This window comes from Melanostigma gelatinosum, assembly GCF_949748355.1.
Source record: "Melanostigma gelatinosum genome assembly, chromosome: 13".
In the NCBI taxonomy this organism is placed as follows: domain Eukaryota; kingdom Metazoa; phylum Chordata; class Actinopteri; order Perciformes; family Zoarcidae; genus Melanostigma; species Melanostigma gelatinosum.
This window is the reverse complement of record NC_136646.1, coordinates 6,277,459-6,349,547: the sequence shown is the minus strand read 5'-3', so window position 1 is coordinate 6,349,547 and position 72,089 is coordinate 6,277,459. Positions and strand designations below refer to the sequence as shown.

Here is a 72,089-nt window from a genome sequence, read left to right as displayed (position 1 = left end):
AAGAAGTAATCCTAGCCGTTAAAACCTAACCTGGCATTTACCAAGAGCACGGATCCATAAGAGGGAAGCTGCCATAACCGACGCGACTGGTGGGAGCGCCCGGGGCCAGGACTGGTCTCTCGGCCGAGCGCACTCAGACCGGAGGAAGCAGGGTAGACGTCGGGAGTAACGGCAGTTAGCGGAGCCAGGCGAGTTCCCTCGCCAGAACACCAGCTCGACAATCTTTTAATAGAGAGCTGAGTCAGTAAGTAGCCCCGTATCGGGCCAGAAGTATCCCAGGATCTAACAGTAGGAACCACTGTAGTTTTCATTGTCTTATATTTTTGTCTTTGTTTGTAAATGAGAAGAAAGTGCAAGTGTTTTCCAAACATATACATCTCAATTATATTCAAATCAATGACAACAAACACTAGTTCTGTGATGGTGGTGTCGAGAAGAGTTGAGCTCACAGAGAAAGCCGCCTTGGATACATGCATACACGTTCAGGGGAAGGTCAGGATATAAAAAGCATAAAGCATATACTCAGAAATCAAGAGTTAAAGTGTAATCGAAAGATAAAGTGTATGATCGTTACATAACGAATGTTTAATACAGAGAGTGATTTAACAAATGTAAACCTGATAATAATAATCATATGTGTATCTGAGTATAGTGCAGTCTGGGTGTAGAAAGTACGGAGAAAGAGGAAGTGAGCTGAGTGCAGGCCTTAAGAAAATAACGGCTGCAGAGAGAAGGAGAGAAAAATCGAATAAGTGTTTTAAAAGCAAGCGCGTGCTGAATAAAGCGATTAACAACTGTAACTGATTATAATAACTGTAACTGATTATAACAACTGTAACTGTTTATAACAACTGTAACTATGATTATGATAACTAATCTGTGTTAGAAATGTGTGAGTGTAGGAAAAGGGGAAGTGCAACAGATGTTGAACACCCAGACACGCGCAGAGCTTGATTAAGTAAGTGCCCAGACAGGGAAGTTGGGGTGATTTCGTCACGCATACATACACAAAATGTAGGTACTTTTCGAAGCACATGCACCAAATCAATGATGTCATGTTTATCATGGGCTGAGGGAGGCCGTGTTGAGGAAGAGGGGGGAGAGACGCGAGAGGCAGCCCAAAAGTGTTATAAAAGAAGTAACTTGCAAACAGCAAGACGGGATTTCTGCACGGGCCGTCCAGACGCTCTGAGAAGAAGATACGGACGATTGCAACTGAAGTATTCGAGGACTTCGTCTCTGTTCACGGAAAGAAGACCGCTGTTCGTGGACAAAAGAATTGAAAGACGGAGATTTTCCTCTCCCCACTGCTCGACTTTAACAACTGAACGGAGGAACACAGCAGCCCTAGAAAGACTTTGTACTGAGCCTTGAGGACTGTTGGCCGAACTCCGCTGCGAGAGCAGGAGGAATCCGAGGGTCTGGCCAGACCTTCGCTCCTAACAACTCCAAAATAACCTTTTCATCGCACCTTTGGAAATCCAGCTCCAACCGACGTCATCCAGCTCGCCAAACCTGTCTGGTACAGCTAGTAGAGAAGCTTCGCATGTACTGTTTCCCTTTCCCGCTAGTCTGCTGTCTGATTGTGAGGTCAGGCTGATCTGGGATCAGCTCTTTGGCTGCAGAATCTCCGCCAAAGTTCTGCTCTGGTCTCTCTAGCTCTCGCAGCTAGGGGGGCAAAATCCCTCTGGCCCCACACTGAATCTATTTGAGGGCGCTGATTGGCAAAATTGTATGTCACTCATTTATATCTTGAATCAGCAATTGGCTAAACTGCTTTATAGACCCGCCTCTTTTGGGCCAAAACGATTTGGCCCCCCTAGCTGCGCGTTTTGAGACGTGTCGTGCACACAGGCGGAGAGCACGAGCAGACGAGCACACAGGCGGAGAGGACGAGCAGGAAAAGCATATATTTTGCGCAGATATCATATTTTACACATATTACTGGGTACATTACATAGTTCAAACACAAATATTGACAATTTGTATAATTTATTATTATTATAAGTTTTTTTAGTTTTTTGTGTGGCTCAAGGTGGGGCCATGCCCCATGGCCCTCTATTGACCAGCCGCCACTGTTTAGATGCAATGAGTCTATGATAAAACTATGTATTTACACTATAATACTTGTACACAGACTATATGAATCATGACTTTGAATATATGTGAATGTAGAAATATCTGATTATAATACAATCAATTTATAGTGAAACAGTTTGGAAAGATAATAAAACATGTGACGTGGTGATTTTGGATGTGTATGTACATCCAACAAAGTTCAGGCTCTTTATGCTGAGATGCCTCCTAGTCCTGTTTCCTCCGTGTCATCTGAGTCCTCCAGATAGTCCGGAATGGGAAATAGGTCCGGTCGTCCAACCACCATTTGAGTGAACTGGGCCTTTGTCCCTCGCTCAATCGTCATCATGTTAATCATCTGAGCCAGTTGGAGATTTGCCATAACACCCATCTGTTTGTCCATGCTCCTCTGGCACCACCTCCTCAAGATGGGTACGATGCAACATGCCAATAGAAAAGCTACAATTAAAACTATGAATGCGCCAATGCCTGCTTTTACCAATACAGACCCCCATTTTCCCAAAATTTGGTCTAACCAATCCCATGACCTTGCCCCAAACCCCGAATTCTTCTTCATTTCAACAGTATATTCAGTAAAACATTTTCACAACACATTCAATACATGTCGGCTATGTCTGATGTTTGTTTACTTAACAAATGACGAGTGGGAATGGTCATAGTTACGTTTTCACAACATTGGTCTCATGGTATTGGGTTTTCATACCATACCGGTCTCCTGATGAACGGAGGGGTAATGTTAGCCTGTGGGAACCAGGACACCACCCAGGTTACTTTACAGTAACCAGGAGTAAAACATTCATACTCTTCCAATTGATCTGCTTTATAATTAGTGGGAGGCTTATTTTGCGATGTATGAATCGTAATTTGCACACTTGATATTCAGGATACCGATCTCAATAGTCGTGTTTCTCTTGAGATCCATACAAGAGTCCACATTGAACTCCACACATAGGAAGTGCCAATGTTTTTATTTCCACATGTACATCATAAACATGATTTGGATTCCACATTCGGCTCATTCTGTCATCAGCCTCACCTGTGTGCTAGCTTCCCCTTTCCACATGGTGTGAAGTTGTCTCTTTCTATATGTATTAGCGTGCAACTGTCTGAACACTGGATAGGCTGGTTTGAACTTAAATGGCAATGCTGGCATAGGTCCTGGTCTAACGGGTTGGAATATGTGTGGTTGCATCGTACTCATCTGATTCATGGTTTCTGGCTCTCCAGGATGGCTGAGCCCCCGTCTGGGCTCTTACGGCTCTCAAGGTTGGAGTACTGGTAGTTGTTACATTGGATGAGTTCGGATGGCCTCGTCTGCGATAAAAGTTATACCGAACAGAACATGATACATTGCCACAACAACTCCCCCCTCTGGCCATTCCTATGGCCATTAAAGTATTGACAATTTATCGAAACAGCAAAAAATGATTTACATATGCACATCATATGATCACATACTCGATGACGTTAACACCAAGGAGGAAAATATGTTTAGTATCGTGAGCTGACCTTCATTTAAGTCCTGTTGCATTTCTATGTGACATGGATTTACGAATGACTGTCATTGTTCCTTCTAATTACCTTTATTGCACATATGTATTTAACACCAGTGGCGGGCCGTCAGGGCCTACAAGGCCTTCTCTGCTGGCCTAAACAGAATCACAAAGCTATATATCTATATATTTTTTTTTTAAAGTAAAAAAATCTATTTTATAATTTAATAATTTTTCATAAATACACGACATGTATTGTAATTTATAAAAATATTTTCCCATTATCTTATGTTCTCATTGCACAGCTCCTGTCTTCCTCAGTTGCTCTGCTTCCAGTTCAGCTTGTTTTAAGTAGAGCTTTTATCCAATCAGATCTCACCTCTGTGTCTCTAGGTAAGAACAGAGCCAGAGGCCTGCAGACTCACTCCTGCAGCCAGTGCAGATTAAAGTACATGGGAACGATATTGTTGATTGTCATAGTGTTCAACCAATCAGATCTTTAGTTTGACATGTTGGGCGCCTATAATGACGTCAGCATTACATGCCGCTCAGTGTTCATCTGTAGCTTTCCCGCTAGGTGCAGAGTGTGCTGTGATTGGTCAGTGGGCGAGCACGTGACTATCGTGAAACGAAACTTAACCGCCAGCAGAGGCTGATGGGTAGTGAATCACATCACGTGATGCAGCTCAGCCAATCAAATATGAGCATTCTGACTGAGTTGAGCTGCACCATGACAGAGAGTGCTGAGAGGAGGAAAGACACTGCAGAGCAGTACATTCAACATTCAAGTTGTGAAAGTTAAATCCTATGATAATCTCTTTGGGTTGCGGCTTGTCATTAAGGAATGCCGGTGGATACCACAGCCAGACCAGCTGAGGACGTTATATTTTCATGACTGTCGGCTTTTGCATTTTCTAAATGCTCGAGAGTTATTCAATCGACTCGTACCGAACGGTTTAATACGAAGATGTACATAGTTACAGCCTTAACAATGAATAATAGCTGTGGCGCCACAATGTAGTTATAAGGTGGTATTTCAGCTGCAAGGATAGCAGTGAAGGCCCAGGTATAAAATGCACGGCCCGCCACTGTTTAACACATGCCATAGTAAAACATGATTTGAATAAATAGACATTACATTGTGTTTTCCACAGTCGGTCCTGTCACACAGGACATTATGATACAAAATTGTCGATTGGAGAAAGTATTGATCAATTCATTTAACTGTATGATTGAAGGCAGTGGTGGGCCTGCAGCGCCTGCAAAGCCTTCTCTGCTGGCCTAGACAGAATCACAAATATATAGTAATGTTATAATTTTTCATAAATACACTACATTTTATTGTAATTTTTTTCCCCATATCTTATTTTCTCATTGCACAGCTACTGTCTTCCTCCAGTGCAGCTTGTTTTAAGTAGAGCTTTTATCCAATCAGATTTCACCTATGTGTCTCTAGGTAAGAAGAGAGCCAGAGGCCTGCTAGGAAGCCTTTGCAGTTTAAGTGAATGGGGACGATATTGTTGATTGTCATGGTGTTCAACCAATCAGATCTTTAGTTTCACATGTTGGGTGTATTCTTTTATGCGCCAGAGCCTGCTAGCTGGCCTACAAGTACGTGATTGGTCAGTGGGCTAGCCTGACATGTTGGGCGGTGACAATCCCAAAATCTGCTGCCTCTGCCGAGCGGACATTTTCAGCCTCAAACGCATTACAACGTATTCAAGAAATACAACTGGGAAGGCTCGACTGTCTTCACTGGCGTCCATGAATCTAGAAAGACTTCTTACTGGAACTAAAACACACGGATGTACTGAACAACCGTGAGATGAAACTCTTTATTAATAAAGAAAGGAGGACTTTAAATAGTGAACAGCAGCTCTGGTAAGTTAAATGCTTTTGTTTTTACATCTGCAGTAGCTTTAATATGCTTGTTTATATATTATTATTTGTACAACTTGTTTTTATGAAGATGGATTTTTGTTTGCTTTAATATGTGATAGAAACTATTGTTACGTCCAATATTGCTCTGGGGACATATTTAGATGGTGCCAGTGTTGCCAACTTGGCGACTTTCTCGCTAAATCTGGTGACTTTCCAAACCCTCATGGAGACTTTTTTTGTCAAAAGCTACTAGTGACAAATCTAGCGACTTGTTCTGGTGTTGTGACTCTGACGTTAAAGCTCGTACGTTCTGCACTGTGGTGAACGAGCAGCGGGTGCTGCCGTGAGCCGCCCCAAAGCACTCACAGGTTACTCTCACAGCAGCCTCGTGCAGCAGACCCAGCTGCAGTCAGAGCAGACAGGAGACACACTCTCGGCGTATTCATGTATCTGCACTTAGTGTATTTGTAGGTGTTGAGTTTCATTTTTACAAAAAACAAATAATAACCGTAGCTGTGATAAAGCTGTCATAATGAGGTGTTTCAGCTGCCGGACAGCAGTGAAGGCCCAGGTATAAACTGCACGGCCCGCCACTAGATGAAGGTGGGTATATTAATCCACCATTGAGTTTGTGTAATTCAGTGTGGCTGTAGGGCACAAAATCCGTAAAACTAAAGTTACTACGGTTCTATGAATCCTGTATGACTGCCAGAGGCAGTGCTTAACACTGGATATCGTATGTCTCGCGCATACGTAGGTCGAGTCTTTATATCAACAAAGTCAGCTGTGACCTCGGATGACCCCCGTCGTCAATAAATTCCGGTGTCATCCTGAGATCAGTCCTACAGAATCTTCTCGCCAGTTCACGGGATTCCAAGTGACCAAGAACTCTGCCGGTCATCCAGGATTCATAGAACCGTAGTTACATTCGTAATTTTCATTCTATTTCATCCTTACTGACTGGCAGAGGCAGTGCTTATTAACACTGGATGACTTATATCACACATGTCAAATTCAAGGCCTTGGAAAAAATATTAAAAGTTCGACTTGAAAATAAAAGTATCCCCATGGTCGAAAATATGAGATAGAAAGTTGAAATTATGAGATAGCATGTTGTCTATATACTGACATTAAAACTATCACAACAGGTGGACAGGAGAGGCAACAAAATGTCCACGAAGAGAAAAATGGATGCAGAGGGAAGAAAATGTAATGAAAGATGGGAAAGCGAATACATGTTTGCGCTTCAAGGAGAAAAATGGTCTGTCTTCTGTGTTATGGAGGAGCGAGGACGGCTCGCGCCAAGCACCATTTGTCGCTGTTTTATAACAAATTATCCAGCGACAAATGGTGCTTGGCGCGAGCCGTCCTCGCTCCTCCACGGCGCGATAGGAGAGAGACCCATGTTGCCAGGAAGGTGGAGCTTTATCCTGGAGCACTGGCCCAGGTGTCTCCCGTTACGTTTCAGATCACCCATTTTGCGCTTCGTGCACGCACCCTCATCATGGAAAGACACGAAGAAATGCATATGATGCGGCTTTCAAGTTAAAAGCGATCCGTCTGGCAGTCGAAGAAGGAAATAGAGCTGCTGCACGTACGCTCGGCATCAATGAATGGATGGTGAGATGCTGGAGACGGCAGCATGAAGAACTGACTCGCTGCAAAAAGACGACAAAAGCTGTGGACGTTACCGGCATTTATTTAATTAAAAGTTTAAAAAAATCTTTCCTGTAACATCTTGTCGGGTTAATAGCTCATGTTTCGACGGGGACACCTGCGGCTTATAGACAAGTGCAGCTTATTTATGTACAATTTATTTTTTCTTTTAAAAATTGGCAGGTGCGGCCTATATATAGGTGCACTCTATCGTCCGGAAATTACGGTACAACTTCCAGGCACCAAAAAACTGTTTGGCGAAAAAGAAAAAATGTATCACATACTCTTACTTACTTACTTACTTAATCACTTACTTTGGTTTTTCTGGAATCTTCAGCCATACCTCGTGACCCTCATCAGATGATTGAGTTTGCTCGTTCGTTCTCTAAATACAACTACACGATAATATACAGTCAGCAGTGGCAATCTCGAATAAATCGAACTAATTATCCTTACCGAGTATGGTGAAAAAAATATTTCTGAAGTCCATGTCTTAGTCCATTGAATTTGAATGTCACTGTTGTTAGAGACAATCATATTTAACAGAGACAGCAGCAAGATGATAGGCTGACAATGTAATTGCTTCGTTGTGCTACTGGATAGAGGAGACCAGCTGATTTAAACAGCTGATATCATGATCAACAGCCCCAAACAACAAGGAAATAATGAGTGTGCATCTGAGAGGAGTGATTGGCAGATGTATAGTCTTCCTGACTGAACTTACGCTAGAGCTTAATTTCTTTGCTTTCAGTTTTATTTTTGTCACAGATCTATTTTTAACAATTAGTTGTGATTATGATTGTTTTCACTGTTTGACCTCCATTCTCTGAGCAGGATTGTAAGGCTAACAGGTCAGTAGCCTCGCCTCCGCACCGAACTGTTGGTGTGCAACTTTACCTGAAACTGGCTGTGGTCAACACTCTTTCACTAAACAATAAAAGCCTCAATCTGAATGAATTCATAACTGATGGTAACCTGGATTTTCTCTGCCTCATTAAAATCTTGCACAAACCTCCACTATTTCTCACTAAACCAGACCACACCCCACACACATGTCCTGCTCTAAATTTCCGCAAAAGCCATCACCACTGCAACTCGCTTCACTCAGATCAACTGCCTCACTGAACTAAAATTATGGATGCAAGCCAACTTCCTCCAACTAACTATGATAAATCAAAAATGATCATCGGTCCCAAATCCCTCACCAAAACCACGCACAACTTCTGACTCAAAATCGATTCTTTCTCCTTCCCCAGACATCCATAATCTCCAAGTTATTTTCGACAGCAACCTCTCCTTTGAAAATCATGCCAATAAAATCACCAAGACTGAATTTTTCCACCTGAAAAACTTAGCTCATCTTCGCCCATCACTCTTCTTCTCCAAACTTTTGCCTTCAGTACATCCAGAGTTAACTATTGCAGCATTCTTTAGGGCACATCATCCAAAGTCCTCAATAAATTCCAGCACATACAGAACACTGCTGCTTGTCTGCTCATCCATAACTGCTCCTGCGATCGCAATACTGCCGTCCTCCAGAACCTCTACTGGGTCCGCTGCCCACAACGGAGCCAATTTAAAGTTCTTCTCTACACTCACAAAGCCCTGCACAACCAGGCTCCCTCCTAACCTCACGGACCTGCTCCAACACAATGCCAACCTCATGTCTCCCCCAGCCAGGACCAAGCACAGGATCTGGGGTGACAAAGCCTTCTCCATAGCTGCCCCCTTCCTCAGGAACACATAGGAGACTGCACCAATCTGTCCTTGTTCAAATCCCAAATCAAACCTCAGTTTTTCATCGTCTCTCCACCATGTGTGACGGTGTGTGTAAACCTCGCTCGAATCAGGAAACGTGTCGGAATACCCATATTTGATTGGCTGAGTTGCATCGCGTGATGTGATTTGCAATGCATTGGTCGGTGTGTTTCCTGCACCGCCGAACAAGTGCCGTAACGGCTGAATAAGAGGCGCCGGTTAAAGTTTAAACTCAGTGCATGATATGTATAATTCCGAATTATCTATCGGTTTTTAGTTCCTGGGTCAGGATCCGGTGTGCCAGTTGGGGACCTCAGGGAGCCGCAACAGAGAGGCTAAAGAGCCGGATGCGGTTCCGGAGCCGCAGGTTGCCGACCCCTGGCCTAGTGCATGCTAAAGGTATGTGAGCAGTGCTCCGACCAGATACAGACTTTTACAAATGTCAGTTTGTGAAGAAACACCATTGCAGACCGAGTTCATGCCCTGGCAGCACATCACCCCCACCCTCATCAACCTCCACTGGCTCCCGGTCAAGTCCCGCATCTCATACAAGATCCTCCTCCTCACCTACAAGTCCCTCCATGCCCATGCCCCCCAGTACCTATCGGACCTCCTCCGCCCACATGCCCCTCCCCGGAACCTGCGGTCTTCAGACTCTGGCCTGCTTGCCACCACCCGCACCAAACTGCGAACCTTCGGGGACAGAGCTTTCAGTGTGGCAGCCCCCACCCTCTGGAACTCTCTCCCTGCGGTGATCCGCAACAACTCCACTCTGGACGCCTTCAAAAGGGCCCTCAAGTCCCATCTGTTCGCCAAGGCTTTCGGCCCCTAGTTTACTTGTTCTGTTTTTCTGACTGTTTGTCTAAACAGTTTTTGTCTAAACTGTTACTCTTGTAAAGCGGCCTTGGGTCCCCTGAAAGGCGCTATATAAATTAAAGTTATTATTATTATTATTATGAACTAGCAGGCAATCTAACAACACAGCTAGCTAAGAGACGAGCAGGGATTTGTATTTTTCATTCGCTGTTGATGAAAGCACAGACAACACGGATACAGCACATCTATCCATGTTTATAAGACCTGACTCTCAGTGAGGAGCTCTTGGATGTAGCTGCCATGCACGGGACGACGACAGGGAGGGACATTAGTGATGCAGAGAGGTGACAAAAATAGCTTTTGATCAATTTGCCTCCTTTTTTACTGACAAAATTCAGAAAATTAGACAAGCAGTCAGTGCCTCCACACCAACCACAGGATATCTGTTGTCCCCTTCTCTGAATAACAACCATTCAAATTTGACACGATTTCATTCAATCGACCATAGAAGCCTAGAAGACATAATACAACATCTGAAGTCATCCTCCTGCTGCTTGGATATTCACACACTTTTTCAAAAATATTTCAAACCGTATGACCACTGATCTTTTACAAATTGTAAACACATCCCTTCTCTTATGGAGCTAAATCCAGGTCAAAAGTTTCGTTCACTTGAAAAAAAAATGTGAACCTGAAAGTTCTGTTTAGCAAGCTATTTTAGCCTCTACTTGGGACGAATCACAGTAAAAGAGCAATAAACTATGCCATATTGGGCCGTTCAACTACCACACTTAATATCTGACGTTTCGCACTTCCACACACCACTGTGAACGCAGCGTAGTATCCTTGTGATGGCGTCCGCTCCACCTGGACCGCCTGCTGGCGCCAGCGCGCAGGTAAGAAATCGAATACATTTTTTTACAGATACTAGAAATTATCCTAAATATTACAATGATGATTGTAAGATAGCGTCATACATAGAGGGAGAAGATTTATTTAAGTGGGGATTTCGCCAAAGCTAGAAATGAAGCAACTAGCTGAATGCTGTTAGCTTGTGTTTGTGAATTGTTCCCTCCTTACACTGACCAGCTCAAGTCCTTCAATGTGTGTTGTCTTTCGTAACAGAATGTCGACTATAATTCGACAGTGGCTGCAGCTGCACAGAGCCTTATAAATGTTGCTTGGCGTCACTGTTTACAGAACTTCGTCGTTCATCAGTGTGGATCCTCACATCGTTATCACTGTGGTTATCTCTATAGTTATATAGTTATTGGTGTGGACGGACCTTTAGTTTACACAGCATAACCTTTGCAGTCCTCTTTGTTGTTGTATTCTGATACGTAATTTAGGCTATGATAGACGCCTTCCAAGTTGGCTCACTTTGCATACGTTTTAAGTAATAACTTGCATGCTGTTTGTTTGCATGTATTTCTTCCACGTCTGCAGAGGGATCTTGATGTCTTCAGGATGGGTTGGGATAATCATCCTTTAAGGACAGAGCAAAATCTGTCCCCACAACAACTGTGGACAATCGGACTCCACCAGAATCCTGTTAATGCTCCAGACCTGGCAGAGGTAGCAAATCCAAGTTATTTTTAAGCAAACATAGTATTATACATTGATAGTTTTGACCAGTGTTTCTACTTCATAGAATAGCAAAGCTCACACCATTTCCTTGAATTTATTTTAGACACAGGCATTGTGCATAAAAAGCTTTTCAACACTGTAAAGGAAGCCCTCAAAACTTATACCATGAAAAAACATCTTGGTACAACTGAATTTAGTTTACTTTAGATTACACTACCAATTATAATTTGGGGTAAGAAAATTGAATATTGCTTAATAACAGATGTGTCAAAGTTTTTTTCAATCACCAACGTCAAATTAATGAAAGAGATAACAGAACAAAAATGTGTTCAAATGCTGATCAGGGCTTGTATCTTTGTTCACATTAAAACTAATTAAATGATACTATGTTGATACTTGCATCAGCATAGTATCAGTTATGTTCACATGTTGATCTATTTAAAATCTGCTTACCTTTATAGTTTTACTTTATGTCCTCAGATTTCTATGTGACAAATGTTTAATTAAGAAATCTGCTTTTTTTTCTTGATGAAGGAAATCGAGGATGCAGATCTTGATTTCAACAGTGCCAGTGAGCAAAATGCGACCAGTTCTGGAGTGATTCTTCCACCCATTGCATGTCCCCTATGTGAGGAGGATATGGCACGCCTTAGGGCCGCTATTGATGTTGCTAGACCATCTGAGTCCTACGGCCGAGACATTTATTTAGCTGTATTGAACTGTGTACTAACTCATGTATCATAAATGCAAACGTTGTGTTTCAAGGGTTTTACCCCTTTAACACCAACAAGTATACAATGAATGTGTTTTAAATTTGTATTTGTTGTGACTGGCAACAGTGAAGCCACATGTAAAAAGAAGAATAAATCGTATAAAATCTTTTTTTAATTCCAAACCTTAACATTTTGTTCTCTTTTATAAACAGTCAACACAATTTTTGTGTGTACGGAACTCATTTTTCAAAACAAGTATTTTTAAATATTACAATTAAATACTTTTCTTTTCTCAGAACATGAGAGTATTAAAACAGCAGTTTTTGCTAAACATGAACGGAGGCAAAAAAAAAAAATGGAGGGTAGAGAGAGACAATTGTCTACACATTGTGAAATTCCTGCCCGAGATGAAAAGCCTCCATCATAACCTTTTTGAACTCGACATATGACCTCATATGTCGTACGGGTAGTGCAATTGTCTCTGTACATGCTGAGACGACAGGGTAACAGATGCTGTGATGCCCAAAGTCTGCACTGCAGTCGTGGTTAAATCTGAGCATCACAGCAAAATCCTTCTTCTCGGATGGGAGAAGTGGGATGTAACCTTGGCCCGTGATCCACTGCAGAAACCTTGCAGGTGTGATGGACCGTGGGCCGTCTTCGTCCTCTTCATGATCTTCAGCTATGAAGCAAAGAGAAGAAAAAAATAAAGTTATGCGACAGTTTAAAATGTAGTTTTCCTTTTTTACTGCAATGCAGGTCTTTAGATTTAAAGAAGTGAAATAAACAGAGGTACTCTCGGTCACAGAAGAACAGCTGATCCAAAACAAATGTAATCAAATGTGTGTGATTTCCTGAGGTTTAGAGATATTCGACTATTTCGGCCAACCACAATGGTTATAAATGGCATTCTGTGTTAACATTAAGTCTTTTTACATAGAATGGAGATATAGATTGGCCTTTGTAAAAGTTCTCATTAAGAACTAGAGGTTTAGGAAAAACAATTCTCATTTGTATGTATAATGTCTATGCAGTTGTGGAGTGTAACTAATTTCATTTACTAACTTCACTTAAGTACTATTTAAAAGTACTTGTACTTTACTTCAGTATTTGCATTCCATGCTACTTTATACTTCTACTCAACTATTTCAGAGGGAAATCTTGTACGTTTTACTCCACAACATTCATTGAGAGCTTTAGTTACTGGTTACTTTGCAGATTTAGATTATCAATACACATTACTAAAATGAACTAAACTAACTCTTGAACATGGAGGGCCAAAATCTGCAAAGGGAAACTCACTTTGCACGTTTGGCATTGTGCTTTTGGCATACTTTTGAATTCAATGGCATCTGGAGGTAATGGATTTACATCAAACTCATGTTGCAGAGGCACAATAAACAGGGTGTTTCTCCCTGATCCTGTAACACTGCGAATTAGGGTCCCAGTGTAGCCATGAGAATCAGGAGGAATCATTATCAGTCTCCTTTTACCCTGCCCACCTGTAAATGCAACATTGTTTAGATCAGTTGTGTTTGTTTGGGCTACTTATTTGAATGGCAATGTATTACAATGGAATTTATATAACAAGTTTTCTCTACCTGCAGCCTTGTAGAGTAGCCATCCTCCTGTCAGCCCCTGCATCTTAGGATACTCATCTTGTAGTAGTCTGAAGAACTAAAAGAACAATAACATAGGGACTAAGTGATGTCTACATGCTTGAAGAAAAGCCAAACACGAGGATGAAGTTGCATGTTTCAAATATAAACAATTGTGCAATTTGTAACTAGTACGTTTTCTTTATGCAATACCTCTTCATGGCCCATATCCCTGTACATGTTGAGATGTCTTTTTCCAAGTCCTGCCTGGGCAAGGTCAAACTCTTCAGAGGAGGTTGGGGTTGTCTCTGCATTAATGTTCAACTGGTATGCATAGAAACTAAAAGGCCTCCAGGTCTTTGTGGATGCTGTGCCACAGGTCTTTAGACTCTGCATCATTCGCTTTCCACGGTTACCTTTTCTTGTGAAAAACCCAGGGAAAGATCTACATGATTAAAAAAAACAATTTGATTAAAATATGATGAATATACATATGAACTTGTCAAACTACCATTAAATTAACATGAAAAATGAAATTCCATAAAAACTAAAACCTGGCCATGTCCTGTTCTACAGAAGATGATGGCTCTTGCTGCGTTCTTCCTTGCTCTTGCTGTCCCTGAGAGAGGTTCTGTGCGAGCACATTTATAAGGCTCTGTGCAGCTGCAGCCACTGTCGAATTATAGTCGACATTCTGTTACGAAAGACAACACACATTGAAGGACTTGAGCTGGTCAGTGTAAGGAGGGAACAATTCACAAACACAAGCTAATGCCCCCTAATGAATCCTGGATGACCGCCAGAGGCAGTGCTTAACACTGGATGTATTCCGTCTCGCGCATGCGCAGGTCGAATATTTATATCAACAAAGTCACTCGTGACCTCAGATGACTCCCGTCGTCTATAAGTTCCGGTGTCATCCTGAGTTCAGTCCTATGGAATTGTTGGGATCTAAAGGAGCGTGTTTGGGTTATCAGCATTTAAGAAACTGAATTCTTGACATCAATAGAATTATTGATGTATGTAACAATTATTAATGATTATTAATATAAACGGGGCACCACCCTGCGAACAGGGACCAATAACCAAACGATAAAACTAAGTCTCATAATTAGTAGTCACTCATAATGTCAATAGTCTGCGTATGACTATACATTCAGTGACAGTGAAGGGTTTTAAGTTCGAGCACAGGCTACTACATACAGTCTTATCAAATACATATGCACAAGTAATCACAGACGACTGCTCCTGAAAGTATAACAGAGTTTATTGAATCAAAATAATAAATGATCAAATCAATTAATATTGCAACCAACAAACGTTATCATACAATTTTATATGCCTAAACTAAAGAATGAATAAAATGGATGAGGGTGTATGTCTGTGTGTGTATGTGTATGTGTGTGTCTGTGGGTGAACAGGAAGGAGTCTTACAGCTACGCTAAAGACTACAAAGATGGCGGCGTCGAGTGACGCTGGCCAAAGGGGAGGGGCCTTAAGAACTACAGCTAAAAACTACAAAGATGGCGGAGTCGAGTGACGCGGACCAAAATGGCAGTTAGGCTGCTGTATGTACTCACGTGTGCCTGGGCAGCACGTGATGTGAGGCGCTCGTTTGAACGAGGTTCCCCAGGGGTAGAACTAGGAGCTACTGTGTGTGTGCGTGTTTCGTGAAAGGAGGAAAGAGAAAAAAGGTGGGGGCTCATGAATCCGACTTCTGCGTGCGGTCCGCGTTGTAGTGATAATGGGGGTGTCTGGCGTATCGTACATAACGTGCCGTTGTCGGTAGAACTGCCAGCAGTTATGTACGATAGCCGAGATTCCACACTTCACTCACAGAGCTGATTTAATGAGCAGAGAATACTACACGAAGTGTAGTAAAACCAATGAAAATAAATCAAATAAATCCAAGCAAACAGTCACAGTTAATACACGAATACAGCGGAGCTTCTCTCGTCCGCGAGGAGTTGCGTAATATCTCGATATCACGCGACAGTAATTTAAACAACAAAAACACGGGAATATCAACATATAAATGAATGGCCTGAATTAAACTTAAGTTAATTTAAGCTAAGCTATGCCCAAATGCCAAGAATCTTACTTGTAGATGCTTCGTTGCAACGTGGAAGTGTTTGTGGCAAAGTGGTCCGTCTTCCTCATCGGGAAGGGGGACAGGGGGGGGGGCTGCTTGCAGCGGGCTTTGCAGCGGCGCTGTTTCGGTCTGTCGTGGCGCAGCTCGCTCTGGAGCAAACGCAGACGTGATCTGTCCTCGCTGCAGGGAGGACAGTTTAACTTCGGCTGAGACGACGTGGTCCGTAGGTCTCCCGGTAATCATCGGTCAGGAGAGGAGCGAGGCTTCGTCGGGCTCCTCTGTGCCGGTTTGTGCACAAAATAAAAAGAAGCAGAAAGCACTGAACGAATGCTGATGCAGATTCGTTATCGCGGGCTGTTTCGTCCAGCGAAATGGCTCGTGACCTGTCAGGGTTTGATGAGGGTTCGAGGGGCTCCCTCGTGGGGGGAAAGCTGGTTCTTCTGTGGCCTGGACGGGGGTGTCCGAGCGAAGAGAGCGTGGTGTGCTTCCTAACTCAACCGAGGTCGAAGGGGGAAAAGCCTAGAAGTGGGGGCAGCAGATAGTTTTATAGAACAGAGGTCGAACCACAGGGGTCCTGGGGTCTCTTGGCTCTCGGCCAATGAGATTGCCGCGGTTACCATGGTTATTTGGGGGGGGGGAATTCACACCTGAGTGTGAAATCCCTTTGCTCTCCTCAAACTACAAGTCAGGATGAGACCTTTGCTTGAAAAAGCGAAGGCCTGATTGTCTTTGTCCACAGCACATGTTGAAGCCATTTATCAGACCCCAACATCCCCCCTTTGTTCTGAAGAGCGAGATGTTGGCTTCGGTCTTTAGAGCAAACCAAGGGCTGGCATGTGCATCCATGTGGTGGGGAAACCTGAAGAGGTGAGACAGTCCAAGTGTTCCTGAGACCAAAAGCAGTGGTTAAAACAGGCAGTGTTCATTGTTCATAGAGTTCAAGGTTCATAGTGGTCAAGTTCATGGTGTTCAAGTTCAGAATTCATTGGCATCTGGGCAGATGACTAAGGTGGCATCTGGGCAGATGACTTTAACTACTTCTACCTACATCTACTATCATACACAATTCAAATCATAGGTGAGCAAAACATTATTCCCAAATAATTCAATCGCTATTATGATGTTGTGATAATCTAGCATTGCGGCATAGTGTCAAAGAAAGTAACAACCCAAATAAACAAAACAAAACACAAAAGAGAGAGAAGGAAAGAATAGAAAGACAAGAAGCAGGTGAGGGGCAAACAGTGGTTACTGGTTCAACTCCTAGACAGGACTGGAGTCCGTCGGCGGAGCAGTCGTAGGTTGGCTACGTGGTGTTATGAATAGGAGGGAATCCAGTTAGTCTGTCGCTTCTGGATCTATTAGTACATGATATGTGCGTCTATCTCTCTCTGATCGGTAGATTTAGAGCGAGTCCTGTGTCTAAGTTTTAGAATCTATCGATATTGGAGTTGCGTTGCCAAGACTATAGGCCAGAGGTACCGGTGAGGGTTGCATAACAGTAGTGGTAGCAGATTTACAGATTTCGTTAGCACGGCTAGTGTGACTAGCTAGGCTGGTCTCTCGCTGCTCCAGCTGTTGACAGCTGAGCCTTCTCGGATGAGGTCCTGGGTTAAATCTGACTGCTACGGCAGAGGTTATGTCCTCTTTGGTTACTTCTGGTAGAGTCTATAAAGCATGCAAAGAGTTCTCTATGAGAGTGGAGCATCAGTTTACAGTCGCAATGAACGTTTCAGGTCATGCAACTGTTCTGGTTGAAGTTGGATGTGTTAGCGGTTAGTGCATGTCTACAGGGTGAGTTGAAGCATGCAGTTAAACGTTAGTAGTCAATAGTAAGCTGCCATTCTGCCGGTTGGTTTCGGCACTGGCGAGATTAGAGTGTACTGAAGTGCATCTCTCTAAGTTTCTGTTGTCAGAGAGCCCACCCCCCTCGCGCTGTTTGAGTGGCGAGGGCAGATATCCCACGTTACCGCCAGCACTCAGGGAAACGTCGCGAACAGTTTCACTCTGGAGTGTGTCATGACGGGCTGGTGATATCTCCCTCCCCCACCCTCCTAATTAGAGATGGAGACAGGTCCGGCGCACAGGTCAAGTTTAGTTACCTACGGCACTGGCGACTTGACAGAACCGGCCGATGACTCGGCTGAAAGAAGGCGGTGGCTTCGTTGGACAAGCTGGAGGTGGATCATGCTGACAGAGCAGGAGAACAAGGCTTAGTTGACGAAATATCTTACGAGCTAGGGTGCTCGAAGGGCCTCTAAGGTTGTGGCACCCTAGAGGTGTATGCGAAAAGGTGGGGGAACACATGAGGCTCGTTTCTGACCCGGAGTCGGGTAGAGCAAGAGTGTTATGACCCCCCCGTAAGACTGAAGAATATGTATAGATATATACATAACGGGCATTGCCTTTGCGAACAAGGTCGCCCAAGAAGGTTGAAGAACGAGGTGCGAAATGGGAGTGGTCGTTTCCGGAAGTGGGCTGAGTTCTCTTCCCCCCCCCTACCACGTCGACTTGGCAGCAGGGGGAAAGGTCACTTGGCTGAGTCAGGTGGGCTGCGAGTCAGCGTTACCTGATGGGTTGCCCTTGAGGGTGTCTTTCACCCCCCTGGTTCCGTTGGTCTTTCGACCGCCAGGGTCGTTTGTTCCTCGGGGGTGACCAGGGCTCGCTAGGCCAAGTCCTCTCGTCGTCTTCCGACGCTAGGTCGGAGTCGCTCGACTGTTGGATGCCTAAGACTATGGCGGTGTCTTCGTACCGATTTGTCGGCCGTCCGCGTGTCTTCCATGCAAGTTGCGCGTATTTCCTAATCTCTGGCATGGTGAGGTTACTCGTTCTGCAGTGCATAGTAACAGCGTATCTCATGTTGTCGTGGAGATTGTGCACGAATAGCGACTTGAAGGCATGGTCTTCTAGACCTGGGGCGTTACGTCCTTGGAAGTACGCAGATCTCAAGCGCCTGAAGTAGTCTCTCGGAGACTCTAGCCTTTCCTGGGAAATGGCAAAGGCGCAGAGGGTGGCAGAAGCTGGGTTAGAGTACAGGGAGTACGCCTCCCTAAGGGCGTGACAAAGGGATGAATAGCAGTCGCGGATGCTCGGCTGGAGCGTTTCAATGAAAGCGTGGCCGCTTCGCGCAGTGGTTTTCCACACAAGCTTTGGCTTTTCGCGCGATGAGGGGCGCGATAGGTCGAGCAGGCAGCGATCGATCTCCCTTAGGTAGTCATCGATGCTCGAGTCGTGATTATCGGGGTTGAAGCGCTCTACGGCTTTCGCCAGAGACTCAATCTGTCGAGTACGCAGGCCTCCAAGGTTGATGGGGCCTGGGCCGTCCGAGACGTCTGAGTCTCCATACTCTCGATGGTGGTAACGACTATCATCCTCCCTCCCTGAGGGGGATGGGGTCAGTTCTTGCCGCGCGCGTGAACTGCGTGGAGGATTGCGTTCGCCTGAGGTGGTTTTGAAGCCACCTGGGCCGACTAGGACCTGGTGTTGGTCCTCTCTCCTCCTGGTTGGGGAACGCGTTTTCAAGAAATGCAAGGTGGTTCGGGTCTCGGGGAATGAGGGAGCCGAGACCAAGAAATGACTGGGCTGAAAGGCTCGGTAGGGGGTAGCAGTACCTACCGGGGTTGCTGGAACACCTTGAAGCGCTTTCAGTTTGTCATCACTCTCTGATGCTTTAGAGAGTTCTAGGTTGACCTCTCTGAGGTCACTGCGCAGGCTACTATTTTCTGACTGTAGGGCTCTACAGTCACGTGACAACTCCTGAACCTCTGTTCGGAGTGTCCAGATCTCGCGTTGCTGCTCGTCGCTCTGTGCCCGGGTTCGGGCAGCTTGCAGCTGCATTTTCTGGTGGTAGATGAGCAGTATTTCGCCGATTACGTCCTGAATCAGGCGCTCTCTGTTACCTGCTGGGTTATTTACATAAGCCACCAGCTGCTCTAATTGCTCGTCGCATAGGACAGCAGTGTATTTTGCAAAGTACTCTCTTTCCTTTGCTGTGAGTCCAAGGACATCAGCCACCGCATCTCGTAATGCGGTGTCTTCTGGAGCTACAGCTCCAGGAATGGGGGATTTCTCGTTGCTCATTCTCTCTAATGAGCACGACTCCCAGTAGTTGTTAATTCCCTAGTGTTAGAACGGAAACTGTTAGTGTTTACGGTTCTCAGTGAAATGTCTAGCTCTGTGACTTACGTTTCTACTGTTAGATGTTAATTACTGTTAGTGTTACGGTTCATGCAGGCGCCCAGTGAAATGTCTAGCTCTGTGACTTACGTTTCTACTGTTAGATGTTAATTACTGTTAGTGTTACGGTTCATGCAGGCGCCCAGTGAAATGTCTAGCTCTGTGACTTACGTTTCTACTGTTGCTGCTCTGAGGTATCACTACTGCTTTGCAGCCAGAGGTGCGAAAATGCTAATGTGGTTTAGCACTTTGGGCCTGTGACAGCTGTGTGTAACTTCTTTGGAGGGATTTAAGAAGACAAGCAAGGTATTACAAATAAAACGATCAAATCTACTACACAGCTGGCTGTTAGTTTAAGAAATGAAACGAATAATTAAACCTGGAAACGAAATAAAATTTCGAGAAGGGAATTAAAGATTAAGATTAAAAATCAAAATTTAAAATCTAAAATTTAATTACAATAAGACAAGATTTTGAAGATCAAAGCCTACCTATTTTGGGAAATAAGTTTCAGGAATTTGGATCATTCAAAAGAAGAAAAAAAATAATTTTTCGGAAAAAATATTTTTTGGAAAATTAATTATTCAAAAATAATTATGGATTAATGTGCATATATACTGTAACAAAACTGGAATAACGTCGCCTCACACGGGGCACCATTATGTTGGGATCTAAAGGAGCGTGTTTGGGTTATCAGCATTTAAGAAACTGAATTCTTGACATCAATAGAATTATTGATGTATGTAACAATTATTAATGATTATTAATATAAACGGGGCACCACCCTGCGAACAGGGACCAATAACCAAACGATAAAACTAAGTCTCATAATTAGTAGTCACTCATAATGTCAATAGTCTGCGTATGACTATACATTCAGTGACAGTGAAGGGTTTTAAGTTCGAGCACAGGCTACTACATACAGTCTTATCAAATACATATGCACAAGTAATCACAGACGACTGCTCCTGAAAGTATAACAGAGTTTATTGAATCAAAATAATAAATGATCAAATCAATTAATATTGCAACCAACAAACGTTATCATACAATTTTATATGCCTAAACTAAAGAATGAATAAAATGGATGAGGGTGTATGTCTGTGTGTGTATGTGTATGTGTGTGTCTGTGGGTGAACAGGAAGGAGTCTTACAGCTACGCTAAAGACTACAAAGATGGCGGCGTCGAGTGACGCTGGCCAAAGGGGAGGGGCCTTAAGAACTACAGCTAAAAACTACAAAGATGGCGGAGTCGAGTGACGCGGACCAAAATGGCAGTTAGGCTGCTGTATGTACTCACGTGTGCCTGGGCAGCACGTGATGTGAGGCGCTCGTTTGAACGAGGTTCCCCAGGGGTAGAACTAGGAGCTACTGTGTGTGTGCGTGTTTCGTGAAAGGAGGAAAGAGAAAAAAGGTGGGGGCTCATGAATCCGACTTCTGCGTGCGGTCCGCGTTGTAGTGATAATGGGGGTGTCTGGCGTATCGTACATAACGTGCCGTTGTCGGTAGAACTGCCAGCAGTTATGTACGATAGCCGAGATTCCACACTTCACTCACAGAGCTGATTTAATGAGCAGAGAATACTACACGAAGTGTAGTAAAACCAATGAAAATAAATCAAATAAATCCAAGCAAACAGTCACAGTTAATACACGAATACAGCGGAGCTTCTCTCGTCCGCGAGGAGTTGCGTAATATCTCGATATCACGCGACAGTAATTTAAACAACAAAAACACGGGAATATCAACATATAAATGAATGGCCTGAATTAAACTTAAGTTAATTTAAGCTAAGCTATGCCCAAATGCCAAGAATCTTACTTGTAGATGCTTCGTTGCAACGTGGAAGTGTTTGTGGCAAAGTGGTCCGTCTTCCTCATCGGGAAGGGGGACAGGGGGGGGGGCTGCTTGCAGCGGGCTTTGCAGCGGCGCTGTTTCGGTCTGTCGTGGCGCAGCTCGCTCTGGAGCAAACGCAGACGTGATCTGTCCTCGCTGCAGGGAGGACAGTTTAACTTCGGCTGAGACGACGTGGTCCGTAGGTCTCCCGGTAATCATCGGTCAGGAGAGGAGCGAGGCTTCGTCGGGCTCCTCTGTGCCGGTTTGTGCACAAAATAAAAAGAAGCAGAAAGCACTGAACGAATGCTGATGCAGATTCGTTATCGCGGGCTGTTTCGTCCAGCGAAATGGCTCGTGACCTGTCAGGGTTTGATGAGGGTTCGAGGGGCTCCCTCGTGGGGGGAAAGCTGGTTCTTCTGTGGCCTGGACGGGGGTGTCCGAGCGAAGAGAGCGTGGTGTGCTTCCTAACTCAACCGAGGTCGAAGGGGGAAAAGCCTAGAAGTGGGGGCAGCAGATAGTTTTATAGAACAGAGGTCGAACCACAGGGGTCCTGGGGTCTCTTGGCTCTCGGCCAATGAGATTGCCGCGGTTACCATGGTTATTTGGGGGGGGGGAATTCACACCTGAGTGTGAAATCCCTTTGCTCTCCTCAAACTACAAGTCAGGATGAGACCTTTGCTTGAAAAAGCGAAGGCCTGATTGTCTTTGTCCACAGCACATGTTGAAGCCATTTATCAGACCCCAACAGAATCTTCTCGCGAGTTCACGGGATTCCGAGTGACCAAGAACTCTGGCGGTCATCCAGGATTCATAGAACCGTAGTTACGTTCGTAACTTTCGTTCTATTTCATCCTTACTGACCGCCAGAGGCAGTGCTTAACACTGGATGACTTATACCAAAAGAGTCACGAGGAATCACAAGTACCCACCTTGTATAGTTCAGGCAGAGGAAGCTGGCCAAAGAACCCTCCCCAGTGGGTGAGGGGTGGCAACGTTCACTCTGTAGTGTCTGGTGAATGTGCTCGGTGAGGCCCATGAGGCCGCAGCACATATATCCTCCACTGGCACACCTCTCAGGGCTGCCCATGACGTGGAGACACTCCTGGTAGAGTGGCCCCTCACTCCGGATGGTAGCGGACGGTCGCTCGCCTTGTATGCCTGGGCAATGGCTTCCACTATCCAGTGGGACAGGCGCTGTTTCGAAAGAGCACAGCCCTTCTTAGGCCCACCATAACTGATAAAGAGCTGCTCCGACCGCCGTATGCAAGCGGTGGCCTCCACATAAGCTCGGAGGGCCCGCACTGGGCACAGCAGCCTTGACCTCTCCTTTCCCGATGGGGGGTCAAACTCCGCAAGCTGGATAGGCTGGTTGATATGAGAGCGTGTCAGCACCTTTGGGAGAAACGCTGCATTAGGCCACAAAGTAACCCCCGATCCATCTGAGTTCCACCTCAGACACGATTCACTCACCGACAGGGCATGCAGCTCGCCTACACGTTTAGCCGAAGTGATGGCGAGGAGAAACACCGTTTTGGTTGCCAGCCATCTTGGCTCTGCCCGTGCCAGGGGTTCAAAAGGAGGCAAGCACAGGGTGTCCAATACCAAATGTAGGTCCCATGCCGGGGCCTTCGGGGCGTTTGGGGGACGCAACCGCCGAGCTCCCTTTAGGAAGAGGGACACCAGTCTGTGGCTCCCTACTGTGCCATTGTCGACCCTAGCATGGTGCCATGAAAGAGCGGCCACGTACACCCGCAGGGTAGCGGGAGACCGGCCCTTATCTAACAGGGACTGCAGAAACTCAAGTACAACAGGTACGGGGCACTGCACCGGGTCCTTGTTCCGAACCACACACCAGTCAGAAAACAGCCCCCACCTGTTTTCGTACTGCAGCCGGGTAGACGGTGCCCTGGCATTCAGGATAGTTCTTCTGACTGGCTCTATGCAGCCAGTCAGCAGCTGGTCGGGCCCTCCAGCGGCCAGACCCATAGTTGGAGGCGGCTGGGATTGGGATGCCAAATCTGACCCCCTAGTTGCGACAGGAGATCCCTCCTGTCGGGGAGGTGCCAGGGTGTCCTGCAGCAGAGTCTGTGCAGTAGGGAGAACCAGATCCTGGCTGGCCATAAGGGGGCCACTAACAAGAGTCTGTGGCCCTGTTGAAGGACTCTGAGAAGTGTTGGCAAGATCAGAGGGACCGGTGGAAAGGCATAAAGAAGCCCCTGTGGCCACGGGTGAGCCAGGGCATCCTGACCCAGAGGACTGGTCCTCTCCGTCAGGGAGAACCAATGGGGACAGTGGGTCGACCTCTCTGAGGCAAAGAGATCTACCTCTGCTCTGCCGAAGAGACCCCAAATGCTCTGCACCACCTCTGGATGGAGCCGCCACTCCCCCGGTGGAGGCTTGTGACGGGATAGAAAATCTGCGACCTGGTTCTGTTCCCCTGGTAGGTACATTGCCCGAAGGCTGGTAAGACGAGGGGCAGCCCAGGTGAGAAGGGCACGGGCTACCCGTAGCAATTCTGCAGATCTGGTGCCCCCTTGATAGTTTATGTGAAACACCGCCGAGGTGTTGACAAGCACATGCTTTCCCCTCAAGTATGGCAGAAAATGCTTGAGCGCTAGGTGCACAGCCCGTAGCTCTAGAACATTGACATGCTCTATGTGGTCTTGAGCAGACCACTGCCCCTGAGCAGTCCTGTTCTGCCACACTGCACCCCATCCTGAGAGGCAGGCATCTGTTGTGACCACCTCTCGGCGGAATGGGACCGAACCCATGGGGACACCCTTCGCCAGGTATGCTCTCTCCCTCCATGGGGATAGGGCGAGTAGGCACTGCCCCGATACTACTATTGCCCTGTGTTTGTGCCACTTGGCATCCAAGTGAAAGCTGTTCAGCCATCTCTGCAGGGGCCGCAGTGACAGTAACCCTAATGGAACGACCGCCGAGGCAGCTGTCAGTTTGCCCAATAGGCGGAGAAAAAGAATGTAGGGCACCCGCCTGCCCCCTTGGAAGGGAGAGAGGCTGTGGAGGATGTCGTCCACCCGTCGGGGTGACGGACAGGCACTCATAGTGACTGTATCCAGAGCCACACCAATGAAGGTGATGCTCTGAGAAGGGCTCAGGGAGCTCTTCTCCATGTTTACCCTGAGGCCCGACCGGGCCGCGTGAGAAAGAAGGCGAGCAGTGTCCTGCGCCGCCTGAAGCTGGGATGGCGCACAGATCAGCCAATCGTCCAAGTACGGCAGTATTCTCATGCCCTGTGATTGCAGGGGGGAAAGGGCAGCAGCGACACACCTTGTGAACACCCGTGGGGAGAGGGAGAGCCCGAATGGGAGCACCCTGAACTGGAAGTGACCGCCTTGAAAGGCGAAGCGAAGAAACCGCCTGTGGTGAGGTATGATGGGAACATGGAAATAGGCATCCTCCAGGTCGACAGACGTGAACCAGTCTCCCCTGGAAACCGCCCGAAGGACGTCTGCTGTGGTCAGCATGTGAAATGGCAAGACCCTCAGGAACTTGTTTAGTCCCCTCAGGTCCAGGATTGGGCGCAGTCCACCGCCTCTCTTTTTCACCAGAAAGTAAGTTGAGTAGAACCCCCCGGGCTGTGACAGGGGGTCCACCCTCTCGATTGCACCCTTGACCAGGAGCGTGGCTAACTCCTGGTTCAGGGCTAGGGATTTTACCGGATCGGAGATACTGGTCATTTTGACCCGGCTGGAGGTTGGTGGCCGGCGTCGGAACTGAAGCTTGTACCCCCGGGTTAGGGTGGACACCACCCAGGGGTCTAAAGCATGAGCTGCCCAGTAGCTGATGTGCTGCTGGGAGAAATAACCGACAGCCGGCCGGGAGACATCATCTCCTGTACCCCCTGCCTCTCGAGGCTCGGGGGGGGGGGGGCTGGTAGTCCCCAAGTCCGGAGGTTGTCTAGGGGGAACGTAGGTAGGGTTTTGTGGGTAGCGGTCCGGCCTCCCAGCGGTACGCTGAGGCCTGTGGCGACTACTGGGGTGAGCCGGGGGCTGAAAATAGCCCCGGGTGGATAGAGTAGGACCCCTACGTCTGCGGGGTGCGGGCATGTCCCTGCGAAGACCAGAAAACTGCCGCCTGGTCTGGCTAGCTTCAACAGTCCGCTGAAGCGCCTGTATAGCAGCTGACCCAAACAGCTCACCCGGTTCCACTGGGAGAGTACGGAGGGTCCTCCTACATGCCTCAGACAGGGGTGACTGCGCCAGCCAAACCTGGCGGCGAGTCTGGACCAGGGTGGACATCAGCCGTCCAAGTTCCCTCGACATGAGCGCAAACGCCTGCAGTGAGGCATCACTGAGGCTGGTTGCGGAGGCGTCGGAAGTAGACTGCTGCAGAGAAGCTGAGAGGGCAAGCATGAGGTGGGAGAGGGAGTTGCCAATACGACCCATGCGTGCTGCTGTGTCATAAGCCCTGGATAACATGTCATCCGTGACCCGACATTGGGGTCGAGGGCACCTGGCATCGGGCCTCAGGGTCTCCTCAGGGGAAACTATGAGGGACGCAATAGTCGGCTCAACAGCTGGCATACGGGTGAGGCCAAACTTTGTCGCGTCCTGCATGGCCGCCAGGGTTCGGCCCTCTGATGTAAGATGGGACAGAGCCCCGGTGTCCCTCCAGCATGCATGTAGCTCCCTCAGATATTCCTCGGAGGGCGGAACAGCAAAGGTGGTAGGGGCGAGAACACGCCTGAAGAAGGCACTCGCAGGCTGGGGTTCCGGCTGCTGCGTATCTAAATGCAGGCGTGCCAGTGCCATGCGAATGACAGACCCCATGGAGCTATCGACTGCACCTTCCGAAGAGCCCTGAGCTGAGGAACGGGAGGCAGGTCCAGAAGCATGGGAGGGCTGCTCTTCACTGTACTCAGTAAAGAGCGTGGCTGACGCCGCCAGTGACATCACATCCTCCTCTGAGCAAAGCTCAGCCGTGGGTGGATCTGGCGCTTCAGCCCCCTCTACACTGGGTTGGAGGGCCAGTAGAAGCGACTTCATCTGAGCTAGCTCGGAGGTCAGCAGATCCACTCTAGAAGACAGCCCGCTGGGTTTAGCCCTCTTGGAGGGAGCCCCTGCAGTTTCTGCGGCCCTGCGCTTGGAACGGGTAGGTAGGGCTGGATTCAACTGACCCGACAGGGGGAGGTCGACCATACCAGTCAGGTGTTCCGCCTCGGCGAGCCTAGCAGTCCTTACTGCTCGAGGCATGATGCCACAGTTCATGCATGGGTTCTCAGAGAGGCCCTCCCTCAGATGCTCGATGCCAAGGCAAGCGGGGCAGAGGTCATGGCCATCATCAGGCTGCAGAGGAGCCATACAGGTCCTACAGCCGGGAAAGTCAAACATGGCCGACTCTCTAGGCCAGTCTGAGCGGATGCTCTGCTGAATGTTTGAGAGCGGCCGGGGACAGTCAGTGAGAGGGGAGCGAGGACACTCTCTTAACTCAGATAGTTGCTGCCGATATTGGTGTCCCACCAGTTAGCCTGAGCGAGAGCACTCTGCCACTGTGAAAACAGGTCAGGAGAACAGTCCTTCTAGCGAGAGGGGAGCGAGGACACTCTTCACTTGGATAATTGCTGTAGATATTGGTGTCCCACCAGTTAGCCTGAGCGAGAGCACTCTGCCACTGTGAAAACAGGTCAGGAGAACAGTCCTTCTAGCAAGAGGGGAGCGAGGACACTCCTCACTTGGATAATTGCTGTAGATATTGGTGTCCCACCAGTTAGCATGAGCGAGAGCACCCTGCCACTGTGAAAATAGGTAAATAACACCGTCCCTCTAGTGAGAGGGGAGCGAGGACACTCTCTTCACTAGGATAGTTGCTGCAGATAATAGTAGATACGATAGATAGTTGCTGGAACTCCTGGTGTGCTACCAGTTAGCCTGAGCGAGGGCACTCCGCTAACTGTGATATCCGCTAACTGATATGGCCGTAATGTTCTCACAACAATTAATGGACACAATCAGAGTATTTAGCTTAGACACCCCCGAGTATCAGCTCAGTCTAATAAGCCGGCGAACGCTCCTGATCCGGCCGCTTATGTTTACTGTGACGGGCGGCCCGACAGCGTACCCAACGCTCACGTTAGCCCGCCACTCGATTAGCTAGAGCGGAACGCTCTGCAAACCGAGGAACAACAACGAACAATGGTTTCAACAATGTCAGTCGATCTCACCGATTGCTGCCCATTTGGGTCCGCCAGACCCAGACTGGGGCTCGATGGTCCGTACGGCGCCGACGCCGTTCCCTCCCAAGAGGGACCGCTTGTCGCAGCCTTTGGAGGGCGAAGATCCGCAACCCCGACCGGTGGTCACAAGGCTACCGCGATAAACTTTAACATATCTTGCTCGTAGACAAAATATATATTTTTTCGACTACCATGGTAGTCAACCTGCGTAGCGAGAAGAAAAAAAGGACTGAACTCAGGATGACACCGGAACTTATAGACGACGGGAGTCATCTGAGGTCACGAGTGACTTTGTTGATATAAATATTCGACCTGCGCATGCGCGAGACGGAATACATCCAGTGTTAAGCACTGCCTCTGGCGGTCAGTAAGGATGAAATAGAATCATAATTTTCGCGGTGCCCACGTTACCTGAAGGCAACGTGGTTGAGGAACTCCTCAGCCCTCGTTGTTATGCTGTCACTCATGATGACACGCCCCTCTCAGTTGATACCACGCCCCCCACGTTAGATCTGGGTCAAAAGTCTGAACTGAAAAAAACGACCTGAACTGAAAAAAAAAAACCTGAACGTGAAAAAAAGATTTGAAACCCAAAAAAAAAAGATTTGAATCTGAAAATATAAAATCTGAAACTGAAAAATATAAGAACTCAAATATCAAAATATATATGAACGTGAAAACTGAAAAAAAATGTATTCGAAAAAATTCCAGAACTGAATCAAAATTATATTCAACCCAAAAAAACTTTTCATTCACTTATTTTTATTTTGAATACATTGCTGTATTTTTGGACTTTCAGGTTCACATTTTTTTTTCAAGTGAACGAAACTTTTGACCTGGATTTAGCTCCATATTCTCTCAGGTGTCTTCCCACAAGCCCTAAAAACTGCAGTTATTAAACCGCTCCGAAAGAAGGCTAGTTTAGACTCCGCAACAATGAAAAATGATAGGCCAATATCAAACCTCCCATTTTTAAGTAAAATAATTGAAAAAGCGGTTTTCCAACAGCTGAACAACTTCTTGGCCGTAAATAACTGCTTTGATGTCTTCCAGTCAGGCTTTCGACAGCACCACAGTACTGAAACTGCTCTTGTTAAGGTTTTCAACGACATCCACGTAAACACAGACAATGGCAGAAGTTCAGTCTTAGTGTTACTGGATCTCAGTGCTGCATTCGACACGGTCGACCATGCCATACTCCTAGAAAGACTAAAAATCTGGGTGGGACTTTCTGGCACAGCACTAAACTGGTTTGAATCCTACTTGAAGGACAGAGAATACGTTGTGTCTGTAGCTAATTACACATCAGAGCTGACTAAAATGACATGTGGTGTTCCCCAAGGTTCAATACTGGGGCCTCTTCTGTTCAACATCTACATGCTTCCACTAGCTCAGATTATGGAAAACAACAAAGTGAGTTATCATAATTATGCAGACGACACACAAATCTACATAACTATGTCACCAGGGGACTATAATCCCATAAAAGACCTGGGTAATTGCATTGAACAAATCTGCATGTGCCAGAATTTTGTTCAATTAAACAAAGATAAAACAGAAGTAATTGTTTTTGGTACCAAGGACGAACGATTGAAAATCACCGCTCAGCTTCAATCACTGATGTTAAAACCCACAAACAAAGCCAGAAATCTAGGTGTAGTTATGGATTCAGACCTCAACCTGAACAGCCATATCAAGACAATTACAAAATCAGCCTACTATCACCTGAAGAATATATCAAGGATTAGAGGATTTATGTCTCAACAGGATTTGGAAAAACTTGTCCATGCATTTATCTTCAGCAGACTGGACTACCGTAACGGTGTGTTTACAGGTCTCTGTAAAAAGTCAATCAGAAAGCTGCAGCTGATTCAGAATGCTGCAGCTCGAGTCCTCACTAAGACCAGGAGGGTGGATCACATCACTCCAGTTCTGCGGTCTTTGCACTGGCTTCCTGTTCAACAAAGAATTTACTTTAAAATCCTGCTGTTGGTTTATAAAGCACTGAATGGTTTAGGGCCAAAATACATCTCTGATCTGCTGCTACCTTATGAACCATCCTGACCCCTTAGGTCGTCTGGGACCGGTCTACTTTCTGTTCCCAGAGTCAGAACTAAACATGGAGAAGCAGCGTTCAGTTTTTCTGCTCCACATATCTGGAACAAAGTCCCAGAAAGCTGCAGGTCTGCTGAGACCGTCAGCTCCTTTAAATCAAGATTGAAGACTTTTCTGTTTGCTGCTGCCTTTAATTGAACCACATTCAATTAATATATGAATCAATTTCCTGCATTTCTGCATTTTACGACTGCATTTTATATCTTACACTGTTTTTTCATGTTTTAATGACTGTTTTTATTGTTTCAATGAATGTTCTTAATTGTTTTTAAATCTCATTAATGTAATAACTTGTGCTTGATGATATTTGTCTTTGTTATTTTCTTTAATAGTTTGATCTTTGATAGAGTAATGTGGGTTTCTTAACCCTAAATTAAAAGGATTTGTTATAATAACAGAAATGTGCTTTAACATCATTTTACATTTATATAACTGCATGTACAATATTTTTACACTTGAATAAACAATAATCAAATGCAGAGACTGTTATTTAACAATATGTTAGGGAGTCGTTACAATTATACAGTGTTGGAGTTAAAACTGGCCCTTTGAGGGAAACCATGATGCTGATGTGGCAATAGAGTGAAAATGAGTTTGACACCCCTGGTTTATGTGAAAACACAGCAGAGGTGCTTTCCCTTCAAATATGGCAGGAAGTGTTTGAGCGCTAGCTCTAGAACATTGACATGCGGTCTTTGAGCAGACAACTGCCCCCAAGCAGTCCTGTTCTGCCACACTGCACCCCGCATTGAGAGGCAGGCATCTGTTGTGACAATCTCCCGGTGGAATGGAACTGAGGAAACACCGTTTGCCAGATATGCACTCTCCCTCCATGGGGATAGAGTGGGTAGGCACTGTTTTGATACTACTATTGCCCTGTGTCTGTGCCACTTGGCATCCAAGTGAAGGCTGTTCAGCCATCTGCAAACCCAAGGGAACGACAGTCGAGGCAGCTGTCAGTTTACCCAATAGGCGGAGAAAAGGATTTAAGGCAACCGTCTGCCCGCTCGGAAGGGGGAGAGGTTGTGGGGGATGTTGTCCACATGCTTTGGGGCGATAGACAATATGTGAAATGGCAACACCTTCGGAAACTTGTTGAGTCCCCTCAGATCTAGGACTGGGCGCAGTCCGCTGCCTGTCTTCTTTACAAGAAAGTAAGTTGAGTGGAAACCCCCGGGCTCTTGTGACAGGGGCCCACCATCTCGATTGCGCCCTTGGCCGGGAGCGCAGCTAACTCCTGGCTCAGGATTAGGGATTTTGCCGGATTGGTGATGCACCATGGGGTCATTTTTGACCCAGCTGAAGGTTTGGGGGCCGGCGTCGGAATTGAAGCTTATACCCTTGTGTTAGGGTGGACACCGCCCAGGGGGCTGAAGCATGAGCTGCCCAGTAGCTGATCTGCTGCTGGGAGAAAAAAACGTCAGCCGGCCCGGAGACATCATCTCCTGGCCCCCCTGCTTCTGGAGGCTTTGGAATTAATAATTTGTTGTTTCCTGAGGCGTGCTGCTAAAAAGTTTGTTGCTTTCGGGCCCGATTCACAAAAGGTTTGTTTTGTGAATCTCAATTTCTTTTCTAGTTCATCATTCAAGATGTTCTCTATTTGTTTTTTAAATTATTTTATCTGGTTTGACAATCCTTTGTCCCCATCTTTTTGTTGTTGTTTCTCTAGTTTTCTCTAATTCATCGTATTTCATCCTCTTCATCTTATTTAAGTATGCCGTTCTTGAAATTAGTCTCCCTCTCATTATTGCTTTAACCGTGTCCCGTGAAAAGTAATGCATTGGGAGTGGTTTCGATGCTGAACTTGTTGATGTTGGCTTGATCTTATTAAAACACTTCCCGCTGGTTGCAAATTCAGTTCGCCGTCTCTTCTCGTCATTTTGCCACAACAGCACTCTACTCCTCTTGACTGGATTACTCAAGCCAATCACTTGAGAGATAATTCTCAAGTTATGTGACCCTATCATACATATACCAAATAATAAATGATTTTGTTTTGCCCCCAAAAACAAAATCCGAACGAAAACAGCAACTATGAAACACAAAAGTAAACAGACCTCCAGACGAAAAGGAGGCTCTTGCTCCTCCTCAACTGTGAGCCCGTTGGTGGGTCGAGGGTGATGCCTCTCATTAGGAGAGGGCCCCGCATTAAGGATGGCTGGTGAGTCAAAAAGCAGTAACTCTACCATCCTGTGAGTCCAACGTAACCCATGAAAAAATGAACCCGTCACTCCCAGACACATAGTGATCAATATAAAGCCAAAATGCAAGTCTATCATAATCCTGTTAAGAGTCTCAGAATTGTAACAGTCATACCGGGTTGTGCAGCTTGCGTCTCCGTTCATGTTTGCTCGATGCCTCCCCTCTGGAACTCCTGGAGTTTATCCCTTGCTCTCTGGGCCGCAGCTGGTCCTCTCTCCCGACGACCCGATGCCTGCTGCCATCCCAATAGATCACGAAGCCGTGTTTCCAGGTTGCTCTCTCCTTCGGTAGTCTCCCGCTCTTCCACGGGAAAACGGCAACTCTTCAGCTCCTGTTGCGCTTCTTGTGCACTAGTGTATGTTCGGGTCCCTGTATCCCAGTGAATCCGTATATTCGTGTGTGGTGTTTGGAAACGAATCCCCTTTTCCTTTAACGCTTTCTTTATCCCATTGTATTCCCTGCGTTTCTTGATTATCTCAGTCGCATAGTCGTGGTCGAAGACTCTAAGTCCGTTAGTTTTTGCTGCAGGATTCTTTGCTGTTCCAGTCAGGTGCAGATCGCGTCGGTCGCCTCCACCGCCCAACCCTCCACCTGTTCCACGCGGGTCTCCACTTCTCCGACTCGGTTGGACAGACTCTGCATTTCCGTCACCAGGTTGTCAAGTTTGCCGTTAATTTCTTGTCCCATGTGATTCATTTCCTGTCTCAGGCAGTCATTGTCCCCCTTGAGATCAGTTTTTAGCTCCTTTATCGCCCTAATTATTTCACCGGGATCTATGCTTATTCCGGGGCTCCTCCGGCCTTCAGCTGCTTCACTTTGATTGCTAGCTTGATCTGCTTCGATGTTGCTAGCTTTTGGCGCCGAGGAGCCTTTATCTTGAGTTTTTTGGCATTTGTTCTTCTCCTTTATGGCTTCTGGTGATTATTTTCCCACTCATCTAGATAGTTAGATCGATAGATAGATAGATATGTACTTTATTTATCCCCAGGGGGAAATTTGTATGTTACAGCAGCAAGACACACCAAGAAGCAAAGTAACAGAGTAACCAAAAATATTAAGTCTTAAAAAATGCACAATATACACAATAGAATAACAGAGTAGGACAAATTAAATATCAGAATATAGAATATATAAGATAAAACAACAAAAATGCACAGTATATACAATGAAATAGAATGGTGTTAAATTAACTAACTAGGTGAAAAACAGTAGTGCAAAAATCAACTCCAGCAAACAACAGTGAAGCAGTGAGTAGTTATGTGGTGGATGATCTGGCCAGAGGTGATTTATTATCAAGTCTAATGACAGAGGGCAGGAATGTTCTCCTGTATCGGTCCTTGTGACAGCGGAGCTGGATTAGTCTGTTGGAGAAAGTGCTCCGCTGTCCCTGCAGTAGGTGGTGGAGAGGGTGGTCCGGGTTATCCAATATGGATAATAGTTTCTTCAGTGTCCTCCTCTCCACCACCTCTTCCAGATTGTCTTGTTTGCAGCCAATGATGGAGCCGGCCTTCTTAACCAGTTTGTTAAGTCTGTTGGTGTCTCCGGCTCCAATGCTGCTCCCCCAGCAGACTACAGAAGTACAGTGCACTGGCCACAACAGACTGGTAGAACATCTCCAGCATCTTGCTGCATATGTTGAAGGATCAAAGTTTCCTCAAGAAAAAGAGTCAACTCATCCCCTTCTTGTACACAGCGTTGATGTTGTTCTTCCAGTTCAGTCTGCTGTCGATGGAGACACCTAGGAACTTGGACTCCTCCACCATGTCCACATCCTCTCCCTGAACTCTCAGCGGTTGTGGAGCCGTCGTCTTCCTCCTGAAGTCGACCACCATCTCTCTGGTCTTGGCCACGTTCAGACGCAGGTGATTTCTACCGGCCCACTCCACAAAGTCCTCCACTACTGCCCTGTACTCCTCACGTCCGTCCCTTATACACCCGACCACTGCAGAGTCATCAGAGAACTTCTGCAGATGGCATGACACAGAGTTGTACTGGAAGTCAGTGGTGTACAAGGTGAACAGGAAGGGAGACAGAACTGTTCCCTGTGGGGCTCCAGTATCACTGACCACCCAATCAGACAGCACACGGCCCAGTCGGACAAACTGGTCTGCCTGTGAGGTAGTCAGTGATCCAGGAGACGGTGGACGCGTTAACCCCCACCACCCGCAGCTTCTCACTCAGCAGCCCTGGTTGGATGATGTTAAATGCACTGGAGAAATCAAAGAAAGTGATTCTCAGAGGGTCCAGTGAGGATTTCACCTGCGGCCGGAGGTGGGCCAAGACCAGCCTCTCCAGCACCTTCATCACATGAGATGTGAGGGCAACTGGTCGGTAGTCATTGAGGCCAGATGGTGTCATCTTTTTTGGTACAGGAACCTGGCACGACGTCTTCCACAGCACCGGGACTTCCTCCTGCTTCAGGCTCAGGTTGAAGAGGTGTTGCAGGACATCAGACAGCTGGCTGAGCTCATCCCTGTCGCCAGACCTGAAAGCTGCTTTCTTCTTGTTAAGAAGAGCTTTCAGGTCACTGGTGATCCAAGGTTTGTTGTTGGGGAAGCAGCGTACAGTCCGGGATGGAATCGTAGTTTGTTTACAGAATTTGATGTATTCTGTGATACAGTCCGTCAAGCTGTTGATGTCCTCCCCATGTGGTCCACACAGCACATCCCAATCTGTAGACTCAAAGATGGCCTGCAGAGCGTCTTTAGCCTCCTGAGACCACCTCCTCACAGTCCTGGTGGTCACATGCAGCCTCTGCACCAGAGGAACATACTTTGGTGTTAACAGGATCAGGTTGTGATCAGACCTGCCAAGGGGGGGGGGGGAAGGGCAGTAGCTCTGTATGCATCCTGGCATTTGCATACAGTCAAGATACTGGTGTAAGGTCGGCAGGGCTTTATCCAGAGTGGTGTGATTAAAGTCTCCAGTAACAGCCAAAAATGCACCAGCATGTTGACTCAGCAGTCCAGATACAGTGGAGTGGATTGTGTCCACTGCTACCTCAGTGTCAGCTGATGGCGGGACGTACACAGCCACAACAATGGCGGACGTGAACTCCCTCGGCAAATAATATGGATGCATCCCCACGGCCAACAGTTCAATGTCCGGGCTACAGAAGCGTTCCTACACACTAGATACACCAGTTAGATCCTGGGATACTTCTGGCCCGATACGGGGCTACTTACTGACTCAGCTCTCTATTAAAAGATTGTCGAGCTGGTGTTCTGGCGAGGGAACTCGCCTGGCTCCGCTAACTGCCGTTACTCCCGTCGTCTACCCTGCTTCCTCCGGTCAGCGCGCTCGGCCAAGAGACCAGTCCTGGCCCCGGGCGCTCCTACCAGTCGCGTCGGTTATGGCAGCTTCCCTCTTATGGATCCGTGCTCTTGGTAAATGCCAGGTTAGGTTATAACGGCTAGGATTACTTCTTTCTAAAACCATAAGGGGTTGTTAAGTGGATTCGGTCTCTAGGATAACCTTTCAGAACTCAGTTGTTAGACATACAATGACTTTAACCTTTTACTGCCACGAGGAACTTTTTACTACTTGAGCAAATGAATGCACTTGAGAAATTTACTTTAAATGCAGATTAGATATTTATTGCAGGTTATATTTAGTTAGTTTGCAAGGGTTAAAGCTACAGCTCACATAAAATATCACTACACTTGATTCGTTACGTTAATTTTCTTCTCAGGTTATACTCATTCGTTTTAGTTGACGAGATGGCTCGGTTGGAGCTGGATTTTCAATGGTGCGATGAAAAGGTTCTTTTGGAGTTGTTAGGAGCGAAGGTCCGGCCGGACCCTCAGTCCTCCTGCTCTCGCAGCGAAGTCTGTTCAACAGTCCTCAAAACTCAGTACAAAGTCTTTCTAGGGCTGCTGCGTCTTCTCCGTTGTCCAGTTGTTAAGAATCGAGCAGTGGGGAGAGGAAACCTCCGTCTTTAAATCTTATTGTCCACGAACAGCGGTCTTCTTTCCGTGAACAGAGACGAAGTCCTCAATACATCAGTTACGATCGTCCGTATCTCCTCATCGGTGCACTTGGACGGCACCCGTGTTGAAATCCCAGTTTGCCGTTTGCAAGTCACTTCTTTTATAACACTTTTGGGCTGTCAGCCCCCTCCTGTTCAATACATGATCTCATCCCCCCACCCTCTGAAGAGGGCGTTGGGTTCGAACATGTCCGGACATGTCCAGGCTTCATCCTGTATCATGCCTCTATGACTCATCTCTTGCAACAGTCTGTTCCTATTTTCTGCAAGTCATCCTGACTAGCACTTTTATCGCAGCTCCGGTTACACAAGACATTTGTTAAACACTTATTACAATTGTTAAATCACTCTATGCATTTACACATTCGTTACATATTGATTAAACATTTCGTTATATACTTCATACACTTTATCTTTTGATTACACTTTATTCTGAGTATATGCTTTGTGCTTTTATATCCTGACTCTCCCTTGAATGTGCCCACATGTTACACCGAGGCAGCCCTGTGGGCTCAACTCTTCTTGACAACACACACATGGTCGGGATTGCACCACCTCTCGTTCACATACACGGCAATCCCGCCTCCTCTCTTCTTGCCGCTCTGTACAACGTCTCTGTCCGCCCTAACAGTCCTGAAGCCGGGCACCGACGCAGTGTGATCCGGGAAATCCGCGTGCAGCCATGTCTCCGTGAAACACATGACGCTGCACTCACGGAAGTCCCTCTCAGTCTTTACCAGCGCGCCGAGCTCGTCCGTCTTATTTGCTAAAGACCTCACGTTCCCCAATAGTATCGGCGGTACTGACGGTTTGTACCTCCTCCTCTTCGCCCTCCGTTTGGCTCCAGATCTGCAGCCCTGGCGTCTTCTCCGTAGCTCCGCCGGGATCTCAGGCCTGGCGCCGGGCAGCAGCTGCGGTTCACTCAGCGCGATCAGCTGATCACGGGAGTAAACAATGGCCCCGCTCATTGTGTGTGGCTCTCCGTTACACAGAGGGAGAAAAGCAACAGAAAGCCACGAGAAAAGTTGAGAAAAAAGTTACGGCCCGTTGTCTGACCGTAAAAACCAAACGTTAAGGAGAAAGAAAAAACTAAAAGAAGAGAGGAAAGAGTGAAAAAAGACTAAAGCTGCTGCCGCTGGCACGGCGCCATTTTGCCGCTGGCACGGTGAAATTTAGTAGGTGTTCTTGGTATTCATCCAAGACTTGTAAAATCAACAAGTAACATATGAAGTCATTCTGATTGTTAAAAAAAGTTAAGCCAAGCCCTGTGTCCTTGAATGACACAGGGTTAAACTACGAAGCACTGCCTACATCCATGGACATCAGGCGTACACAGTCACTACGCTATTTTGTCTGGAGTGTAACAGCAGGCAGACAGGGGTGAGTACTGTACTGTGGGACTGGAGAGGGAACAAAGAGATGCAGACCAAAGTGAAACAGAGGGAACAGTGGAGGAAGAAAAGAGAATATATTCTGGCAGCAGCAGGCAATGTGGTGGGTCTGGGCAATGTGTGGAGATTCCCCTACCTGTGCTATAAGAATGGAGGAGGTAAGCTGGAACACAAAAGGCCATTACTGTCATGTTTGACAGTATATTTGCACCTTTTATGAAAAATCAGTAATGAGGTCTTTTAATCTGTTATTGATTTCTTTATTTACATCTGCAATATATCAAGCTGCACACTAGCTGAAGGACTGTAAGTCTTTGAGGCAAAAGGATTGTGTAAAGGAATGGTCAGGTCAATACATTTAAAATAAAAATGGATATACATGAGTTTAACTAATTGAAAACATACCCTATTTTACATGCATAATTAAAGTTGCACTTGTGTGTACTCTATACACTTGTGATTAAGTGAACTAAAATTTAATCATTCAAAAAACATTTTACAAAAGTTTAAACTCATACCCTACTCTGTATGAATTCTCTGTATTAGCCACATGGATAATTGGGACTAAAATATTTGTATTTGTGGGGGGCCGTGCATTTTATACCTGGGCCTTCACTGCTGTCCTGCAGCTGAAACACGGCTACGGTTATTATTTGTTTCGTGTAAAAATGAAGCCAACACCTGTAGATACACTATCTGCCGAGAGTGCGTCTCCTCTCTGCTCTGGCAGCAGCGCGAGGCTTCTGTGGGCGGCGGGGGAGGGGCTCACGGCAGCTCCAGCTTGTTGCTCGTTGCTTTAACTTCAAAACACCAGAAAATTCTCCAATATCACCAGAACAAGTCGCTAGATTTGTCACTAGTAGCTTTTGACAAAAAAAGTCTCCATGAGGGTTTGGAAAGTCGCCAGATTTAGTGAGAAAGTCGCCAAGTTGCCAGCACAGGCACCTGCTAAATATGTCCCCAGTGCAACACTGGACGTAACAATGGTTCCTATCACATATTAAACCAAACAAAAATCTTCATAGAAACAAGTTGTACAAATAATAATTTATAAACAAGCATATTAAAGCTACTGCAGATGTAAAAACAAATGCATTTAACTGACTAGAGCTGCTTTTTAAAGACAAAGTGCATCCTCCTTGCTTTGTTAATAAAGAGTTTAATCTCAGGGTTGTTCAGTAAATCCGTGTGTTTTAGTTCCAGTAAGAAGTCTTTCTCGATTCATGGACGCCAGTGAAGACAGTCGAGCCTCCCCAGTTGTATTTCTTGAATAGGTTTTAATGTGTTAGAGCAGGGATTCCCAAAGTGGGGTGCGCGCACCCCTGGGGGTGCGCGAGCTGCCTCTAGGGGGTGCGCGAGAGGAAAAGTGTAATGGCGGTCTGATGGTGTAATAATATTAAATATAAAAAAAAAATGTAATTTTAATTTAAAAACTGTCAGGTGGGACATCTGAAGCTATCAGTCGTAAAAGAGGAGAGGGACAGAGAGAGAGAGGGACAGAGAGAGAGAGGAATCGGAGGCGAGGGGAACGGAGAGGTGCGTGGGGAGAGACCGGGAGAAGAAATCGAGTCAGAGGAAGATGAGACGGAGGAAGGAGGAAGGGATTGCACAGACAAATCGGGAGCACATCGGCCCATCGCGGAGTCAAGGTGAAAAAGAGGAAACGAGAGTGAGCATCAGACTGGGAAAAAAAGAGGAAATATGATGAAAAGTATCTGTGTCTGGGCTTCACTTGGATTGGCAACGCAGATTCCCCAAAGCCACAGTGCGTGGTGTGCAGCGAGGTTCTGGCTAACAGTCTGAAGCTCTTATTTACGTCACCACCTGAACACCAAGCATGCCAGTGCAAGTCAAAAGCCCCTTACATTCTTTATATCGAAATTGGAGGAGTTACAAAACAGCCAAAACAACTGCAGTCTCATTCATGTGTTGGTCTATAAATGACGCACTACGGGCTTCATATCTGGTTACAGAATAGCGAGAAAGGGGCTACCGCACACAATCGCCGAAGACGTGAGCTTGCCAGCTGCCAGAGAGATGGTGGAATGTATGATTGGGGAGAAAGAAGCAAAAAAGTTGGACATGATCCCGGTGTCCAACAACACTGTGTCGCACCGCATCGATGCTTTGTCCGAAGACATCCTGGCTTCATTAGTCGCTCATTAATTGTAAATTAAATGTGATAATCTGCCTCTGAGCCTGTGCGTGTGTCCTCACATCCGTATTGCTCTTTAAAAGTGACGCCTTGTGTCACTGAAAGTTATTGAAACTTTGTTGCAGTGTTTCAGGGCGTTTTCACACCTTCAGTTCGTTTGCTTTGTTGCAGTTGCTCCTTTGTTCGGTTTGTGTTCACACTGCAACATTTAACAGCGGACTAAATCTTGTAAACAAATGCCACGCGCGAGCAAACTGTTCTCTCATTGGTCCGATTCTTATGCGGCTATGAAGGCTTAAAAGGCTCTGTTGCGTCTTTTTTTTTTTTTTTTTATTAATGGGGGGGGGGGGGGTGCGCGAACCCGGTCGGGATGTAGAAGGGGGTGCGCGGCCTAAAAAGTTTGGGAACCGCTGTGTTAGAGGGCTAAAAATGTCCGCTCCACAGAGGCAGCAGATTTTGGGATTGTCACCGCCCAACACGTCAGGCTAGCCCACTGACCAATCACGTACTTGTAGGCCAGCTAGCAGCTCTGGCACGTCAAAGAATACGCCCAGCATGTCAAACTAAAGATCTGATTGGTTGAACACTATGACAATCTGCTGGTCAGCAAATAGAGATAGTCCAGTCGTATAAATATCTCGGGGTCTATCTGGACAGTAAATTGTATTGTATTGCAGGCCTCCAGCCTCTGTTCTTACCTAGAGACACAGAGGTGAGATCTGATTGGATAAAAGCTCTACTTGAAACAAGTTGCACTGGAAGCAGAGCAACATAGGAAGACAGTAGCTGTGCAATGAGAAAATAAGACAATGGAAAAAATAATTTTATAAATTACAATACATATAGTGTATTTAAGAAAAATTATTAAATTATAAAATAGATATAGCAATTGGGTGCTTTTGACTGGGGTCAAATTATTTAAAAAACACTTGTGGTGGCAATTTCTGTCAATCAAAGCACACCAAGTGAAGTATTGTCATACTGTAAGTTTAATAAATGAGCTGTCATGAGGTGGCAGTTTTTGTACAAACTAACAAACCATGAGAACCGAGACGCTGTGAGTTACACAATATCTCGAACTGTTGCAAAATAGCATCTTCAGAACATCTTGTCTTGTCCCATCCTTGAATATTATGGAAGGCACTAACAGCTTGTTATTTTGCAGAGGTATAGCATGTATTTACTCGGGTGAACAGACTGAAAACTTTATCTTATTAGATAAAACATGTTGACAGAGTTTTCCTTTGGGGACATCATTTGAAGTTGAAAAAAGTAATAAATCGCAATATCGTGATAATATCGTATCGTGATAATATCGTATCACGGGATCTCTGGTGATTCCCACCCCTAGTATTTACAGAGAAGTAACACGTAAGGTTTCTTTGCATTTTCTGCTGGTTCACTGTGTTAAAGGGGGGTCAGGAAAAGTATAATGACCAGTGTGGGCCTGAGGTACTGAAGAATACATGGGGTCTGGCTTTTTCAATCACACACTAAAACAGAAAACAATGATATGATGCATTAGGGGAAGAAATGACTGACATTCATGAAAAATGTGAATGAATAAAGCAGCTGTGAGATATGACAACTGGGGCCTGCAGGGACCCTAGTTGGTAGGATGATAGTTGATTGATTAACAGGAAAGTAATTGCATGATTAATCCATAAAGACAGTAATTGTCAGTCGAAGCATTACATTGGATCGAACACTGTCACTCACTTTATCACCTATCACTTTGCAAAGCATCACTGGTCAGGTGTATTGATGTGTGTGCAGGTGTCTTCCTGTTGCCGTACTGCTTCTTTGCTGTGCTGTGTGGCGTGCCGCTCTTCCTGTTGGAGACTGTGATCGGTCAGTATACACAGGAGAGCGCTGTCACCTGCTGGACCAAGCTCTGCCCGCTGACACAAGGTAACCACATCACATCGGTCTGTTATTGAATACATTGAGTATTTATATTGGAAATATTATGCCATTCACAAGTTCTGTTGGTTATGATTGGCAAAACATTACTCATGGGAAACAAAACACACATACAACCATAGTGAGTGAAACAGAAACATTTACTTGACTAATCCAGAACAACACCTTGGTTCAAATATCCTGATTATATAGATACATTTATTAGTGTATACCTCGTGAATGGACCCTGTACCTACACCATTTTAAGCAGTTGTAAATCCCCAACTAAAGAAACAGTACCAAGATGGCAATGCACTGACCAACTATAGGCTGATAGACAATATTCCATTTAATCGTGAGATACTTAAAAAGGTGTGTTTCAGTGCAAATCGTCTAACAGACAATAATACCCCGGAGGACTTTCAATCAGGCTTCTAAACATACCACAATTTGTGTCCAGCAGTCTGTAACATTGGTCCCCACCTTTGCGCTCCTTCTGTAAAAACGAAAGCGCGTTCACTTTACACTGTACACTGTACACTGTACACTGTACACTATACACTGTACACTATACACTGTACACAATACACTTTACACTATACACTATACACTATACACCATACACTATACACTATACACCTTACACTATACACTGTACACAATACACTGTACACAATACACTTTACACTATACACTATACACTATACACTTTACACTATACACTATACACTACACACTTTACACTATACACCATACACTTTGCACTATACACTTTACACTATACACTGTACACTTTACACTATACACTTTACACTATATACCATACACTTTACACTATGCACTACACACTATACACTATACACCGTACACTTTACACTTTACACTATACACTGTACACTTTACACTATACACTACACACTTTACACTATACACTATATACTGTACACTTTACACTATGCACGATACACTTTACACTATACACTTTACACTGTACACTTTACACTATACACTGTACACTTTACACTATACACTATACACTTTACACTATATACTGTACACTTTACACTATGCACGATACACTTTACACTATACACCATACACTTTGCACTATACACTTTACACTATACACTACACTCTGTACACTTTAAACTTTACACTATACACTTTACACTATACACTTTACACTATACACTTTACACTATACACTTTACACTTTACACTTTACACTTTACACTATACACGATACACTATACACTACACACTTTACACTATACACCATACACTTTGCACTATACACTTTACACTATACACTGTACACTATACACTGTACACTTTACACTGTACACTTTACACTATATACCATACACTTTACACTATGCACTACACACTATACACCGTACACTTTGCACTTTACACTTTACACTATACACTGTACACTTTACACTATACACTACACACTTTACACTTTACACTATACACTATATACTGTACACTTTACACTATGCACGATACACTTTACACTATACACTGTACACTTTACACTATACACTGTACACTTTACACTATACACTGTACACTTTACACTATACACTTTACACTTTACACTATGCACGATACACTTTACACTATACACCATACACTTTGCACTATACACTTTACACTATACACTATACTCTGTGCACTTTACACTATACACTTTACACTGTACACTTTACACTCTACACTATACACTGTACACTTTACACTGTACACTCTACACTATACACTATACACTTTGCACTATACACTTTACACTCTACACTTTACACTATACACTTTGCACTATACACTTTACACTATACACTTTACAGTGTATAGTGTATCGTGTAAAGTTTACACGATACACTATACACTATACACTATACACTATACACTATACACAGGGTCTTGCTCACTGAGACTGCACGCATTCTGTTATAATGATTGAACCTTCTCCTGGTTTCCGGTATGGGATTTCTCCACAACACACCTGGCTGTACATCTCTGCTGAACCTGTTGTGGCAAAATGACGAGAAGAGACGGCGAACTGGAGTCGCAACCAGCGGGAATCGTTTTAATGCATATTCGTCAACATCACACAAACTTGGCATGTCGAAACAGATTCAAAATCTTACTGTCCACAGATCACTTTTACAGTCAAAATCCACGCCCCTTTAGCTGCGTTCCATCAATCAAACCAGTCTGTTGAATCCAAAACAGGACACATCTGGACTCCTAATTAGGGCATGTTTTTATACTGTTTTGACCCCTTGTCCTTTGGTGGAACACGGCTCCAAGTACGGAAATGTTTTGGTACTTTATACCAGACATTTATTACAGTTTGTCTGGCACTGACCATCATTTCCCACGAACGTTTGCTGAGAACCAGAATGTGTTACATAACACGTTATATAACTGTTTATGTGTGAGCCCAAATGTGGTCAGTTCAATTCAAGTTCAATTCAAAGTTATGATGATTTTCTTCAACAAACCTAATGATACAGCAGCTATGAACTTCAATAAATAAATGGACTGTACTTGTACAGCGCTTTTCTTGTGTTCCGACCACTCAAAGCACTTCAACACTGCATGTAATCATTCATACCCATTCATACACCCACAGCCACAGCAATTAGTGGTTACTGTCTAGCCCAAGGACACATCGACGTGGACTAGCAGAGCTGGGGATCAAATCGCAGATCCTCTTATTGAAGGACGACCCTGAGCAATAAGTTCTTAACCGAGGACAAAACTGAAATCCTACTAATCTGCCCAAAATGACGAGAAGAGACGGCGAACTGGAGTCGCAACCAGCGGGAATCGTTTTAATGCATATTCGTCAACATCACACAAACTTGGCATGTCGAAACAGATTCAAAATCTTACTGTCCACAGATCACTTTTACAGTCAAAATTCACGCCCCTTTAGCTGCGTTCCATCAATCAAACCAGTCTGTTGAATCCAAAACAGGACACATCTGGACTCCTAATTAGGGCATGTTTTTATACTGTTTTGACCCCTTGTCCTTTGGTGGAACACGGCTCCAAGTACGGAAATGTTTTGGTACTTTATACCAGACATTTATTACAGTTTGTCTGGCACTGACCATCATTTCCCACGAACGTTTGCTGAGAACCAGAATGTGTTACATAACACGTTATATAACTGTTTATGTGTGAGCCCAAATGTGGTCAGTTCAATTCAAGTTCAATTCAAAGTTATGATGATTTTCTTCAACAAACCTAATGATACAGCAGCTATGAACTTCAATAAATAAATGGACTGTACTTGTACAGCGCTTTTCTTGTGTTCCGACCACTCAAAGCACTTCAACACTGCATGTAATCATTCATACCCATTCATACACCCACAGCCACAGCAATTAGTGGTTACTGTCTAGCCCAAGGACACATCGACGTGGACTAGCAGAGCTGGGGATCAAATCGCAGATCCTCTTATTGAAGGACGACCCTGAGCAATAAGTTCTTAACCGAGGACAAAACTGAAATCCTACTAATCTGCCATGAAACAAAAAGAGACATGCAGTTTAATAATAGTGATTATTATCATTATCTCTTAATGAACAATTTACAATAAAAAATGTTAAAAAAAGAAAGCTAAAAGGTATCTCTTCACTTTAGCCCTGCACATTAGGGGTGGGGGAAAAAATCGATACAGCATAGTATCGCGATATTTTGCGTGGCGATATTATATCGATACATGGACGCCAAGTATCGATTTTGTATTTTATAAACTAAAAAAAAAAGATTTGTTTTAAATTTATTTTTTAGAAAAATCAAATCAATTACTTTTTCAGTCCACTAGATCAGTGATTCTTAACCATAGGGCCGCGGCCCATGATTGGGCCGCGAGCGCCACCTAGAGGGCCGCGAAAAACTTTCAGTTTTGCACTTGTGGGCCGCGAGGGCCGCGGGACCGCATAGGTTATCAATTGAAGACACCAGAGATATCACTGTTATCCATGAGACGCTCAGTTACGATATAGCTTCCCACCACCTGGTGGCGGTAATGCGTCAGTCAGTTGTTTAACAAGCTGCAATAAGCAGAAGAAGACACTCAGCTAGCCGCTAGCCTGTAGCGAAGGTTATGGATAAGTTATTAAAAAGAAAAAATGAAGACGACAGTGGTGCCATACCCCCCAAAAGTCTAAATGTGTGCGCAAGTACAACCCTGACTTTCTTAAGTACGGCTTTGTGAACGGAGGCAACGAGGCAGAGCCGAGTGCTCAGTGTGTGGAATGTGAGCTAATGCTATCAAACGAAGCACTGAAGCCTTCAAAAATAAAGCGACGAAACATCCAACGCTCGTGGGAAAGTCTGTTGGGCTTCTTGTTGTGTATGCAGGTTTACATACACATGATAATAAATGTCTTTGTGATCATCACATTGTATCATCTCATTTATTTAACAAGGGTTTTGCCTGTTCAACACCGGCATCCTCGATCCCCTCCCCTTCCGGTCCTACGGCTTGTTTGCGCAAATACGTCACAAAACATGTCCGTGTTTGGTATCCCAGCATGCCCAACATCCTCATCTTTGCAAAGAAATTATCGATTTTCTTTCATTTATTATGGTTTCTCCAAAAAGGAGCCCACACACACACTGTCCAAAGTCGCCATAACCGCTGCAAGTCGTATCTTGCAGCATTTTGACGGAAAAATACACATTACAGACCCGACAACGTGCTAGCGGATGTTACCATGGAGCTAGTGGCTTCAGAAAACGCGAGTACTTATAGTACAAACCTTATCCTCCTCTTCCATAAGCCGTCAACCAACGTTTGCGTAACTGAGCTATTCTCATTCTCGTTCGTGTCGCAGCCATTAAGCACAGCAAGTCCGCTACTCACACACCATGTCTTCGACCATATATACATAGTTTTTGCAATTTGCAAAGGCTAAAAATAAAAGGAAAATAATATAATATCAAAATATAAAGGGAGAAACACCTTTAGTGTGTCAGAATATCACGTGGTTACCATGTGTCCATTTGGGTCTCCAAATGTCCTTTTAGAGCTCCGCCTGGATCTCTTCATGGAACAAACACTGTAGAATGGTCATACTTTGTCCAATCTTCTTCAAATTTGAGGCAGTTGTTCACTGATAGTGTAGTTACAGCCCTATACTGTCCTTTACCTGTACAGATACAGCCACCGGCAGTTATTTATACTGAAAGATACTTTTTTATTTTATGCGGACAAAAATCTTAAATTTTTACTGACTCCAAATGCCCACTGCTCTGTTTCTGTATGACCTACAGGTTGTCTGACACTTTTGATGCATATAGTCAGAGTGGGCCCCGGGACACTTTGTACTTGAAAAGTTGGGCCCCCAGGTCAAAAAGGTTAAGAACCCCTGCACTAGATGGTGCTGAGTTATTTTCTGGTGAGGTCACCAAAGGTCCTGGGTCAGCGTGATTGGTAGGAAGTTGGTCAAAACAAAGATAGAGACATCTGGCCTCACAACGGGGTTAAATCTGCCAACAGTAGCCGGCTCATGGGGAGAGTGCAGCGCATAACTGCCTCTCTGCCCTCGACGTCCACGCATCACAAGTTATATAACTCTAATATACTACTTATATAAGTTATAGTTCATATGCTGAGTCCACACGTTTGCATTTAGTTAAGTTGGACGATGTAGTAATACAAACAGTTCAGTTGGTCAGGTTCATGCAATATTTATGACATTGTTGGTCAGTCTGTCTGCTTGACAATCCTATTCTGCTGCAATAAAAATGATTGAAGTGAGATGAACAGACTGAAAACTTTATCTTCTTAGATAAAACATGTTGACACAGTTTTCCTTTGGGGACATCATTTGAAGTTGAAAAAAGTAATAAATCGCAATATATGTTCTCGCAATACTCAGAATATCGCAGCATCGTGAAAGTATCGTGATATATCGCAGTATCGTGATAATATCGTATCGTGACCCAAGTATCGCGAGATCTCTGGCGATTCCCACCCCTACTGCACATACAACAATACGCCCTGGTTTAGCTTCAGCAGGCCGAGGAGGAGTCCTACAGCAGTGGGGACAGAACCCTGTACAACCAGGTCGGGAACACACGAACAAAGGAGATCAGAGCAGCAAAGAGCAGCCACTATAAAATGCAGGGCATCACCCGCAACAGGAGACCATGAATGTGTTTTACTGCAGGTTTGAGAAGCCAACATTTACATACTTCACACGCTCTGATTGCAACATCGAACAGGTACTGAATTTCAACTGTTGTCAGGACTTTAAACTTTCATAGTTTAAGTTTAATACGTCTCAAATTACCTCCACTGAAGTTTGTAAAAAAATCGGATTTATCGAATTGACTCACCCGCATTATATGTCGAGGAGCTTTCTGATGTTGACTTTTAGGATATTATAAGTGAGGTTTGATACACTTTCTATATTCACACTGAAATAAAACAACAGCTGCATTCATCTTAGGTTGGCTTAAACTCGACTATGTACCTGGACATAATTCACAGCATTATCAAGGTGTTGCCATGGTCATATTTCTCAATTATATATGAAAGTGTTAACCTGGGGTCTTATGGATGTTCTCTCTCTCCAGGGACTGGCTATTCTATCATGATCATCCAGCTTTATTCCAGGTTCTACAGTATTATCCTGGCCTGGGCCCTCCTCTACCTCATCTATTGTTTCAGAGACCCTCTGCCATGGGCCACATGCAACCATCCCTGGAACACAGGTCAGTATGGGAAGAGGGCGGTTGGATGTACAGCATGTACAACAAATCCCTTTGATAGATCTCACTCACAAGTGTTTTTAATTAACATATGCTATTATTCCCCGAGAGCCCAATTCAGTCACAGGCACCTTTACCTTAATCTGACAGCAATTTAACATGCTGGTCTCATGTGTAAGCACCCTGGTCACTGTAATGTTAAAGTCCTGACGGCAATCTTACTAGGTCTGACTTGAAACATTACTGTCATAAGTTCAACACATTGAAAGTATGAAAGTGAGAGTCTTGTGCCTCCTATCAGATCATTGTCATGAATGTAATATCTCAATCTTCAGCTGTTATGCACAAAGAAAATAACATCAGTTTAATAATCTATGACAGTGTGAAATGGTCATTTAAAAGATGAAGTGAATTGTTTCAACTTTGATGAACATAAGTCATTTGATAGTGCTGACCTTTGAGGGAACAGACTGTCAGAAGCTACTGTGTTGAATCATTCACTGTGAATGAACCTCCTCTGTCAGAGTGAACTGTTCCATAAGAGAGACATGGTTTGCAGACAGTTATGAGACAGGAGTCGATGCTATAAATAAGCTTATCGTCAAGTTAACGACTAAGACATTTGACTGTTCGCAAGCTCAGCTTCTCCACATTAGTCGACTTGCTAGCAATGTGAACACGGGCATGTTGAGTAGGCCTACCCCAAGGTTTTAAGTTGTAAATGAATAGATTTGGTCACCAGTATTTAGAAACTGCCAAATACTAACTTGCAAATGTGGCAACATGTATTATTGTAGCTTGGAGGCGGTGCTATGTTAAGCTGGGCCCATAGGGTGTCACATAAAGAGGAAAATCAGAACGGCTTTTAGGTACATTTCCTGATAGATGGAGCAAGAGGGTGGGGTGGTCTTCTTTCATACCTAATGGGTCTCTAAACATGCAGGGGACATGTCGAAATGCTATGAAAAAGTGAATTTTGCTATATAAAAACATATTACTTAAGTGTTACTCCCCAAAATGTATTATCTGCATCATTGAGGCTTTTCTTAAAACCTGCATTCTTTCTTGCCTGTTGGCACATTGCTGTTTCATTACAAACAATTACAACCAAATGATATGTCACATTATGATGACTATTTGAGTAACTGTGTGGTATGGAGATTAACACGTAATAGTCTTCCTATCAACAGACAATTGTGTGGACCTCACCTCCGCAAACTGGACTGCAATACACAGTGGAAACCTGACAGCAAACCGGACATCTGGAAATCCTCCCAAGTCTTCAGTCTCTTTGTTCTGGGAGTGAGTCAGTGTTGTCCCATCAAGCTCATAATACATGACACAGGGTAGCAGCAGTTCAATCAGGAGAGACTTGTTTTATAATTTAACAATGATTTATTATACAAGCTTCAAATATGAAAAGTGCAAAGTCTTTGGCGATTGGACTCCATCCTGAAGTACTATCACCGAGGGTAGGGATACCGAGGTCCAACAGGCCTAATCCCCCTGGAGTCCAGACACTGGTGGTGGTGGTGAAAGGAATTGTTGCAATCTGATGATGAATCAGGAGCCTGACTGTGATGCTGACTGGCGGTGACTGGGGTGGAGGCGGGTTGCATCTGCTTAACGCTGAAATGACAACTGACAGCAGCAGAGAGGAGAACACTTTAAAGTTTGACAGCATCGATCTGATTGGCTTAAGGAAACTGTGTGCCGAATCTGGTTGGTTGCTTAACAGTGCACACCCCAATCAGCTGATCGAGTAATTAGAAGGAGAGGAGAGACAGAGATCACAAGTGAATGTCTTCCTGACTGAACTTGCGCGTGAGCTACATTTAAACAAGATAATTCTTCATGTGTACAGCCCAGTGGTGGGCCGTGCATTTTATACCTGGGCCTTCAGTGCTGTCTTGCAGCTGAAACACCTAATAACCTCCTTATGACGCCACATCTACGGTTATTTGTTTCTAGGGGTGTAACAATACACGTTCGTATTAACCCATTCGGTATGAGGCTTACGAACCGAACAGTACGTTTGAATAATACTAGTGCATTTGGAAAATGCAGAAGCTTAAATTGTGGGAAATATAATGTTTTCGGTGGACTGCGCTCACGTAGGAGACAACGGTCTGTGACCTCTGAACCCGGAACGAAACAACAAAAGACAGCTCAGGCGCAGCACTTCTGAGAGGCTACGCTAAACTAGCTTAACAAACAATAACTCCGCGCATGACGGTATGCTTCGCAATTAACGGACAATGCATATAGTCCAAATCTATATAATTAACACAATGACAACAACAAACTCACGAGAACCAGTCACATATATTTATATGACAACAAAGCAACAAATCAATCCAGCAGACCTGCAGCAACACATATTCTGCTACACACTGGAGGGCCATTCAGATGTTAGATATAAAAACACAAACACAGTTGACTTACCAAATGCTGTTGACTTAAAGACAAACTCCATCCTCCTTTCTTTGTTGACAAAGAGTTTAATCCGGTTAAATCCCAACTCACAAATCCGTTTCTCATCCTTCAGCCATTGAGTGTTAAAAAACAAAGCAGGTAAAAAAATAAATAATCTACACCAAGCAAAATGCAAAAATTGTCATGTCTTCCAGATCTTTCAGCTTGAACTCTTACTACTCCGACTAAGCCTCTGCTTAAATTTCGTTTTCCAATAATCACATGCTCCCCCACTGACCAATCACAGCACTCGCTGCACCTCACTGCAGAGCTGCTCCTGGAAACTGAGCTGCCCGTAATGCTGACGTACTTGTAGGCCAGCTAGCAGGCTCTGACACGTCAAAGGATACGCCCAACATGTCAAACTAAAGATCTGATTGGTTGAACACTATGACAATCAACAATATCGTCCCCATTCACTTAAAGTGCACATGGATTCACTTGAGAGTCTGCAGGCCTCGGGCCTCTGTTCTTACCTAGAGACACAGAGGTGAGATCTGATTGGATAAAAGCTCTACTTAAAACAAGCTGCACTGGAAGCATAGCAACTGAGGAAGACAGGAGCTGTGCAATGAGAACATAAGATAATGGGAAAAATATTTTTATAAATTATAATACATGTAGTGTATTTAAGAAGAATTATTAAATTATAAAATAGGTATACTTTGTGATTCTGTTTCGGCCAGCAAAGAAGGCCTTGCTGGCCCTGACTGCCCACCACTGGTCCAGCCATCATTGACTGTTTGTATGTATCTCCATGCAGGAAAGGAGTGCTGTCCATGTCTGGGGGAATCGAGGAGGTTGGTGCAGTACAGTGGGAGTTGCTGCTGTGTCTACTGGCCTGCTGGGTGGCCTGCTACTTCTGTGTCTGGAAAGGAGTCCGTTCCACAGGAAAGGTAAATGGTAACAATGGTGTGAGGATTCAAGTGCCAAAACTGTCTTCTATAAAATAACTAGAAAATGCATTTCCTGCTGAAAATGCGTTGGAATGCTGAAAGCTGAAATGAATCTCAAACACATTGCTGAAAATAGATATCCAATTTTAAAAAAATTGCAAAAAGCTGAATAATTCAAAAAGTTGAAAGATTACAAATATGAAGTTATGTCACCCCTCTCCTGAAAGAGCTGAACATTTTGATATTCGAACGGTTTCTGTAGCTTAAAAGAATTCCAGCAGTAGTGATATTTCTTGTAGTAGTAGTAGAAGTATTATTCGCAGTATAAGTATGAGTAGCATTTGAATAAGTACTAGTTGTAGCAGTAGTGATATTTGTAGTAGTAGTAGAAGTTGTCGTCGAAGTATTTGTAATTAGAAGAAGTAGTAGAAGTAGTAGTATCAGCAGTTGTACTAATAGCTGTAGTAGTATTAGTACTGGTTATTAGTACTGGTAGTAGCAGGAATAGCAGTATTAGCAGTTGTGGTATCAGTAATAATAGTAGTGGTAGTGGTAGTAATAGCAGTAGTGGTAGTAATAATATTTATGGTAGCAGTAATAGCAGTAGCAGTAGTAGTAATAGTAGCAACAGCAAAAGTTGTAGTAGTAGTGGTAATACTAGAAATATTAGCAGGAGTAGTAGTTGTCACAGTATTAGTAAGAGCATTCATTATTTCAACAAAAAAGCCAAATTTTGAGCGAAACGTTTAAATACAGTTAATCCATGAGGCTTTTATTTTGAAAGGGTGGGACTGGGTGGGGGAGGGAGGGGGAGAGGAGACATAATCATCATGTTTGACACATAAACAGAGGTTATTAAATGACAGGCTTCATCACAAGCAGTTCAGCTAGAATTCACTCTCTGGGGCTTTTATTTTGAAATGGGGTGTGGGGGAGAAGGGGAGAGGAGACAGAATCATAATGTTAGATAAACACAAACCGGTTATTAAATGACAGGCTCATCACAAGCATTTCAGTTAGGATTCATTCTGTGGGGCTTTTATTTTAAAATGGCATGTGTGTGTGTGGGGGGGTGGTGGAGGGGGGAAAGACTTCTAAAGATCCCTCAGACCTGAATGACTGTATAAGATACACGGAGAGAGAGGGAGAGGAGTGTATGTGCGAGTGTGTCTGTGAGTCTGTGTGTTTATCAACATCACTAATTGGCTCAATCGCAAACACCTGTGTGCCTGAAGCCATTTCATGGAGATAAAACAGGGACACACCTCTCAAACAAATCATCAAAACTCCCATAACCATAGCTCCTATTGCTCCGATATTAATAATTGAGGGGAAGAATGAGTTGAAGAACAGATTCTGTAAAAATTGTGTCTGTAATGTAAAAAATGTGGCTTAACTGGCGATCTAGAAATGGGGTACCGTGTTCTGTTAACATTGGTCTCTATGGAGCAGAAAGTTGGTTTTCCTCTCAATTAACGGCTTCCGTGTCAAATGTGGAAATCTGTTGGATTCCACAGTAATTTTTCTACGACAAGGACAATATTAGCTACTTCTACATCCATAAATTATGCATGAAGAGTGAAGATTGTGGACACAGTGGCAAAATACAAATGTTTTTTTCACAAGAATCTTAAGCTGCTCTTCACTCTAGCACTCTAAGCTGCGCAATACACACCCATTATAAAGTCAGAAAAGGGCTGAAAAATCATAAAAGTTAAATTGCTGCAGTTCAAAAAGTTAAAAAGATATCAAAAAGCTGAATCGTGTTGGCAATAGTTGAGGGTTTTCTGAACATTTGAAAGTTGAAATGGTGGCTGTAGCTGAAATTATGAGGAAGTTGAAGGATTTGAAAGTTGAAGAAGTTTAAGAGGATTTGTAAATATTCTCCATAGAGATCCCATTCAAAAAGAAGTTGCTAAAAGCTTAATAATTCAAAAGGTTTAAAGGTTAGAAATAGAAAAAGTCATAGCAGACATGAGCTGAAGGAGCTGAACATTTTGATAGTTGAACGGTTTCTGTAGCTTAAAAAATGAAGAAGAAGAAGAAGAAGAAGAAGCATTGCGACGAAATGGGGGACGGAAGAAATAGTGGAACTAGAAAATGCATTTCCTGCTGAAAATGCGTTGGAATGCTGAAAGCTGAAATGAATCTCAAAAACATTGCTGAAAATAGATATCCAATTTTTAAAAAATTGCAAAAAGCTGAATAATTCAAAAAGTTGAAAGATTACAAATATGAAGTCATATCACCCCTCTCCTGAAAGAGCTGAACATTTTGATATTCGAACGGTTTCTGTAGCTTAAAAGAATTCCAGCAGTAGTGATATTTGTTGTAGTAGTCGTAGAAGTATTATTCGCAGTATAAGTATGAGTAGCATTTGAATGAGTACTAGTTGTAGCAGTAGTGATATTTGTAGTAGCAGTAGTAGTAGAAGTTGTCGTCGAAGTATTTGTAATTAGAAGAAGTAGTAGAAGTAGTAGTATCAGCAGTCGTACTAATAGCTGTAGTAGTATTAGTACTGGTTATTCGTACTGGTAGTAGCAGTATTAGCAGTTGTGGTATCAGTAATAACAGTAGTGGTAGTGGTAGTAATAGCAGTAGTGGTAGTAATAATATTTATGGTAGCAGTAATAGCAGTAGCAGTAGTAGTATAGTAGCAACAGCAAAGGTTGTAGTAGTAGTGGTAATACTAGAAATATTAGCAGTAGTAGTAGTTGTCGCAGTATTAGTAAGAGCATTCATTATTTCAACAAAAAAGCCTAATTTTGAGCGAAATGTTTAAATACAGTTAATCCATGAGGCTTTTATTTTGAAAGGGTGGGACTGGGTGGGGGAGTGAGGGGGAGAGGAGACATAATCATCATGTTTGACACACATAAACAGAGGTTATTAAATGACAGGCTCATCACAAGCATTTCAGTTAGGATTCATTCTGTGGGGCTTTTATTTAAAAATGGCGTGTGTGTGTGTGTGTGTGTGCGTGCGTGTGTGTGTGTGTTGGAGGGGGGAAAGACCTCTAAAGATTCCTAAGGAGGATGACTTGAGAAACAGATCTTGTAAAAATTGTGTCTGTAGTGTAAAAAATGGGGCTTTTATTTTGAAATGGGGTGTGGGGTGTGGGGGAGAAGGGGAGAGGAGACAGAATCATAATGTTAGATAAAGACAAACCGGTTATTAAATGACAGGCTCATCACAAGCATTTCAGTTAGGATTCATTCTGTGGGGCTTTTATTTTTTAAATGGCGTGTGTGTGTGGGGGGGGGGGGGTGGAGGAGGGGGGAAAGACCTCTAAAGATCCCTAAGACCTGACTGAGAGAGACACAGAGAGAGAGAGAGGGAGAGGAGTGTATGAGCGTGTGTGTCTGTGAGTCTGTGTGTTTATCAACATCACTAATTGGCTCAATCGCAAACAACTGTGTGCCTGAAGCCATTTGAAAATATTCTCCATAGAGATCCTATTGAAAAAATAAAAAGCTTAATAATTCAAAAAGTTTAAAGGTTAGAAATATAAAAAATCATAGCACCCCTCTGGTGAAAGAGCTGAAGATTTTGATAGTTGAATGGTTTCTGTTAGACAAACACAAACCGGTTATTAAATGACAGGCTCATCACAAGCATTTCAGTTAGGATTCATTCTGTGGGGCTTTTATTTTTAAAATGGCGTGTGTGTGTGTGGGGGGGGGAAAGACCTCTAAAGATCCCTAAGACCTGAATGACTGTATGAGAGACACAGAGAGATAGAGGGAGAGGAGTGTATGTGCGCGTGAGTCTGTGTGTTTATCAACATCACTAATTGGCTCAATCGCAAACACCTGTGTGCCTGAAGCCATTTCATGGAGATAAAACAGGGAAACGCCTCTCAAACAAATCATCAAAACTCCCATAACCGTAGCTCCTATTGCTCCGATATTAATAATTGAGGGGAAGAATGAGTTGAAGAACAGATTCTGTAAAAATTGTGTCTGTAGTGTAAAAAATGTGGCTTAACTGGCGATCTAGAAATGGGGTACCGTGTTCTGTGGAAGATGTTTTTGAAGCAAAATTTAACATTGGTCTCTATTAGTGGTGTCACGGATCGATCCGTGATCCGTTCGGATCACCCCTCGCGGTTCGGATCACCCCTCGCGGTTCGGATCACCCCTCGCGGTTCGGATCACCCCTCGCGGTTCGGATCACTCGTGAACCGCGGATAAATCGAGTATTTCTTTTTTTTTTTTTTACAGTGTAATCATCATAGTGTGTAAAGTTCTACTGTTGCTGTTCCTTTTCAAGTAACAAGTCCCCGAATATCAATGCAGAGTGTCAGTGAACAGCTATAAAGCAATAGTGTGTTCACGTGAACGGAGCAGCTTCGAAGCATTTAACGGTGAAGTCATGGCGAGCGGAGGAACATCAGAAGCCACGGCGTCATTTCAGGCACAAGTTTGGGAACATTTTGTCTTCCCTGTAACGTATGATGACGGATGAGGGTGGTGGACGAAACCGTTACGGTATGTCGGCGTTATTTAAAGAGAGACACACGACAACGGCAAAACATCGGCATGTCAGCGACGGGGGACACTCCGGTGTAGAAAACAAGGGATTTCTAAATCTGGTTAAAATGCTTGAGCCATGCTACTAAGTCCACTCACGCACCCACTTCAGTGTGAAGCTGTTCCAGACTTCTATGAGAAGGAAAAGACTGTGGAGAGACTGCTTTCACCACGGCGGAGTGATTCTTAGTCTGGTGCTGTAGACACGCCCCCTCTGTGAGCATCACACAGACACACACCTGGGGCAGGTGCTGTAGACACGCCCCCTCTGAGAGAGTCACACACACCTGGGGCAGGTGCTGTAGACACGCCCCCTCTGTGACAGTCACACAGACACACACCTGGGGCAGGTGCTGTAGACACGCCCCCTCTGTGAGAGTCACACAGACACACCTGGGGCAGGTGCTGACAGAAGTATCAGAGTGGAAGCTAGACAGGCCCAATAATATTCCAGTCACCACAGAAAGGTCGACCTTCTCCCCAGACAATGGAGATATTCTCATCTTTTTGAAAATAATGTCACAGTAATGTAACATTATTGTGTATTTGAATGGCATAACCTGACAGGAAGTAAACATAGACCCAAGTTGTTGCCGAGCAGTTCAGTTCAGTGTAAACAGTGGAAGCTAGCCCACTGGCTGTTTCTTTCTTTCAATATTGATGAAAGGACGAGGATATCAACATAACTCATGTTGCACTTAAACTTAACAGAATTCTTGAATGTATTGTTTTTATTTATTTATTTCATTTTGTTTCAAATTGGACATATTCAATATTTTTGTTTTCATGTAAGACTACAGCCCAAAGTTCTTTGCTTTAAGTGTTCTTGAAGTTCTTTCATTAATAAATGGAAAGCAAAGTTATATTTGTCTCCTCCCCTTTTCTTTGTTGATCCGAAAAATGATCCGAACCGTGACTCCTGAACCGTGATCCGAACCGTGAGGTTTGTGATCCGTGACACCCCTAGTCTCTATGGAGCAGAAAGTTGGTTTTCCTCTCAATTAACGGCTTAACAGCATTCCAACAATTATACGATCACTAGGAGAATTCAGCATACAGAACTGCAGAGCAGACTATCTAATGGCCTCTGCTAGTTGCTTACAAATAAAGGAATATTATATTTTTGAGTATGGAGCCTAACAGTAAGGTGGATGCAGTTGTATCAGCCTAATGGGCTTCAAAAGGGCCCTCAAGTCCCATCTGTTCGCCAAGGCTTTCGGCCCCTAGTTTACTTGTTCTGTTTTTCTGACTGTTTGTCTAAACTGTTTTTGTCTAAACTGTTACTCTTGTAAAGCGGCCTTGGGTCCCCTGAAAGGTGCTATATAAATTAAAGTTATTATTATTATTATTATTAATGCACACACGACAGGTGTTTAAAGTCCAGATTGTCATCATTTACAGGCCACAATGTTAAATCCAAGATGTTACCTGGCATCGCAATTATGTTTACCTGGTCTGTGTGTCATTGATACAATGCTACGATTGTTTTTTGAGAATAACAAAAGGTGTGGTTCCCAAAAAGATGACACACTTTTAGGCGAGCCAGGAAGTAGGTATCCACTGGATCCCTCCCTGTACAAGAAGACAATGGATTTTTACCAGAAAGTAAAACGCCTAAAACGTTTTTAACAAACTACACCCTTGTTGCATGAGTATACACAAGGAAGCGAACAAGTCGGCGTGATGACATTCTTTTGTTTCATTTAGCTTTTATTTTGAAATGGGGTGTGGGGGAGAAGGGGAGAGGAGACAGAATCATAATGTTAGATAAACACAAAGCGGTTATTAAATGACAGGCTCATCACAAGCATTTCAGTTAGGATTCATTCTGTGGGGCTTTTATTTTTAAAATGGCGTGTGTGTGTGGGGGGGGTGGAGGAGGGGGGAAAGACCTCTAAAGATCACTAAGACCTGACTGAGAGAGACACAGAGAGAGAGAGAGGGAGAGGAGTGTATGTGTGTCTGTGAGTCTGTGTGTTTATCAACATCACTAATTGGCTCAATCGCAAACAACTGTGTGCCTGAAGCCATTTGAAAATATTCTCCATAGAGATCCTATTGAAAAAATAAAAAGCTTAATAATTCAAAAAGTTTAAAGGTTAGAAATATAAAAAGTCATAGCACCCCTCTGGTGAAAGAGCTGAATATTTTGATAGTTGAATGGTTTCTGTTAGACAAACACAAACCGGTTATTAAATGACAGGCTCATCACAAGCATTTCAGTTAGGATTCATTCTGTGGGGCTTTTATTTTTAAAATGGCGTGTGTGTGTGTGGGGGGGGGGAAAGACCTCTAAAGATCCCTAAGACCTGAATGACTGTATGAGAGACACAGAGAGATAGAGGGAGAGGAGTGTATGTGCACGTGTGTCTGTGAGTCTGTGTGTTTATCAACATCACTAATTGGCTCAATCGCAAACACCTGTGTGCCTGAATCCATTTCATGGAGATAAAACAGGGAAACACCTCTCAAACAAATCATCAAAACTCCCATAACCGTAGCTCCTATTGCTCCGATATTAATAATTGAGAGGAAGGATGACTTGAGAAACAGATCTTGTAAAAATGATGTCTGTAGTGTAAAAAATGTGGCTTAACTGGCGATCTAGAAATGGGGTACCGTGTTCTGTGGAAGATGTTTTTGACACTCCGGTGTAGAAAACAAGGGATTTCTAAATCTGGTTAAAATGCTTGAGCCATGCTACGAAGTCCACTCACGCACCCACTTCAGTGTGAAGCTGTTCCAGACTTCTATGAGAAGGAAAAGACTGTGGAGAGACTGCTTTCACCACGGCGGAGTGATTCTTAGTCCGGTGCTGTAGACACGCCCCCTCTGTGAGCATCACACAGACACACACCTGGGGCAGGTGCTGTAGACACGCCCCCTCTGAGAGAGTCACACACACCTGGGGCAGGTGCTGTAGACACGCCCCCTCTGTGACAGTCACACAGACACACACCTGGGGCAGGTGCTGTAGACACGCCCCCTCTGTGAGAGTCACACAGACACACCTGGGGCAGGTGCTGACAGAAGTATCAGAGCGGAAGCTAGACAGGCCCAATAATATTCCAGTCACCACAGAAAGGTCGACCTTCTCCCCAGACAATGGAGATATTCTCATCTTTTTGAAAATGTCACAGTAATATAACATTATTGTGTATTTGAATGGCATAACCTGACAGGAAGTAAACATAGACCCAAGTTGTTGCCGAGCAGTTCAGTTCAGTGTAAACAGTGGAAGCTAGCCCACTGGCTGTTTCTTTCTTTCAATATTGATGAAAGGACGAGGATATCAACATAACTCATGTTGCACTTAAACTTAACAGAATTCTTGAATGTATTGTTTTTATTTATTTATTTCATTTTGTTTCAAATTGGACATATTCAATATTTTTGTTTTCATGTAAGACTACAGCCCAAAGTTCTTTGCTTTAAGTGTTCTTGAAGTTCTTTCATTAATAAATGGAAAGCAAAGTTATATTTGTCTCCTCCCCTTTTCTTTGTTGATCCGAAAAATTATCCGAACCGTGACTCCTGAACCGTGATCCAAACCGTGAGGTTTGTGATCCGTGACACCCCTAGTCTCTATGGAGCAGAAAGTTGGTTTTCCTCTCAATTAACGGCTTAACAGCATTCCAACAATTATACGATCACTAGGAGAATTCAGCATACAGAACTGCAGAGCAGACTATCTAATGGCCTCTGCTAGTTGCTTACAAATAAAGGAATATTATATTTTTGAGTATGGAGCCTAACAGTAAGGTGGATGCAGTTGTATCAGCCTAATGCACACACGACAGGTGTTTAAAGTCCAGATTGTCATCATTTACAGGCCACAATGTTAAATCCAAGATGTTACCTGGCATCGCAATTATGTTTACCTGGTCTGTGTGTCATTGATACAATGCTACGATTGTTTTTTGAGAATAACAAAAGGTGTGGTTCCCAAAAAGATGACACACTTTTAGGCGAGCCAGGAAGTAGGCATCCACTGGATCCCTCCCTGTACAAGAAGACAATGGATTTTTACCAGAAAGTAAAACGCCTAAAACGTTTTTAACAAACTACACCCTTGTTGCATGAGTATACACAAGGAAGCGAACAAGTCGGCGTGATGACATTCTTTTGTTTCATTTAGCTTTCATTTTGAAATGGGGTGTGGGGGAGAAGGGGAGAGGAGACAGAATCATAATGTTAGATAAACACAAAGCGGTTATTAAATGACAGGCTCATCACAAGCATTTCAGTTAGGATTCATTCTGTGGGGCTTTTATTTAAAAATGGTGTGTGTGTGTGGGGGGGGGGGGTGGAGGAGGGGGGAAAGACCTCTAAAGATCCCTAAGACCTGAATGACTGTATGAGAGAGAGAGAGAGGCTCTGATATCTCTGGCAAACTTTCTCATTTGGAGATTGTCCGATGTTTTATCGTTTACAGCTTACATGACTGTTGTCCTGCTCTGCCATGTCTTTCCTCACCTCTCCCTCTTGTGTCGCGGTGTGTGTAAATGTCACTCGAATCAGGAAGCTTATCAGAATCCTCATATCTGATTGGCCGAGCTGCAACACGTAACAGCTGCAACAAATCATGTGTGTGCGGCTTTTATTTAAAAATGGCGTGTGTGTGTGTGTGTGTGTGGAGGAGGGGGGAAAGACCTCTGAAGATCCCTAAGACCTGAATGACGATGAGAGAGAGACACACACAGAGAGAGAGGGAGAGGAGTGTATGTGTGCGTGTGTCTGTGTGTTTATCAACATCACTAATTGGCTCAATCACGAACACCTGTGTGCCTGAAGCCATTTGAAAATATTCTCCATAGAGATCCCATTGAAAAAATAAAAAGCTTAATCATTCAAAAAGTTTAAAGGTTAGAAATATGAAAAGTCATAGCAGACCTCTGGTGAAAGAGCTGAACATTTTAATAGTTGAACGGTTTCTGTAGCTTAAAAAATGAAGGAGAAGAAGAGGTGCGACGGAAGAAATAGAAGAAGTTGAATAAAGAAACAGGATAACAATAGTTGTTGGAATGCTGTTAAGCATTCCAACAACTATAAAAACTAGAAAAAGCATTTCCTGCTGAAAATCCATTGGAATGCTGAAAGCTGAAATTAATTGTGAAGAAATTGCTGAAAATTAAGAAATGGGAGACTATCTGTTTGAAAAATGTTGAAGCTCGAAAGCATTTAAACTGCACTGCTGAAAAACCTTCTTGTTGAAATGTCTAACTATGGTGTCTGTAGCTGAGAGTATGAGGAAGAAGAAGGCTTTGAAAGTTGAAGTATAACAGGATTTGAAGATTTTATCCATAGAGATCCCATTCAAAAGGAAATTGCAAAAAGCTTAATTCAAAAAGTTTAAAGATTACAAATATGAAAAGTCAAAGCACCCCTCTCCTGAAAGAGCTGAACATTTTGATATTTGAACAATTTCTGTAGCTTAAACAAATTTCAGTAGTGATATTTGTAGTAATAGTAGTAGAAGTTGTCTTTGAAGTAGAAGTACTATTAGTAGTAGAAGTATTAGTAGCATTAGAATAAGTAGTAGTCGTAGCAGTAGTGATATTTGTAAGCATAGTAGTAGAAGTCATAGTAGAAGTATCATTAGTAGTAGAAGTATTAGTATTAAGAAGAAGTATTAGTATTTAGAAGAAGTAGGAGTATTTAGAAGAAGTAGTAGCCTAGTATCAGTAGTAGTAGTAATAGTTGTAGTAGTGGTCGTAGTATTTAATATAACAGTAGTAGTAGTAAAAGTAATGGCAGTATTTGAAGTAGCAGTAGTAATAGTACTAGTAGCAGTCGTACTAATAGCTGTCGTAGTATTAGTACTGGTAGTAGCATGAATAGCAGTAGTAGCAGTTGTAGTATAATTAATAGTCATAGTGGTAGTAATAGCAGTAGTGGTAGTGATAATATTGATGGTAGCAGTAATAGCAGTAGTAGCAGTTGTAGTATAAGTAATAGTTGTAGTGGTAGTAATAGCAGTAGTGGTAGGCTCATCACAAGCATTTCAGTTAGGATTCATTCTGTGGGGCTTTTATTTTTAAAATGGCGTGTGTGTGTGGGGGGGGGAGGAGGGGGGAAAGACCTCTAAAGATCCCTAAGAGCTGAATGACTGTATGAGTGTGTACATTTGCATCAGTTTATTACTGTACATCTTGAATTTAAATAAAAAAATCAAGTTCAGACAGTTTGAGGTTGGTATATTTATTGAAGACTTTTTGGACCAAACAACCTTCATAAGATACCATAGCACTGCACGTGCTAATAGGGTTAGGGTTAGCCCAAACCCAACCCTAACCCTAACCATTTGAACTTGTTCGTAGAATAAAACAAGTAACATGATTCAACTAGAAAAATCATTTCCTGCTGAAAATGCGTTGGAATGCTGAAAACTGAAATTAATCGCAAAAACATTGCTGAAAATAAATATACAATTCAAAAACAAATTGCAAAAAGCTTAATAATTCAAAAAGTTTAAATATTACAAATATGAAAAGTCATATCACACCTCTTCCGAAAGAGCTGAACATTTTGATATTTGAACAGTTTCTGTGGCTTAAAAAAATGCATCAGTGGTGATATTTGTAGTAGTAGAAGTTGTCGTAGAAGTATTATTAGTAGATGTATTAGTAGCATTAGAATAACTACTACTCGTAGTAGTAGTGATATTTGCAGTAGTAGTAGAAGTTGTAGTTGTAGTGGAAGACGTAGTATCAGTGGTCATAGTAATAGCTGTAGTATTGATCGTAGTATTTAATATCACAGTAGTAGTAGTAGTAGTAGCAGTAATAGCAGTAATGGCAGTGCATGTGTGTCTGTGAGACTGGATGTTTATCAACATCACTAATTGGCTCAATTGCGAACACCTGTGTGCCTGAAGCCATTTCATGGAGATAAAACAGGGAAACACCTCTCAAACAAATCATCAAAACTCCCATAACCGTACCTCCTATTGCTCCGATATTAATAATTGAGAGGAAGGATGACTTGAGAAACAGATCTTGTAAAAATGATGTCTGTAGTGTAAAAAATGTGGCTGAACTGGCGATCTAGAAATGGGGTACCGTGTTCTGTGGAAGATGTTTTTGAAGCAAAATTTAACATTGGTCTCTATGGAGCAGAAAGTTGGTTTTCCTCTCAATTAACGGCTTCTGTATCAAATGTGGAAATCTGTGGGATTCCACAGTAATTTTTCAACGACAAGGACAATATTAGCGACTCCTACGTCCAGAAAGTATGCATGAAGAGTGAAGATTGTGGACACAGTGGCAAAATACAAATGTTTTTTTCACAAAAATCTTAAGCTGCTCTTCACTCTAGCACTCTAAGCTGCGCAATACACACCCATTATAAAGGATTTGAAAATATTCCCTCTAGAGATCCCATTGAAAATAAAAAGCTTAATAATTCAAAAAGTTTAAAGGTTAGAAATATGAAAAGTCATAGCACCCCCGTTCGAATATCAAAATGTTCTGCTCTTTCAGGAGAGGGGTGATATAACTTCATATTTGTAAACTTTCAACTTTTTGAATTATTAAGCTTTTTGGAATTTCTTTTAAACTGGATATCTATTTTCAGCAATGTTTTTGAGATTCATTTCAGCTTTCAGCATTCCAATGCATTTTCAGCAGGAAATGCATTTTAACAATTGTAGGATTTCTCATTCTCATTGCAGTGCTAATCTTCTAACATGACATAAAAGCAGCAGGACTGTTGAAGTGTGTGACAACAGAAAAGTCATTCTTCAAACATACAGACCTATTTAAACGAAGTAACCATCACAAACAGGAAGATGGGAGCAGTGTTATTTAACCTGATGCAGTAATACTATGTAGCCAGAAATTTTTTAAATAACCACTGAAATTTGCAGGTGGTGTATTTCACGGCTGTGTTCCCGTATTTGACGTTGGCCATACTCTTAATCAGGGGGTTGACATTGCCAGGAGCCTGGGAGGGTGTGGTCTACTACCTGTACCCAGATCCTTCTCGCCTGGGAGACCTTCAGGTGAGACACTGCAGACACATTTTGCAACTTTACAGTTTCTAGATAGTTTGAGTTGAGTATGTTTTTCTTTACTTATGTTGATTTAAGTGTCACACCTAACTGAATTGACCGGACAAAAGAAAGTAGTTCTTTGTCACACTGGCTGTCAGGGGCAGTCGTTCGGCCACTGACATTTGTTCACAATGTAGCTGGCCAGTCAGGATGCGCCTACACCAGGGATTCCCAAAGTGTGGTGCAGCTCGCGCACCCCTCTAGGGGGTGCGCGAGAGAAAAAATTTAATGGCGGTGCAGTCCCGTCTCCTAAAAATTACGTTCCCCCAAAACTAAAATGCATTCTCAATTGTGTTTGACGCATTACAAATACGTTTCTCATCAACGTATCTTTGCCATAGTCTTTATTATTTTTCTGTGATCTGCCTCACCTCTACCCCGCCACCCGCAAGTTATTGACCCGCGGCCTGTTCCGAGGGCTGACAGAGCTAACGATCGGGTGCCTCGAGGCGGGGGCGGCTGGAGAAACTAAGTCCCGGATTTCACCCGTGGGATATTCTGGATGCCTCAGAATGCTTTCTTAGCTGACACGGCTGCTGTTTTGTTTGTTTCAGACATTTCCACACATCCACACATGCTGACATTACTGATGACTGACTGTACATGTTTGTTTCATTTAGTGAAAGGTATCCTTTCACTAAATGTGTTTATTTATTATTTTTACACCTCTGGTCTCCCATTTATGGCGATGGTGACAATCACTTCACGGTGTCTGGTACATCAACCTTTGACGGAAGCCCACATTGTATTAAAATTACTCCCCGCTTGTTTGCTAGTGCTGCTAGAAATGATGGGCTGCCTCTGCTTACACCCTGGACTGTGGGCCTCGTCCGCCATGTTTTTTACGGCTCGGCCCGACCACCAGAGCTGTTTCATTTAGCGTCACCCCCTCTAGTGTGTCGAGGTGCCTTGGCTGCAGCCACTGCAAAGTCTTCACAGGGTGCAGGGTCACACGGACCCATCTTCTCCCTGAATGCCCCCCCAAGATGAGGGCTTCACGGCACACCTGCTTCCACAGTCAGCCATCTGGTCAGAGAGCCGCTACCGCCACTTCTGCGTGACAGGGAGACACCAGAATAGTTTGACAACATTGTTACCTGAGAGTCCAGCTAGCTGCAGGTGCTACAACTTAAATGTGTTCGAAATTTCGCTGACTCCCCAGCCTGACGCCACTGCGGCCTTATCTCAGACTGTATCAGTGGTCCCAATTCGATAGATAGATAGATAGATAGATAGATGTATACGTTATTCATCCCCAGGGGGAATTCACAACACACAAAGGGTTACATCATGCATACTTCCTGCTTTGCAAGAAGACAGGAGATTTCCGACATGTGTTGGATCTTTGCATCCTAAACCAATGCTTTGCCTGCAAGGCTTTCCGCATGGTAGCCACTGCGCTTCAGCAATCCAGGCATTAGGGGCTTCTTTTATCTCAAAGACACATGTGGTGGAACTGCTGGGGCTCCTGCACATGTGGTAGCTGCAGAGGTGCTTTGCCAGTCTATATTTGGATGCTAGGGGGCACAAGCATGGCTTGGTTATTCCCCGGCTCAAAGACAGGAATAAATAATATAAGATTAATATCGTAACCTTCGATACAACAACAGCCCCCTGTGACACACTGTGTTCTGAATACTGATTACACGTTGTTTTCTGCTCATCAGGTGTGGATGGATGCTTGTTCTCAAGTCTTTTTCTCTTATGGTCTTGCATCTGGAACCTTAATCACTCTGGGAAGCTACAACAAATTCAGCAACAACTGTTACAAGTAAGCCATGCGATTCGTAGTCCCACAAATACATTATAGAAGTTGTGTTATTGAACACAGTTCAAGTATTTTCAGTCCTCCCAATATCTTTCGTATCTGTTTTGGTCACATCTTTGGGTCCGGCCACTTCTGAAATAACATCTACACTCCTGAATCCATCCTTCATGTGGTGTCTCTTAGCATAGGTTTTTCACATTACTTCAAACATTTCACATTAGTGTAGCTCAAATCTGTTGCTTATTCTTTTTTTATTACCTTTATAGATCTCAGAGATGAAAACTAAAACTTACAGGACTAGATACATCTAAGGGCAATAAGAACGAGGACAGAACCAAACACAGTCCGGCTTGGTTCTGGCTCCAGTATTTTCAATATGGCAGCCGGTATATCTCCACCTTAACAGTAGGACAGCCTAGTCTCTGTCCGAGTATTCTGTCAGCATTGTCCCAGTCAATTATGCTCTGTATGCTCTGTGTGTGTGTGTGTGTGTGTGTGTGTGTGTGTGTGTGTGTGTGTGTGTGTGTGTGTGTGTGTGTGTGTGTGTGTGTGTGTGTGTGTGTGTGTGTGTGTGTGCAGGGATAGTCTGTGGTTGTGTGTGCTCAACAGTGGCACCAGCTTTGTTTCCGGCTTCGCAGTCTTCTCAGTTCTTGGCTTCATGGCCCAGAAACAGGGAATTCCCATTAACATGGTGGTTGAATCAGGTATGATTTTAAAGCACACCTATGGCCTCTGTTTAACACGAGGATCAAATATACACAAAAATGTAACAGAATGAGAGGACAACAATCGAACACTCGTCTGTCCTCCCAGGCCCTGGGCTGGCGTTCATTGCATTTCCTCAGGCTGTAGCCATGATGCCCCTGCCCCAGCTGTGGGCCGCCTGCTTCTTCCTTATGCTCATTCTGTTGGGACTGGACACATTGGTAAGACCAAGCAGACACATGACATGCTGTTGGTGTCCTGCACAAAGTATTCACTTGACGTTTAACATTACGCTGCAACCGTTAATGCTCGATCAGTGAACACTGTGTAACAATGTAGCCTGAAGCCCATATGTGGAATATTTAATAACACTGAAATATCTGAAACGTTGTACAGACATTCGTAGTCTATCGAGGATGAAGCCCCTGACTTTTCCTCTGGCGCCACCATGACGTTGACATTTTTGGCTTTTAGTGAAATGTCTTAACAACTATATGATGGACTGTTATAGAATGTGGTAAACATATCCACGATGCCTAAAGTATTCAATCCCATTCTTCCATATTCTTTTATTCAACATTTAAATATGCAGTGCAAATCTTTGATCCCTAATCTTTGAGCCACATGAGGGAGCCTGAATATTAATTTTCTTCTGATAATTATAACCTAATTTGGGGCGACTGTGGCTAAGTGGAGAGCAGGGTCGCCCTTCAATCAGAGGATCAGCGGTTCGATCCCCGGCTCCGCAAGTCGCATATCGATGTTTCCTTGAGCAAGACACTGAACTCCCGTAGCTGTGCCTATGGTAAATGAATGTGGATAGTCTGATCGGCAGGTGGCACTTAGGGGGAATGATGACATGTAGTGTTAAAGAGCTTTGAGTGGTCGGAAAGACAAGAAAAGCACTATTGGCACAGTCCATTAGTACAGTCCATTCTAACATTGAATCTAATATACAAGGCTAGCATACATTTGGTTTGTTTTACTGATGAATGCATGTATTCGGTCTCAATTATAAAGTATTTTGCGTGTGTAAATGTTATCAATTACACATGCATAAAAAAGTTGAGATTTATCAAACGTTTACCTCTTCAAAATTGCTGGTTCACCGATAAAAGAAAATGAAAGGTGAGGCGGAAATGGCAGTAAAACTGGTCAGGAGTTATTATTTACACCAAAACTTGCTCTTCTCACAAGTTATAGATGAAGCTGTATGTATCAATATTTTCCTTTTCAAAAACTAGGTCCCCAGAAAAAAAAACCAACACTGACCTAGAGCATTTTATCAACCTTGGTGATCCTTTGACTTTTCATCCAGTACTATATATGTTCAAAATGCATGTTTGATGTAACAATTTGGTTATTCTCTCTTCTGTCTGTTTGATTGTGTATTAGTTTGCAGGTTTGGAAACTATTACATCGTCAGTGGTTGACATGTTCCCAGGACAGATGCGCAGACCCTGGCGCAGAGAAATCTTCCTCGTCTTCTTCTGCTCCATAACCTTCCTTGTGCAGATCCCTCTCACAACTGAGGTACTACACATGCCTGTGTAACCCAACATGACAGAAATACATAGAATGACCACAGTACTGCCACCACAGAAACAATTTATGAGCCTCCACCACAGGAAACAGTTTACGTTCAACCAACAAACTATTTTGTTAGGTTTAGGCAACAAAACTACTTGGATTAGGAAGGAAAGATCATGGTTTGAGATAGAATTAGGGTTCCATGTTATTGTTCCGAAACCTCAATCGACAAATATCCCATTGGACCGAATGCCCATTTGTCCGACAGCCCTTTAACCCGAAAATAAACCTTCATTGGTCAGAAGGCCCATTGTGCCGAGAGTGCAAACTCTTTGCACAAGGATCAGAAGCACATGGCTGGCTTAGCATGATCAGCACATGGTATTCTTACCTTGAACCAAACTAATGTCAGTTCTCCTGCTTAAAACTAAATAACCCAACCAACAAAGACAAGAAGTTTTAACAGTGGTGGGCCATGCCCCTCGTCAGTAAGAAAGAAAATCGGGAAGGTACAATTACGTCATTCTGCATGATAATTAGCCATGGGCGTCTGTTTGTTGAACAGAGAGGGTGTCATTTTAAAAAGTCAAATTTGCCTTTTGGTTTTACATGCGACACAAACACCAGTCTCCTGGGTGACAGTCCTGTGTTTGACAAATCTATACACCACCGGTTTTGATCACAGCATATTTTGGTGGAACCTGGAAATTCGTTTTTTTCCGTCCCGACAAAGGGTCATAATTGACTCTCCATTGCCATTGTTTCTGGGTTGCTGGCACGTTATGTGTCACCACAGCGTAATGCAGTTGTGGTCATTTCACGTTTTTCTAAGATCAGGCTGGTGTAACCTTACCCAAACATAACAACACTCGGCATATTCTCATATTGGAGCAGTATTTCAAGTGACACTACATGTTTGTTCCCCTTCTGTGTTGTCCAGGGAGGAGTGTACATGTTCCAGTTGATTGACTACTATGGTGCTAGCGGAGCATGTATATTATTTGTGTCTCTGGTCCAGTGTGTGGCTGTTGGCTGGGCTTTTGGTAAGTCGTATCAATACCATGTTTCTGTATTCTGTAGTTTGCCAGATGTAATAGTATGAACCAGCTTTCTAGCCAAGAGCTATTCAGCCAACCCAAAGCTCTTTCCTGGGAACCCTTTGTGCGTTTCACCGGGGGAACAAGGGTCAAAATTTCAACACAATATCATGTTAATATTTGACGATTCCAAACTCCCAATTTACGTTCAACGTTAACCTTTAGTGCCAATGCTTGAAGTGGTGCTCCTGTAGTGTAAAAAGGGGGAAAGATAGAAACACTGCCTGGCAACGTTATAGTTATAGCTACATTAGCTACCAAAGCTGATGGAGCATTCTGTTCTTCCGTATACAAGTACGTCACTCGTATATGGAAGAACAACATATTTTGCAGCTGCGCCCCAGAGACACAGAGAACATCAGTAACAACTGCAGCCGTTTCTCACACTGTATACCTCTGATAAGGTTGAAAATCAGCCAGTTTTCATTTTAACTGCACCCTGCCAAGAAATAGTCCAGCACCTAACCCTCCATAAAACCACGCTGGTGTCATTGAACACAATTGATTTTACAGATCCATGATCAGAGTTCATGTCTGAGTTCCTCTGACATAGTGACAAAATGTCCTTTTTTCGGTGCTGAATTTTTGATGAATTGTTAAATAATCGTTAAATAAATAGTTATGTAAACATACAGTAAAATTTTGTTGTGTGGTTACACAGTTGAAAACAGATACCGTCTCTAAACACCTTGTTGTTGCATGTACCTGTTTAAATAGGGCAACAGTAAGGTAGAATGTTTATACTCTTCCTTTAACTTCAAATCAGTTAGTATATATAAATATATATCACTTAGTAAATATATATAATATACTACTTTTTATTATACAGTGTATATATATATGTATATTATTTGAATTCTGGACCAATTTGAATTGTTCCGATATTTTTGGTCACACCAATCTCAATTTCATGAGCATTAAAAAAGGGGAATTAATAAATATATAAATGATTAAATAAAACAAGGAGATGTACAATAAAAGATGATGACAACTTTCAAAGTTTTTCATTTTTATCAGATTGGTAAATGTATGAAGTGCTATAATCATTTTTACTTTTTATTAACAAACAGTGTCATTTAGTGATGTGTTATCTTTGTGACTATTCTAATAGTAACATAATAAGATATTGCCTTCTGTTGGTTGGGGTATGGCTGGAGATCCATACACAAACGTACCATATTTCAATAAGTGGCTCCAGGCCAATCCATCAGTCTGACATACAGTACAGCATGCTTCTACACCAGGAGGTCCTGTCCTGTGTTCCTAACAAAACCCGTAATCATCATGCAGGGGCAGAGCAGATGTGTGATGCAGTTGAAGAAATGACAGGACAGAGGCCGTGTATTCTTTTCAAACTCAGCTGGCGTTACTTCAGCCCTCTGATCTGCCTGGTAAGTTACAAGCTGTTAACAGCTGCAGGAGAAGAAACGACATGAAATGAAGACTGTTGTGTCGATTAGGGCGAGGCCAACAAGAAGAAGAAGAAGCTGGTAAGAGTCCCTCCAGGGCCAGCGTGTCTCCTCTAAGACTAGATGAAACTGCATTTTATCAATTTTCTGAGCTCAGGAAATCAGTTCTAACTCAGAAAATATTTAGGAGCTCCAGAGAAGTCCGAACACAAGTTATTCCATTAGAGGAGAGCTGTTCTTGGAACGCTTGATGAATATTTGCGTATTCAAAGGTTGTTTGAGAAAAAACACCAATCGTATTATTTGTGTTATCAAATTTGTATCGAGACTCCTGCTCCTCTGCTTTTGTGTCAAGGTTTGCTTCATCTACTTCTTTGTGGACTACCAGCCCCTGACATCCAGCAATGGATATGTGTACCCAAACTGGGCCTACTGTCTTGGCTGGGCCATGGCCCTCTCCTCTGTGCTTGCAATACCCATCTGGGCTGTCGGCAAGATCTGCCTATTAGAGGGCACCCTCAGACAGGTAAGAGCACTAACTATTTTAAGTAACCTTTGTTTGTTTTATTGCCACAATATATATATATTAATTTGATGATCATTTTAGTGTCCAATTGTCATTTTTTCCTCTCCTCAACAGCGTTTGTTGGTCCTGTTGCATCCGTGAATATTTTCTTGGTTGGTCCCAAGACAAACCAAGAACATATTTTAAATAAAACATAAATGAAACCAATGTCAGTTTTTTTCTTGTTATATCAGTAAATAAGGCAGTAAGAAATGTAGTTCAAGCGCAAGTTCAATCAGGAAGACACTCACTAGTAATCTCTGTCTTTCCTCTCCTTGTAATTACTCTATCAGCTGATTGGGGGCGGGCACTTTTAAGTAACCAACCAGATGCGGCACACCGAGTCCTCAAGCCAATCATATCGTTGCTGTCAATCTTTAAATAGTGTTCTCCTCTCTGCTGCTGTCAGGTGTAATTTCAGCTAAGCAGATGCAAAGCGATACTATTTCCCTTACATTTTAAACAACTAGTTGTGCGTAACTGAGACAATGACGGATTCCGACTTTGATCGTTTCAGGAAGAGTCGGGTCTCAACATCATGTTTAGCCGGAGCCGGCATTCAGCTCACCAGGTGGCCGGCGCAGGAGCACTCGCCCAGCGCGGCGGCTCCCCTCAGACGAGCAAGAAGCCTCTTGGCTCAGCTAGTAGTTCGCGGTGGTGTCCTAG

The 72,089-nt window shown here is 43.8% G+C and overlaps 1 protein-coding gene and 1 long non-coding RNA gene across 3 annotated transcripts; one reads left to right on the top strand and one right to left on the bottom strand.

Moving 5' to 3' along the window:
- Positions 1–11,828: 11,828 nt before the first annotated feature.
- LOC306787171 lies at positions 11,829–14,290 on the bottom strand. Of its 2 annotated transcripts, none has more exons than XR_013772532.1 (4): positions 14,154–14,290; positions 13,813–14,044; positions 13,603–13,678; positions 11,829–12,683 (listed from the first exon to the last, which is right to left on the bottom strand). It is a non-coding gene; the product is annotated as an uncharacterized lncRNA (long non-coding RNA). The 2 variants fall into 2 exon arrangements; XR_013772533.1 differs by lacking the exon at positions 11,829–12,683 and adding an exon at positions 13,440–13,503.
- Positions 14,291–37,623: 23,333 nt separating this feature from the next.
- Positions 37,624–71,525, top strand: LOC306787170 (sodium- and chloride-dependent GABA transporter 3-like; the record flags this gene model as incomplete). The annotated part of the gene is made up of 14 exons (XM_079282244.1): positions 37,624–37,753; positions 41,527–41,661; positions 48,259–48,396; positions 49,584–49,695; positions 51,632–51,764; positions 64,164–64,298; positions 66,017–66,120; positions 66,697–66,821; positions 66,931–67,043; positions 68,218–68,355; positions 69,293–69,395; positions 70,740–70,840; positions 71,214–71,384; positions 71,499–71,525. The coding sequence occupies 14 exons, from the start codon at positions 37,624–37,626 to the stop codon at positions 71,523–71,525; spliced, it is 1,665 nt and encodes a 554-aa protein (XP_079138370.1).
- Positions 71,526–72,089: the final 564 nt, after the last annotated feature.